A 71,892-nucleotide genomic window follows, 5' to 3' on the forward strand; every position below is an offset into this window, starting at 1 on the left:
AAGGAACATGAGGGAACATTAACAACAGCAGGAAAGCGAACAGGACCAGAAGCACGGCTTGCCACCACTACTTGGTTTAGGTTACATTCACTGTTTGCCTCGTTTACACGTTAGAGGCAACTGTGGCTAACGGAAAAGCCATCACGTGGTGTAAACAACCAAGAGCAAACTCCTGAAAACTTTAGTGTATAAACAGCCACAAACACTAAATGAACTGATTGCATCAAGCAGAAAAACGTTTATTTCTATCAAATTGAATACAAATCGATCTTCAAGCAAGATAACCAAAAAAAAAAAACAAAAAAACAATTAATACAATGAAGTTAGGCTAGCATATACAGAACACGTTCAGATACTCTGAATTAAGTATATTCCAAAATCAGGAACACCAACTATCACGCTAAAGAAAAACAGGCCTGTCGGCTCCTGGAAAAAGTAAGCCATTTTTCACAGGCCAGTGAACAGAAGACAGGTAGCACTGGGTTAGAAGACTGCCTGGAACTTTGGGAGATCACAGTGAAATGCCATCATAGCGCAACATATTCGTCCACCTCAAAAACAATCAGTTCAGTAGTACAAATTCTCATAAAACTAGAAAAGCCTTGAGCCCTAACATCGCTTGCAGTTTCCACAAAGACAAAATTTTCTTCCCTTCTCTCTAATCCCAGAGAGGTAAGGACCCTTTCAAAAGTTGGAAACAAGGATCTTTTACTGCAAGACACTTGTGCTTCCTGTTTTCTGCCACTAGAGATACTAGATATGAATGCTATCTGGGCTAACAGCATAGCCTGTCTCCTTCACACTCAACTACATACAGAATGGCCAAACCATGACGTGCCCAGGCACAGGTGATAGCATTTATTCTGCCAAGAACTGTTCGGTTTACCACACCAAAAATAAGGAATAGCATGTATGGATAACTTTTAGGTTTTAACAGATGGCAGGTTTTCTTCATAAGGGATGCATGGCTTCTGATACCTGAATTGAGGCCAGTCAGCCTGGGTCCAAACCCAGCCTTGTAATCAGAGGCCTCTTCTGGCAAGTTCCTTTGCCTAAGCCACTCCAATGATGTCTGCCACTCTTCCAGAGCCCACAAGCAGAACTGGGGGGCGGGGGGTGCTTAGGGCAAGACAGACAGCTAACAGCCAATAAAAGCCTGTGGTTTCTGAAGCAGGAAAACCTGGGAGTGGCTCATAGCTGTACTGTTCACTTGTATCAAGAGCCTGGGCAAGACTTCCTAAACTGGACTCCTTGTTCATAGGAAGGATTGGTTGTGTCTACTTCATGGGACGCTGGGAAGAGTCACCAAGATGCTTATGGAGGTCCTGAGAGTACACAATCCACTCAGAAGGCCTCCTTCGTGGCACCTTTTTGTCATAATACTCGAGGAACCAACATGCAGGGTTTCCCAAGCTCTAATCAAAAGGATGGTGGGAGGCAAACTGAACAAAGAACTGCGTGGAGCCCGTGAATAAAGGTCAGTGTGGAATCTCAGAAACCACCCAGACTCTTGGCTTCCATCTGAGGGACAGGTGTGCATGGGAAGGAAGGACAAGATGCTTCTTTCATTCTACCTGTCACGGTATTTTCGGTATCAACACTCTTCTGACAAAGTCATTAAAAAAACAAAACAAAACAACAACAACAACAAAAAAAAAAAATCAGGCAAGTCTGGTGCGGAAAACCAGATGTCCTTTTTCCGGCCAATGAATGTGAAAATCAGCAAAGACCTTGGAAAAGACATTTTCACCTCTTCCTGGTCTCACCAGCAGACAGACACTCCTGACCCCTAGTGTCCCCAGTGCCTAGCTACCATAGACTACTGAGCTTGAAATGCAAACAGAAAAGATGGAAAAACAGAGTGTGCAGGCAGTAACCTGGTCACACCTCAATCTTTAAAAGAGGTTAAGAAATAAGTTGGAAGTTATTTCCGCCCCCCCCCCCCCCGAGTTACCCCAAATTCCCTTAGGCTTCTACTTCCCTTGGTTTGTGGAAATAATCTCAGGGTGATCCTCCTCTAGACAGCAGTTTCCCATGCCTGACCTGCCTCCCCTGGACTTTTGTCTCTCCTGACTCCTACCAAGTGACATCCAAATGCAAGCTTCCAAAGTAGTTGGCATCAACATGACAGCGCCCACGTGGTCACAGGCCTGAGCCAGGCGTCTCCACTTGAGAGCATGCGGAGGGATGCTGTTCTGCATTGCCTTGAAGGCAGCTGAAGAACATGCACAGGGGAGGACACTGAGAGGAGCCACAGAGTCCGGGCAGTACAGTAAGGAAGACAGACTCATCACCACACAGAACAGACCGCAGTGAATGGAGCAGGGATCCACAGACACCTTCAAAATGTAATGTGTCAACACCACTAAAGTGCTACGCCCACCCCACACCCTGCCCCCACAGACTATGAGATGTCACACTAAATCACCAGTAAGAAAGGACACTCCCTGGGGGACGACAGGAGGGTGTAGGACACCTTAAGGCAGCAAGAAGAAATGTCACTTCTCTTCCCAGAGAAGAGTAAGAATTATACAAGGTGGCCAACAAGTCTGGACACCAGGGAAGTCTTTTAACGAATGTTTTATTGACATGATGATTGACAAAATATTAGCATCTTCATTTCTGGACTTTGTGGCCACCTATAGACTGCATCTTTGGAATAGGAAGAAAACAAAGATTCTGCGTTCCCACAGCAGTAAAGCTGTCTTACTCAGTGCAGGTGCAATGTACAGCTAGTGCAAGATGCGCCAAGCCCACAGGCTTGCTCCCTTTACTGACTTCTTGCCATCTGCTTGGATCACTCGCAAAAAAACATTGTCAGCATTAATATTTAGCAGCACGTTCAATATTCACCTTGCCTCGAATAAAGAAGCCGAAACCATCTCATTAGTCCAGTGATTTCCACACGATCACTACACTTCTATGCAGAAGAGACGATCATCCCACAATTCCTTAAGTGAACATTTCCCTTGTTGTTTTTTTTTTTCCCTTGAGAATTCCCCAAAACTTTAGGGAATCGTTTTTAAACAACAGAAGGTACAGAGTGGGTTCAAGACAGTCAGAGCAGCTGTTTCACAAGGTGAGCACTCTGCCTGGCTCAGTTCCCCTGGTTCTCAGTCTGTAGAGAGAGGAGGTTAGAGGGATAAAGGCAGAGACTATCGTATTACTGAACAGCTTATGAGGAGAGCGAGCAGATGAGATAGGACAAGGTCAGCAGAAACTAGGATGTCTGAGAACAGAGGGTGGAACAGTCGCCGTGGAGAAGCAGTGGCTGGGCGCAATTAGCATCAATTCAATTATCAAGGAGGGTATGGCAGAGGACAAGCCAGGACCACAGCTCTCCAAGTTCTCAGGCTGACAGTGCTGTGGTTCAACAGCCTGTGGAAGGTGGCACAGACCAGAGATTCCACCACCATCGTGTGCAAAAAGATTCCCGATAGCAGGGCATGGCTGCAATCCATCTAGAGTATGGGCTCAACACTGGTGGAAATCCAGTCTGGGCTTTCGCCCCTGCAGAGCTCTGCGTTCTTTTCAAAGGCAGGAGGAGGGTTTCTTCATGGATGCTTTCTACCCACTAGTTTTCCTCATTACTTCATTCACTTAAACTAGAGAAGATGCCGCAAGCTATCTCAGCTAGCTCCTAATTTGGCCAGGGCACCAGGACTACACGCATGATTGAGTGAACGACCAAGTCTTCTTGGCTCTTCCAAGGGCAGGCTCAGTTTGCTTCTTTGGACTGAATAGGTGCGATCTTGTTTGAGAAAAGTGTGTAAACGTAGGGCCATATTTTGTTCGTCTCCGTCCCGGAGAACTGGTGGAGCACTCCGCGGCTCCTGGAAGACAATCCAAGTAAAACATCGTTTAGGTTGTTTAACATCACAGGACAGGCAGAGAGCCAAGGTTAAAGCAAGCACCATCCCCTGGTCTGTTTATAGTTTGACAGTCACCCTAGTCTACCTGAATCACGTATTTACATGAAAGCATGTCAAAGTATCTAAGGCAATTAAATAAGATAATGAGGGCTGGAATGGGGGGGAGGGCGTTGGAGCACAAAGATGTAACACCTGCATAGTATTCATAAAGCCTCAACTCCAGCTGCCAAAATCCCCTCAACCCCCATCACCCCTGCCCCAAAAGTCCAGACATAAAACAGACAGAGATAACTGGGTTTAAGCCCTCATGTTCTAACAGGTTCCTGAATAGAGATGCTGAACCTTACCTCCCACAGACCACTCCACTACTTCCCCACCTTCTGGGAAGTGTGGACCTTCAGACGCATCTAGCTCGAAGAAGCATTACCTGGCTCAGGCCCGAGATCCTCCCACGAACACACTAAGGCACACTCACTTGTACAGTTCGATGACGGGTTTTGCCCCATCCTTGTACCGTCGTAGTTTGGCAGCAACGGCTTCGGGTTTATCATCTTCTTGTTGGACAAGTGGCTCACCAGTGATGTCATCAACCCCCTAAAGCATCAGAGGAGCCAGTTAACATGGCCAACCAGTGGCCATTCCCAAGGTCAGAACTTTCTTGTAGCGGACCGCATGATCAAAGTGAACTCCAACCACATCCACAAACCCAAGCCTGGGGCTTTGCTATGCTGGCCTCATGTCCCGAGAAGGGCACTAAATCTTCCTTGACTATTCACATCTTTATAAACACATGCTGGTGCTATAGCTAAATGGTACTTTCAAGCCTGTCTGAATTCTGAGAATCCTCCCTAAACAACATACCTACATAATGTCATGCTGGTCCCACTAAATAGCCCCCAAACTGCTTTTTTTTTTTTCCTTCTAAATTCTGGCTTCTTATGGTGGGGCGGAAACTGACTTCAAGACCGAAACTGGAGTCACAAGCGAAGGTACTTGATATCAAGCTTCATGAACCTGGACCCACAAGAAGACTCCTGCAAATTGACCTTAGTCATACACACTTGTGCCATGGGACCCTCACAAGTATATATCCATATGAACATGGATACAAACAAGTAACTGATAAAAGGAGCAAAAACAGGGGAAAAAATGGTTCTATACCATCTCTGTCAGCTTTCACACTGCTACGGAGCAGTCTCTGCAAAACCAACGACACACCCTGAGGTTTATCAATAGGCCTGATTCAAACACCCAGGACCATCAGGGACAAGCATTTTAAGAAACGAGTCATTTAAATATATAAAATTTTCAGTGGATGTGGTTGCACAGGCCTTTAATGCTAGCAGAGGCAGGTGGCTCTGTAAGTTCAAGGCCCACCTGATCTACACATCATTAGCTCCAGAAGAGCCTGGGATACACAAGCAAATTTCCTTTTTGGTACTTTGAATCTCCTAGGAAGCATAGCGACCTACGCACAGCACAGTAGTAGCATCAGAATTCTGCTCCCAAGCCCACACCGTCCTCTCTAGGGAAAGCTGCAGAGTAAATCTGTCAAAGACAGGCTAGGGAGGATCTACAAGACTCCGGCAACTCACATGGACCATGAGAAGCTGCCCGGGAATTTAAAACACACTGTGATCCTGGCTGCAGCTGGGGGCCACACTGATGACACATGACAATACACACCACTATCACAGGTGGAATGTCAGCATGCAGAAACGCAGAGGCCGTGACTGATCTGTTCTACTGATGGCCAAAATGCTTAAAGTACCAGCAAACAGCGCTGCTTCCAGAAGAAAGAGAAGGGCACCCGGGAAACAACCTCACTCTACCCTGGGGAGACACCAGTGGCTGGTGGTGCTGGCCATTCACTTCCACAGCTGTCTCTGGAAACAGCGTTCACTGTCATCAGGGGTTCTTTCAGGTAGAGTTGGGCTTTGGAAAGTAACACTTTAGTAAGTAAAGCTTTTCAGATATTGTAAGAATTGATGAGCATGTCTGAATAAGGCCAGAGGGGCCTTTGAGCTTTCAAGTCCTTTCTTCTCTCCCCTTTTATTTTCTTATCGCCATATCCTGGGTTACACTTCAATGGCACCCTGTCTACCCAGCCACTCAGAAGGTTAGGACCTGCCTAGTCAAAACAATGAACCTGGATCTATGGAATAAGTGAAAGACTGAGAGAGCAAACCAGTTAGCTAGGGTGGGGTCCTCTAATGCTCATCACAAATGAACTGGCACCATTAAGGGCAATATTGGCACAATGGCGACCAGCAGTGGTAATACCACCTTAAAGTAACTTGTCACTTTTTTCGTCTACATTCAAGGCTTTTTTCCATATAAAGATTTGATACCATGCTACCTATTCCAGTCCAGAGATAACAGGCAGAATTCATGCATTAGTTCAATCAGCCATTATCAGGGAGTCAGGAGGAAAAAAAAAAAATCAACAGAAAGATAATCACAAGTATCATGAACCAGACATGGGATGCACACCCGGAATCTCTCAGGCCTTTGGAAGACCAAGGCTAGAGAACTTTGAGTTAGAAGCAACCTGAGCTACCTATGGTGGCTTAGCAATGACCATCAATAGCTAGGTGTAGGAGCACACACCTTTAATCCCAGCACTCAGAGGCAGAAGCAAGCAGATCTCTCTGTGTTCCAGGACAGCCCCAACTGTTACACAGAGCACTGTCTCAAAAAGCCCATCCCCCAAAAGATAAACAAATGTCAATAGTTTAATAAAAGTCATGAAACAAAAAGGAGGAGGCCACTTTCCCCAGGTCGCCAGCAAGGCTGCCTTTAGTCCTAGCTTTCCCCTTTGACTACGACTGAATCTAAACTTTGTCTGTGTTTCTTGGCTATATAGATTTTATCTTCCCTGAACAGCATGCAGTCTATCTTACCAGCACTTGAGGAGGGTTGAAGTCCAAGTTATAGACTCTCCCGCTAGAAGGGTGAATCCATCTTCGGCTCAGACGATCTTTAAGTGTCTCAAAAGGGATATTCAGACTAATCACTAGGTCCACATCACAGATTCTGTCCAAGGCTTCTGCCTGTACTAACGTCCTTGGGAACCCTAAGGGCCAAAACAAAAGATCAATTGCCAGACACCGTCCATTGAGTATGGGGAATAATAAAATCTACACAATCCAAAAGGAGCTAACTAATAATCTGTAACTACCTCTGTAAATATGTTCTTTCATAGCCCAGATCACATGCATGGTCTAGGAGTCCTATGATTCAGAGTAGACTGCACTGAACTGAATGAAAGGCACTAGCCCAGCTGGGGCCAAGCTTTGCCTTGACTGACCCCATGTGCTGTTGAGCAAGTTGTACTTTCTTCATTTCTTCTTCTGCTATAGGGAGAGTACAGACTCCTCCTATCTGGTGCTTTCTAGCTCACAGTCTGTTACCACAAGTAACTGCAGGCCTGTCTTTGAAACCCTGAATCAACAGGCCTTTACCCAGATAATCACCTGGCCCTTTATGTGCCATGTAACCTAACAATTCCATACGGCGCTCTTGAAACATTCCAGGAAAATGGTTGCAAACTCTCAGGATTCCAGTATTTGGGAGGCTACACCAAGAGGGTCGTGAATTCCAGGCCAGTTTGGGAAATAAGTGAGACCCTGTCTCAAAAAGAAAAAAAAATTTTTTTTACCTAAAATATCTAAGCCTGACTAAACATGGTAGTACACACCTTTAAACCCAACACTGGGATCAGCAGACCTTTGAGGGTAGCATGGTCCTATAGCAAGTTTCAGGCCAGCCAAGGGAGACGATCTTTAGCTAAGCCTATTGCAAAAATAACTAGTCCTTTGAAAATGATTTATTTGCTGCAAAAATTATAGATCTGTCTACTTTTCTAAGTGTGGAAAAATATCAAAATATAAATCTGGGCTCATGGGCATTGTCTTTTTTTGTTTTTGATAATAAAGTATGAGTCTCAGTCACAGCGCCGGCAGTGGCTATGGGACAGGGAAGGCTAGCTTGCCTTTTTTAGTTCATGACCACTAAACAAGAGTGGTTAGAAGGGGCAGACCTTGAAGAGACTCATGGGGACAAGTGTGGTATCCTAGACCAAAGGCCCTGGAAATATTCTGAGCCTCCACAGACATCTGGGCTTCTGTCATGGGTACTGGAGAGCAGGCTGTCGCTTTGAGTAGTTGAGTAGACGTAAAGGCAAGGCTTTGAAAATGCCGTTTAACTACTTCCAAGATTTTCAAAATGGAATTCTTAGCCTCGGCTTTATATTCAGCTTTATAGTTCAGACCTAGACAGGAATGCAGACTAGGGCCTTGGGGCCTGGAGGTGATAGGTGGTAGGTGGTGCCTTCTTCAAGCTGGTCTGGGCACAGCAAGTCATTTGGATGTAATTCTAACATCGCAGGCTGCCAAGAACACCACGGGAGAAAGCACGGTGAACCTGGCTCTTTAACCACTTGGCGGCACATGCAATTTTGAAACGAACAATCTGAAAAAGAGTACAATGTGAAGACCTATCGACTAATGTCTGTGTGAATGAGCTATTCATAGATGCTAGGAGCCGTGCATTCTAGTTTCCAGCCAGCATATGGCATGCCTCCAGGTGAGGCAAAAGCCCACGTGTGGGGACAGTCTCAGTGAGCAAGGACCAGTGGCCTTCGGGACAGCACAGACTACTGCTGGGACCATGCAGCCTGCATGTTCTCTTCTCTCTTGTAATATTGATGATTCTCTTGCATGGAACAAATATGATCATTTCTGGGAACCCCGGTTTTTTCTCGAATATTTTCCCTAAAATTCTTTGGAAGCTGACGTTTCTCGGGTTTCTTGTCTGGGGGGTGCCAGCTGTCTCTTCAGACCCCGGGAGCTGTTCTGATTCAGTGCTGACAGGATCGGAAGCAGATCACCCCTATTTCTGTAAATATGTTTTGAACAATATGTTCTTGAAAATGTGTGCCTATGTTTACCACCCTTAGTTTTGTAAAGACAGGATGTACCCAGTTCAGTGTCGGGCCAAGCTAGCACAAGGATGAGTGTTGTTCTGGGTTTAAAGATGTTTTGATGGAAAAGCTGGGATATTTGGATTATTTGTTTTTGCCGGAGGTTAATGTTGAAGGATGGGGGAAAATCGTGTTTGTTAGTATGGAAAAATATGTTTGTTTCTGATATGTAAGTAAAGATGGCTGGAGCTATTCGGGGCCAGTCGCTTGTGTGAAACCCATCTGTAACATGAAGGGCCAGGCCTGCTTGTTGGGGTTATTGTCCTCCTTCCCAGAATTCTCCTGTTCTCATTATATCATTTCTACTTCCTGTCTGGTTTTCCTGCCTATATTTCCTGCCTGGCCAATCAGCGTTTATTTATAACATGATTGACAGAATACAGACAATTCTCTGGCACCCATCTGGTGGAAAGACACTCCACCAACACTCCTTCTTCCCCAGCTCAGGATCTGAACCCAGGCTGCACCCTGGACCACAGCAGATAGAGACAGAGGGAAGGAGATTAAAGAAATGTACGCATTTTGTTTCTCTGATCTATATAGCTAGCATTTGATATTTATTTGATCCCAGTTCCCTTCTAGAGAGTGACTCTGGGAACTGAGTGAGACTCAAACTCCTGGAACAATGACTGAATTGTTAGGATATTGGCTTGTGAAAAGACCCCCTATATAAATTCCAAGTTAAAATATGATCCATGAAAAATCTTCAAATAGAAATATCCATATTAGTCAGGCGGTGGTAACTCATGCCTTTAATCCCAGTGCTGGGAAGGCAGAAGCAGGCAGATCTGTGTGAGTTCTAGGACAACCAGGTATGTTATAGAGAGAAACCCTGTCTGGGGTGGGGGGAGGCAAAGAGGAGAGAGGAAGGGAGGGAAGAAGAAAAACCCATATTTAAGAGAAGACAGTTCTGGGGGTGTGGCGAGCAAAAGGGAGGCTGTGAGATCCTGGACTCAAAACTTGTGTTTGCACACGCATACACATACAAGGGAGAGAGTGATGGGAGAAACGGAAGGAAGGAGAAAGGAAGAGGAGGGCAAGACAAGACAGGCGGGCAGAAAATGTGGATCTGACTGAATAGGCTACTACTCACAATGGTGTGCCCAGAGAACCGCGGACCCAGTGTGGTACTTACCCCCACTAAACTCAGATGCTGACAGACCCTGAGACCTGGGCAGTGCCTCTTTCTGAAGTGCCCAGAACTCAGGAGATGCCACCTGGGCAGGATGGTGAACGTGGATGGGCTGCACGTGCACACTTGGTCAACAGGTGGCAGCATTTACAACTTTTCCATGCATAGAGAATTATAACTGGGCAGGGAGAGAGGGAAGCTGGGGGGGGGGGGGGGGGAGGGAGGCTTGATGTGATTCTCAGGTCAGTTTGGTGATAGAATAAGGCCCAGCCTCAGAGACAGTATCAGGGAAAGGGAGAGAAAATTACCTGAATGAATGTTTGGGGGACAGGATGCTAGCTGCCTTGTGTCTGATTAAATATCACAGCAAAACAAAAGAGCATGCTAGCACCTGGTGCTTGCCTCCCATGCATGGCTTCACAGCTTATAGGACTGTCTTCCTCATTCTCCCACACCTATCACCACTTGCCCCTTACTTAACCCAACCAAGAAAACATGCTCTGGCCCAGGCCAAACAGCTGCTCGAGATGGCCAGCTTGGAACTGCCACACTGCACCAACAGGCCTGTCCCCCAAATCCTCAAGGATCTGTGCGGGACAGTGACAAGTGGCTAGATTCCTTCTGGCTGCTGGGATTTGGCACCTGGTACCCCTAACCTTGCCACAAGCCCGAGGGGAGCAGCTGGAGCAGGGTGCCACGGCAGCAGCTAAGGGCAGAGGCGAATGGAATGGAATCAGGGAGGTGAAGAGTCAAGCACAACAGGACCTCTGCCTGGTGGAAGCAGCTGGCCAGGTCTGCAAGGCCACTGGATGTAGCGATCCTGTTCCTCTCTGAGAGAGAACCATCACAGCTGGGCTCAGTTCCATTCTTCTAAGAGAGTTTCCCAGTAGAAATGTATGTCAATCAACATCTGCCCGGGCTGGCTGGCACCTTGAGAACGGTCCCTCCCCCACCTATCAAGTCTATAGCTACTTCCGCCCATCCCAACGGGGGGTGGGGGTGGGGGAGGGGCGCTACTCCCAGTTATGAGCCACAGGGACCAGCTATGGCAGGAGGCAGGTGGCATTCTCCCAGTCTTACCTAGCAGGGAGTGTAAACTGTTCACACTAAGCCCAGAAATCCTTAGGAACCACAGCGAAGCTTATGTCACAGAGAGGGCCTTTTCTCCTCCCCTTGTGTGACTATCCCGTGTTTACCTATGCAACCTCTGGAGCCCTCCTCATTCCACCCTTAGGAAGGGTGAAAAGAGGAAGTAGTGGCTTAGAAAGCCAGCAAAGGGGCTGTGGGCTCTGCTGTGCCGAGCACTCTAGAACCCCACCTGGATTCCCCCCCCCCCCCCCCACACACACACACTCCCAGCTCACTGCAAGGGTCCTGGGAGACATGGAGAACTCTGAACTAACAGTTCCTAGCATGTCTGGTATTTACATGATGATCCATAACAGTAGCCAAGTTACAGTTATGAAGCAGTGACTAGGGCTGGGATCGCCACAGGAGGAACTGTATTAAAGGTCGCAGCCAGAGGAACGCAGAGGAGCACTGCTCTAGAACCAGAAATACTGGGATACAAGAGATGTGCACTAAGGGGCCCTGCCCTTAAGAGCTTATGAGGAAATGGCTGAGCAAAGGACTGAGACAGACCAATGCTGGAGTGTGTTGGGCGGGGGGGGGGGGGGGGGGCAAACCGTGTGTGTGTGTGTGTGTGTGTGTGTGGTGGTGGTATTAAATAAAAGAAAAAAAAAAGAGCCCATTATTGAGAGATGCCAGGGCAGGAATCTCGGAAAGATGCTTACTGACTTGCTCCCAGGCCCACATTCAGCCGTCTTTCCTAGACTTCCCAGAACCACCTGCTCACAGCAATCAACATCCGTGAAATTCCCACACAGACATTCTCCTAGGCCAGTCTGAGGGACGCCGTGACTCCGATGAGATCCCCTTCACAGCCATTGTGTCAGGCTAACAAACGAACCAGCACACAGAAGCAGGAGGGCCAGAGTTGTATGTCATGAAGCCAGCCTGGTTATGAGACCCTCAGAGAGTCTGCCTCTTCAAAGGGACTTTGTCATAGGAAGGCGAATTCTTGGAAGCTGAGATCTCCTGAGATCCTCTGGAAGGGTCTCTGCAGTATAATCAAGTCCTAGGTCATTACTTCTATCAATAAGCACGCTGGTTTGCCAGGATATATGTACGTGGATCCCATGCTTGGCGGGTGCCCGCAGAGGCCATAAAAGCTCTTGGATACCCTGGAGTTAAGGGATGACTGTGAGCTGTCTTGTGGGTGCTGGATACTGAGCTCAAGTCCTCTGCTCTTAACCACAGGGCCATCTATTCAGCCCCAAACCTTTGTTCTTAAAGTTACTCTTAATACTGAACCCCCTTCCCCCAAGGAAAGATGTCCCTGTGAGGAAGCAGGAGTGACCATCTGCAAACGCTCATATAAAGGTTCCTCTGTTTAAGAACCCTCTGTTCTCTGTGCACAGACAAGTTGGGGACAAACTGGTCCCACTGTATCTCAAGACAAAGGGACAAAAGATTTCACCACAGGTCCGTTCATTCCTGCACTTAGGAAACTAGCTGGCCGAACATCCCATGAGGTCTCAGTCACTGGCTGCAGGTGAGGTCTTTCTGAGACAGACAGAACGTTCAGAAGCCTTTGCCATGTAAAGCACAATTGTAATGCTGACAACCCCTCTGTGAACACAGACACAGGGTACACCTACACTGTGGAGGGAGGGCAGGGAGCTGGGAAACCAAATAAGCAAATAAACATGATGCCATGTGATTCTGACAAGAATGAACCAGACATAGGGACAGTCCGATAATCCCAGCTATTAGGAGTGAAAGCAAGATTAGGAATTTAAAGCCACCCTTGGCTACATGAGAAAATCCAGTCTGGGCTACATGAGACTGAGACTCAAAAAAATCTGAGTGTGGGGGGAAGAACCAGAGTACAAATAATATTAATAACACTAACACATGCCTACAATTTAACCAAGCATATGTCCAGAACCCCTCAAGAGTTCCATGCTTGTGGGCCAAGTGTGCTTGCACACGGTAGCACACATCTTTAATCTCAGCACTTGGGGAGGCAGAGGTGAGCGGATCCTCTTGGTCTACAAATCAAGTTCCAGGATAGCCAGGGCTGTTACAGAAAAACCCTGCCTCAAACAAACAAATTATTTCCATGCTTGTAACCAATATTTATAAAACCTATACCAAAAGCAGGCCTCTCTTATGGATGGGGAAAAAAGAATTCAAAAGTAGGTTGGTTGTCAGATGGTGGTGGTACGCGCCTTTAATCCCAGCAGGGGCAAAGGCAGGTGGATCTCTGTGAATTTGAGGCCAGCCTGGACCTCAAAGTGAGTTCCAGGGTAGCCAGGGACAAACAGAGAAACCCTATCTCGAAAAACCAAGAGAGAAAAAAAAAAAAATCAAACAGACAGAGCTGTATTAATTACTCGGAAGGCTGGCTAAGGCAGGGCAATGGAGGCCAACCTGAGCATCTTCACAAGTATTGGGGAAAGAGCATGTAGTTCAGTGGTATGGCACTTCCTGGGCATCACACAGACTGACTGTGATGGAGAGTAACTACCATCCCAGCACTTGAGACAGAGAAGGGGTCAAGGTCAGCCTCCACTGTATAGGAAATTGGGAACCAACCCAGGACACAGAAGTACCTTTATCAAAAAGAGGGTCAGGAAATAAAGAGAAAAATCCTATGTCTCTTCATGTCCCCACTGAATGGAACTCAACAATTATTGCTATTTTAGAAAACCATTAGCTGGTCTCACTAAAACTAGACTCACACCTAGTGAAGCGCTGTGCTTTCCCTCAACATATTATTTAAATGGAAATAAAATTATTTATTTTATTCATAAAATTATGAGGATATTTAACGACCTTGTTAAAAAGTAGAATCTTGAGGACCAAAGTGATGGTTCCGTAGTTAAGAACACTCCATGTTCTTCCAGAAGACCTAGTTCCTAGTACCCACGTTAGATGGCCTCCTCAGGCACAGGTCCATACATGGCATACACTTAAACATACAAATGAACTTAGAAGATAATCTTTTTAAAAAAGTAGAACCAAACAGGTCTTGGCAAAAAATGATCTGATCAAGTCAGGTGGCGGTGGTGGCACGCACCTTTAGCTCCAGCCCTCGGAGCAGAGAGACAGGCAGCTCTCGAGTTCAACACAGAGGTGCAGTACAGTCAGGGTTGCAGAGAAACCCTGTCTCAAAACCCCCTCCCCCAAAATTATCTGATCAGTTTTGATACATAAACTCAAAGGTGTGACCGTCTAGGTGACAATATCGTGGCTTCCTACCTGGTCACAAAAATAACCACGAAATCAACCAAACCCAAAAAACAAAATCTGATCCCTGTGACTTGTATGGCAAGGGTTCCCTAAAGGTTCGTTCGTTCATGACTTTGAACAGCTGGTCCCTGGCTGACAGTTATTTGGGGAGGTTATGGAGCTCTGAAGAGGCGAAGCCTTGCTGGAGGAAGGCTTCACCTTTCATGACACCAATTCCACGTAGCTCCTAAACATCGATGTCACCTCGTCTACCAGGTCAGCAGCATACACATCCTCCACCCCGGCTGTGTCAGAGAGCGCAAGTGTGCGTCTACGCACTGCGGGTGCGCGCATGCGTTCTTGTATGCACACACTCCAGTGGCTCACACACACATGCTGTAGCACGCTGGCACTCTATCCATTGTGGGTTCCAGGTGCTGACATACGAAAGAGTTCCACAACAGCCTGGAAAGAGGTATGACAAAGGTTTATTTATCTGGCGATAAACTGACAGAAAGAGTAGCTATCGGCAATCCTCTGCGTGTGCTGGAAACTGGAACCGAATCCAGCAGCCACGGGGGACTGCCCAAGCTTATAGAGATCATGCCGCCAAGTAGACTGGTATCTTAAAGGCTACCGGCTGCAAGGAGCTCCCACAGCATCCAGATCACACTGCCGTCATCAGGCCTTGAGTGCTTTCACCAAGAGTCATCTCACCAGTCATAATCCTTCCTAAACACGTTTTCTTTCTCCTTTACTGTCCCCAGCCAAGGGCAGAATCAGTCACACCTGTATGCATATACTTTAGAAATATGTCTTATAAACACATGGAAGTATTCATACACTCTCAAAGCAGGGCTGTCCTCTATTTACTCAACTGCACCTCTTCAGTAACCGCCTAACCACATTATCACACGTCCAGAATCATACGCTATCACAAGGGCGCTATCACAAGGGCGCTATCACAAGGGCGACAGGGAAAACTGCTCCAGGAACTCGATAAAAGATGTGAGGAGACAGGGCGCATTGTTCACTCTCAGGAGGCATCTGCTGCCCAGTGGGGGATGGCACTCTTCACAGGTCGGTCTCGCAAAAAGAAAAAAAAAAAAAAAAAACAGAGGAGAGGAGGTCCAAGCCGGTCTAATCTGCTAAAAACAACTCTCTGCCAAGGCAGGGCAGAACCATCAGCCCCAGGACCCCTGCTCCGCTTTCTCAGCATGCTTCTCCTTCCAAGGCCTGAGTGGGTGGACAGGCATGCCGGGACGTCTCAGGTCTGAGATCACTCTCCAAGAACACAAGCAGTCATGGCAAGGCAGTGCATTCAAACAGCCTGTCTTTCTGGGCAGAAAAGTGAATCCATTAAAAACAGAATTCCCTCCGGAATAAGCGAGTTTGTACTGCTCACAAGGAAATACAGTCTGTTTAATACAACTTCAGCTTCTTAAAATTTGAGTCTCATCCCATATGTAGGGTTGCAAAAAAGTCTGGCAACAGAACGAGTTTCTGAATTCAAAGTCAAGTGTGTAAGGAACCAAGCAATGTGTGATCTCACTGCTGCCCTTCCCACTCTTCACACTGCACAGGCCAGGACGCTCAAGGCCAGCACCTGAAACACTCAGCTGTCAGGGCTGCTGGAATGGGACTTAATCATCAGCTACGTAATGAATTTAAGGTCAGCCTAAGCTACATGAGAACCTCTATCAAGACAGGGGAAGGGGATACCAAGTGTGCCAATACACCCAGCAAACTGCAGTGTTTTTAACCACACACACATAGGTCTCCGTTCTAAGAAACATGATGATGCTATTTGTGGTGCGACACACCTCTAGTCCTACCACACAGGACGCAGAGGCAGGAGGCTCCCTGTGAGTTAGAGACCAGCCTGGTCTAGAGAGTTCCAGACCAACTAAGGCTACACAGCCCCTGCCCCCCAAATAAACAAACAAATGTATAATTATTACCAGCAAAGGTTTGGTCTGTATATCTATTTTAGAATTTCATGCCTGTGATGGTCAAAGGACAATTTAAAGGATTTAGTTCTGTTCTCCACCATTGGGTAAAAGAGATCAAACACAAATAGCTAGCTAGCCTTCATATCAGGGACCTATACCTGATAACAAACTCAAGAGCTTTGCACACCTATTTTACAAACTTGCATGCCAAAGGTAATATAAAATCTCAAGCAAAACGGTGTCAGTGAAAGATATTTAAGAAACCTTAACAGTTATCTTTATCTTGAATTAAAAGACTTAAAAATTATTTTCCAAATTGCGAGAGTGTTTTCCTGGAAAACTAATGCTATGATTTGGATGAGCCGAGCACAGTTCCCAAAGGTCCGTGTCCTGAGACTCAGTAACTAGGACATGATCATGAGATGTTTTTAGAGGTACAGCTTGATGGGAAGACACGAGGTGTGTGTATCATGGAAACGATTACCATGGTTCTTGAGGATTCCAGCTAATTCTCATGAGACTTGTGCAGGATCAAGGAGTGTAGCACCCTACCAACTCTGGCTTCTGGAACTACATCATGAAACCTCGAGCCTTGTGTGTGTGCTGTTACTGAGATGCAATCGATCAGGATTATAATGCAGGTGAGGGGGCCCTTGCTGTGCTGCTCACCACACCTCAGACACTGACATCCCCAGCTAGTGATGCATAGAGAGAGAGAGAGAGAGGACCTAACACTTCCATTTTGCTGTCTTGCTTTGTGTCTCACTGCTCAGTTGCCCACTGCCATGTCTTCCCTGTCACTGAGGACTCTGGAGCCCTAGCAGAAATTAACTCTTCCATGAACTGCTTTTGGTCGTGGAACCTTATCACAGCAACAGAAACGTAACTAATACACCCCCACACGCAACTTCAAACTAAAGAAAACCTTTTGTTTACCCATTACTCATCTTAATCATTGCTTTATTAACGAAAGTTGACCAATGTACCAAATAAAAGCCTTTTGAAGACCAACCCTGGTAGCTCATATCTGTAATCCCAGCATTTGGGAGGCTACAGAGAGGATTACCATGAGTTTGAAGTCATCTGAGTGACACAGTGAGACTTTGCTTCAAAGAGAAAAACAAAATGGGTGTTTCTTTTCCAAGCGCAGTGAAGGTAGAGCGCTGAACATTTGCACAAGGGTGGCGTTGGCCAGGAAGAACACACACCATCCCCCACCCGACTTGGTGTTCCCTTGGCCAGCATCCACCGCACTGATTTCCACCCACAGTTAGCAGGATGCCTCTCTGCAGCCATATGGACCAAGACGATGAGTCATCTGTCATCCAGAATTCCTTCTAAGACAGGCCTCTACACATCCAATCACCTTTAGCACACTCAGCCAGCACATCTCGGCTAAGCACGACCATGTTCCCTGCAACATAAGGGGTCTAAAGTAGAACGTGGGGACCAGCAGCCCTTACGCCCGCGCTGTGCCAAATGGACAGATTCCAGAGCTTTGAAGAAAAATCAAAACTGAATACGACCAGATGGGTTTTCAGAAAGAAAGATGAAAACCGAATCAGCTGGGAGACTGACGCACTTCACTAAAAACAGGCCAGCGCTGTAAAGGGACCAGCTCTTCTCCGAGAAAACAGCTAAGACAAAAAAAAGCAAGCAGGAAGAGTCCGTAACTGCCTGACTTGCAACTCTGCAAGGCGAAATTTTTAATGCTTTTTTTAAATTTTTCACAGGGTTTCTGGCCTCCTTGAGATCCACCTGCCTCTCTGCCTCCCAGGACTGAGATCTTGAACTTCATACTTCATGTAGTAACCTACGAAAAATCCCAGGCCCTGTAAACTAGCCACAATCACTAATAAAGCCTCATGGCATTTACTTCAATGCCACTCCTAAGCATTTTGCTTCCAGTCATTCATTTCACCCTCCAACTCTTTCCTAATCCATCTTCCACAACAAATCAAATGCACAGAAAAGTACAGTGACCAGCCCAAGGTGACACACTGCCAGGGAGGGCAAGAGTTCAGATTCAAGAGGAGCAGTCTGGCCCCAATGCCCTTTAGCTGCCTCCTGAGAGGAGTTTAAAGTACGAGGCCTTATGATTAAAGGAATTGAAATGAATTACCAACGGGTACCAGCAAACCTAGAGCTCATCCCAAATACACAAAAACTGCTTGGGAAAATGGGTATAGTGGTGAACCCTAAAGTGCCACTGCTGGGGGTAAAGCAACACTCGGGTGTTGAACCCCACGAGACTTGCCAGGTGAATGACGCCAACTGATGCGATAGTGGTACCCCAGTTACGGGGATGAGAACCAGCTGCTTTCCGGTTCGATCTACAGGAAGGAACTCGCACCATTGACTTCAAAAGCCTAGCGGGGCAGTGACTACTGTTTCGCTAAGTGGGCAGGGTGTGTTTCGTCTGTCAAACTGACTTTCAAATATTGATGTTTAGGACCACAGGCTAGTGCTGCCATCAGGTTTAATCAAAGAAGCTCCTGTTTGCCATGGGTGACGGCTAAAGTAGAAGCTGTGAACTGTTCAAAGTGCTAAGAATAAGTGACTATTTAGTATTCATCCCTAAACAGGGCATCTGTGTTACCAACCTACCCACACCCATAACCACATCCAGAGAGGCTCAGAAAACACAGAACTGCAGTGTGTCCTGACTGCTTTTATGTCAACTTGACACAAGCCAGAAACGCCTGACAGGAACCTCAATCGAGAAACCGTATCCATACAGGCTGTAGGCAAGCCTGTAGATCATTTTCTTAGTGATTGACACGAGGGCACCCAGGCCATTGGCACGGTGCCATCCGTGGTCTCCGCATCAGCTCCTGACTCCAGGTTCCTACCCTGACTTGCTTCTGTGATGAACTGGGACGTGGAAGTGTAAGCAAATTGCTTTTGATCATGGTGTTCAATCACAACAACGTAAACACTAATTAAAACGGGGTAAGAAGTGTAAGGGCGAGAAGAAAGGGCTGTGGATTGTGCTGTCTTCTAGGCATAACGTGGCCTTTGCACCTTTGAACTCTTGGCGGTTGTTATTACTTACACAAGACCTGCCTAAAACTGGGCCTTTGGAACCTGTCCTGGAGAGGCTGACAAGGCTCCGTGACTCCCTGAGAACTCCCAGGCAGTGTAGTGGGACTGCTCTAGGGAAAAAGACATTTTTCTTCCGTGGTGCAGCGGCTGGGAAGCTGCCCAGTCTCCTGTAAATAAGCCCTCACCCACGCTCCTTAAACTCACTGGGGCACACACAAAAAATAAAACAGAAAAATAGAATGGGGACTCGCTGGGAAAGGGGAGATGGAGTGGGACAACGGATGAAGAACAGATATGATAAAAACATATATTATGTATAAAATTTCATAATGAAACTTATATAAATAATATATACCAATAAAGGTATTTTAATTCTCTCTCCTAATACTAAGATGCTTTTCTTGGTTATTTGGTCACAGTGACACACAATTCGAGTAACATTCACAAAATCAAAAGGACTTTGCCTGTTTCTTGAAAGCCCAGAAAACACTAGGCTAAGTCATATCCCACTTACTCTGGAGTTACCCCCCACTCAAATCAGTATTTTCTAAACCACATTTTTTCTACCTAGGGAACATCTATCTTCTTCCTTATATCTCATGTGTGTGAATGTTTGCTTGCATATTCACATATATGCCATGTACACGCCTGGTGTCCCGAGAGGCCAGAAGTTACTAGATCCCGTAGGATTGAAGTTACAGGCTTCAGAGAGCTAGCTACCATGTGTATGCTGGGAACCAAGCCTAGGTCCTTTGCAAGAGCAAATGCCCTTAACCACTGAGCCCTCTCCAGATCCCCATTCACCTCCAAAAAAATTAACCATTCTTTCATCCTCAGAGAACCATAAAATACGTGTTTTCTCTGACAGTATTTGTAGCTAAATTTTTTTTTTATGTTTCTTTATACAGCTTACTCCTTTCCCGAGACAGCTATTAGCACCTTAAAAAAAAAAATGTCTTAAACTATTTACCAAAAGGGAGGTCAAATAAACATCCTTAAAGACACATCCCTGGGTAAAAATTCAGAATGGATTGTAGTTGGTTATTTTAATCTTTGCTCTTTGGGTGCCCACTACTCAGCTCCCAAATAAATTCACAGACACTTATTATTACTTATGAATGCCCAGCCTTAGCTTGGCTTGTTTCTTGCTAGTTTTTCTTAATTTAAATTATCCCATCTATCTTTTGCCTCTGGGCTTTTACCATTCCTCACTCTATATACCTTTCTTCTTACTCCTTAGCTAGCTGGGTGGCTGGCCCCTGGTGTTCTCTCACCTTCTCCCATCTCCTATTTATTCTCTCCGCCTGCCAGCTCCTGCCTAGTTACTGGCCATTCAGCTCTTTAATAGACCAATCAAGTGTTTTAGACAGACAAAATAACACAGTTTCAGAGTTACAAATGCAACAAGAAAGCGACATATCTTTGTATCAAGAAACAAATACTCCGCAACATAAGTGAATAACACATCTTTTATATTTCACAACAATGGAATGACTGGACCATAAGAATACTATACTGCCTCACAAAGGCCCCACTCTGTGATCCTGTGGCCTAGAACCTGTAAACCCAGAGTGGCTTACAACCTGCTGTAATCACCTGCGTCAGCCTTCCAAGTGCAGAGATAACAGGTATCCCCTGGCTAAAGCTGCCAATTTTGGGGGAGAGGGGATGGGTTTCAAGACAGGGTTTCTCTGTAGCTTTGGAGCCTATCCTGGAACTGGCTCTGTAGACCAGGCTGGCCTCGAAATCACAGAGATCCACCTGCCTCTGCCTCCCAAGTGCTGGGATTAAAGGTGTGCACCACCACTGCCTGGTTAAGGCTACCATTTTTATAATCACCTTCCTATAACCAATAAAGACTTTTAGACACCCTATCTCTGTTAATCAGTCAAGTGAAAAACAAGAAAACTCAAGAGTTGGAATTTGTACAACCCCAGTGAATGAAAATGCCTCTTAATTTAAGATGGTACCCCGTGTAACCTCGTCATGGGCACCATGGAACTAAGGCAACAGCAGCATGCTTCTCTCGAGTCAAAGCTTTCAAGCTAATGGTCACCAGGCAGAAAGCTAAGGTGACACCACACTGGGTTCCCACGTTGTCAAACTGTTTGTTATCAAACTGTAAGAACTCCCGAGAGAAGCAAGAGTGCTGGAGTCCAGCCTGCCCAGTGCCCGCTCACCGTCCAAGAGCCAGTGTTCGGTGCTCCGGGTCTCCAGCTCGGACACCATGAGGCGTGTGATCACATGATCTGGAACCAAAAGACCTTTTTCTAGGTACTGCTTCGCCGTGTCGCCAACTTCTGTTTAAAAGAGGGGGAGAGAAAGAAACACTCAAGAAGGTTGCCAAGATGGGTGTATTGGCACAAGCCTGTAATCCCAGCACTGAGGTGGTACAGGCAGGAGGGTCAGAAGTTCGTCATCCCAGCACTTGGGAGGCAGAGGCAGGTGGATCTGTGAGTTCCAGAGGCCTGCCTAGTCTACGTATGTAGTGAGTTTCAGGGCAGCCAGAACTGCACAGGAAGACACTGTCTTGGAAAGAAAGCCCAAATCCCACCCACCCTACCGGACCACCCAGCTACCTCACCCCCCCCCCCAAAAAAAAACAAGTATTTATCAGGCAGTGCGGGAAGACTGAAGAAGGTTCAACCATCCCCTGGGGGACCAGAGGGAAAGAAACCATTTCAATTAGCATGTGACTTTATTCACAACACTGGGGAAATAGACGCAGGTATATTTCTGAGAATGAGGCCGGTCTGTTCTACAAAGCAAATTCCAGGCCATTTAGACCTGTCTCAAAACAACAACAACAAAAAACCACATAGGAAGGCGTGACAGTCCACACCTGTTATCCCAACACTCAGCAGACCAAGGTGGAAGGATCAAGGGTTTAAAGCGAGGCTACGTTAGAAAGATCCATCTCCAGAACTTCAATGCACACGCACACATATTCACACACATTCACGCACACACACGTTTCTTTTCCTGAACCACAATAATCAGATGATATCTAGGGACAACACAGTTGTAATGGCGATTGGGTGTTATTAGTGAACTGCCAACTTTGTAAAAGAATGTGAATCTTAAAACATACGTCAGAGAAAAACAATTTCTTGTATATAGGAACCTTTACATAAGACAGCAGACAAAGGACGGGGTTAAACCTACCTATTTCTAAGAACTGAACATTTTCTACAAAAATGAAGTCCTCTGCTGAGCAGGGATCTGAACCACTAAGAACCACATATGCACAGGCATTAGGTTCTTACATAACCACAAAACCAGGTAGGTGACATGGCTCTGGTAAAAGGTGCCTACTGCCAAACCTGATTACCTTGGGACCCATGGGGTAGAGAGAACCGACGCCAGCAAATTACCTCCTCCCTCCACTCAAGCCATGGCACTACCTGCACACTAGGATGGATGGAGAGATGACTGAGCAGGTGGGCAGGCGGGGAGGCAGGCAGGCAAGTAGGTAGGTATCTAAGAATATTAACAGTGGGGGGAAATGCCAGAAGTATGGATAAACAGAATGACTGGAGTATCTCAGAATATTATAGGAAAGTGCCTGAGAAGTGTTTTAGCCCCATTCCCCCCTTGAATTTGCATAGATCCATTGCATCCCCAGCTTGAGCCTGTATTGCTATCCTCAAATGAAGCACTGAACCACGGGCTGTGGAAATCTTGACATCACTCAATCCCTAGATTCAGGGCCGCTAAAACTGCAGGTCCACATAGGCTATCCAACCCCAACTGATACATCTACCACACAACCTCTACACCTAAGGCTCAAGGAACATTCTGGAAGAGGGGGAAGAAAGATTAGAGCCACAGGACCAGAAGTCTGCTGTAAGATTGTGCCTTTCAACATGACAACTATAGCCACATAATCAACAATATACCTGAACAGTAATGTCTCCAGCTAATCAACACAGATGGGGAAATCTCTTGGAGCCCCACACATAGAGTTACAGACTGATGACTAGAGAAGAGAGAGAGAGAGAGAATTAAATATTTTCCAACTATTTCTCCAACACCAAGTGGTCAGCCCTAAAAGCAAATGCACACAAACATGAAAACAGACTCTATGTATATATGCACTCTTCTTTTCTTCTTCCCCCCTTTTAAAGGAGACAGGGGGTGAACCCAGAGCTTCACACACGCAGGCAAGTGCAAAATCACTGAGCAAGGAGAGCAGGTGCGTGGGGAGCTACGCTGCAGGTGTTTGAGGTACCCGCCATAGATGGAAATACTTCAGGCACTCATGATGGAGAGCAGACCAGCAAGATGTGGGACCGCATGCAGGTGACTCTGAAGGGCACGGCATTTAAAGCAGCTTTAGAAAGGTCACTCCCAGACCAAAAGCCAGCTACTTCGGTCAAGGGACTTGGTGTCAACTCAAAGTGTTGGTAGGGCCCTCCATGGAAAACAAAGAACCTCAAGATGGCATGGGTGGTGCCTTCAACAGAGGTGTATGCCACAGAACAGGGCAACATGACATTGAAATGGGAAGCTGTGAGAGCCCCAAGGCTAAGACAAAAGCCTGACACAAGAAACAGAAGCAAGGGAAGGAGCTCTTGTCCGTCCCTTGAGTACCTTGGTTTGATCCAAAGGAAGCTTGAAATAACCCCCGTGGAAGACTTCCAGCACTCAGAGTCCGATATGTAACTGAGAGCAGCAAACTTTCCCAACTGTTTCAGACAATTGTGTGGCCTCCCTCTGCAGGAGACAGGCAGCATGTCCACTACCCTGCCACAACACACGACAAAGACTCACAACCATGGGATCCGGCCCATGAAGGAAGTGCATGACAAGAGAGCATCTTGTCACAAGACACAGGGCTGTCCCTGCACCGCCCTAGCCAGGGAAAGCTAATGGCAACATGTTAAGATGTGTTACAGAGCTGATCCAATTTCCCAGGGGCTCCAAAGATTGCGCTCTCCCGTCCCACCCCCCTCCCTCCACCATTTCTCCCTCTCCTCTATACACACACTGGGTGAGGGGAGGGGGGATGCCAGCTAGAAGATGGCATACCTCTAAGTCACACAGACTGGCCTCTAACTAGAAACCCATGTGCGTCATTCAACCTCCCATGTGCTGGGATTCGAGATGTGTGTCACCTCCCTGGCACATCTTTTTAGACTTAAAATCTACAGAGCTTAAGCCAAGTGGCTCATCCTTCCAAACTCATACTTCCAAGAAAGTTTCATCAGCTCCTAAGATCCCCAGTCATGGTGTTTTAACCACAGCGACAGAGAGGCGACCAAGGCAATGCTCACCTGTGATTTATTGGCAAGATTCCACCATAGGGAAGCCTTGTGTTTTTCTGGCAGTTACACAAAAGTTAAAAACCACACAAAATTACTGTAAAGATGAGTTACATCTGGCAAAATTTTATGGAAAAATCAAGAATATAAGATAGAGGGCAGTGGCTGGCAAGAGCAGGAGTGGAAAGGGACATTTAAATGTTCTCTTTCTTAGGCTAGAAATACATTAACTGCCGTCTTCTCTGTGTCTGTCTGTCTTTGTTCTGACCAAGTGAGAACAAGTTGGATTCAGAAGACAAGCTAGTCAAATGTCTACCATGCAGCAACTTCCTACGATGCCTGGCTGGGTCCCTCAAGACAAACTTTCTGTGCCCATTCAATGCCTCTGAGAAAAAGACCTGGCAAGGAGCCAATTCCTTCCCAAGGCTGCACAGCCTGTGAGTACCAAATGCAACGTGGAAGGGACAAAATTAGAAGAAATCAGAGTCCCCAAACTGTAGCTTTGTGATCCTAAAGACTAAGTTCTTTCTCTTTCCATGTGCAAGAATACTTAGGTACTTACTTGAAAAATATGGAGTCCTCCCTATAAACTGTTTGCCCTTCATATTACTTTGCTAAATCTCTTCCAATAAGAAAATACACTTAGCCGGGTATGGTGACACATACCTTTATATCCAGCACTAGGAGGCAGAGGCTGGAGGATCTCTGAGTCAAAAGCCAGCCTGTTCTCATAGCAAGTTCCAGGTCAGCCAAGGCTACATAAAGACCCTGTCTCAAAAACCTGGAACACTTCAAAGGGAGGTCACAAGGAGAAAAACACTCATCATATAATATTTTAGAAGAACTTGGGTAAAGGTGTGTGATCCATGGAACCCAAGTAATGGAGAGAACTGACTCATAACTGTTCTCTGACCGCCACGATACCCAAGTGCATTCAGAGCCAACCAAAATGATGCTAGGCTGAAGTCAAGTTCAGCAGTGCTTGCCCATGTTAAAAAATAGAATAGCATAGCAGCATGTATCTGTAATCTCAGAGCTGAGGAAGGAGGTGACTAGAGGCTCCCTAGAATTTGCTGTCCAGCCAGTTAAGTATAACGAACCAACCCTAGGTCCCAGTGAGAAATCACACCTGTGAAAACACACCCACATTTGCCCCAACCATCCCTGTACAACACAGAGAAACAATGCCTATCAAGGACTGAGTATCCATCTGCACAGTGCTTGCCTGCCTGGCATGTAGAGCCCTGACTTCTATCTCCCAGGACTGTATGAGGCAGACACGGTGGTGCACACCTGGAGTCCCAGCTTGGAAGCTGGAGGGAGGAGGATCAAGAGCAAAGGTCATGCACACTTCAATTACAGAGTTTCAGGCTAGCCAGGGCTACATGAGACCCGGACTTTAAGGATGTCAAAGGCTAGGGAAACGGTTTAGTGGAAAGAGTGCTTGCCATGCAGGTGTGAGGAACAGAGTTCAGATCCAAGTGTCCACACAAACGAACAGACGTGACTCCAGAGCTCAGAAAGAGATAAGGCATCCTCGGAGAATTTGGCCAAACTAACCCTCATCAGGATGCTCTGTGCTCAATTAAGAGGCCTGACTCAATAAAGAGGGCTAGAAATCAAGGAAGACTCCTTCAAGCCCCTACACATGAGGAGGCACACATATTTCTCTCTCTCTCTCTCACACACACACACACACACACAGAGAGAGAGTCAAGTTGGGCATGGGATGACTCACATCTTCTACTCCATCACTCAGAAGGCTGAGGAAGGTGGATCTGAGTTCAAGGCCAGCTTGGTCTACAGACAAAAGTTCCAGGACAGCCAAGGCCACATAGAGAAAATGTTTCGGGGGTGGGGGTGGGGGTGGGGGAAATGAGTTTAAGGACAGTCTAGACTACAAAATAAGACCCTGTGTCAAAACCAAGACCAAGACAAACAAGACCAAATCCTTTAGAAGTAGAAATTACTGCAGAAATCCCTAAATATAAGTCATTTTCACACTTAACCCAAATGAGTCTTCATCAACTCCTGGCTGAGCCTAGTCCCTAGGGCAACTAGAAGGATGTCCAATTGGGTAAGTGGATGGGCAGTCCAAGCTGCACCACACTCCCCCCCCCACCTCAGACCCACATAGGTCTGTATGCCCATCTACAGTGCCTGTGGTCTGCACACTTGCCTGCCACTACTGCACACCTGCCATGGCCACAGTGACTGGAATGTTATGACTGGCCAACAAACCCCAAGGGTCCTCCTCTCCAGCGGGGGATTACAAGTGCATGGCCACCACAACCAGCACTTCACTGCAGATGGCTGGGAATCCAAACTTAAGTCCTGTTGCTTACATAACAAACACTTGACACCCACCCAAATCCATTGTCAACTTACTCTCTAAAGTTCAGAGATAGATGCCTCATCTGCACACAAAGAATGAACCATTTTCTACATGACAAAGCTTTAAGTGCTATCTTCCAACCAGATTCTCCTCTGGCAAGTTCTGAGATTACTGATTTAAGCATTAAAAGCATTCTGTTGGTCTCACAAAGACTATTTTGGGTCTGTACCAACTGATGTGGCAATATCATCACCACAGGTTACACTGCCCCTTTTGAAGTCTGACCACAAGGAGCTGTTCTTGGAGCTGACATCCTTCAACACGCACAAAATGTCTGTATCCACTCTTAAAGATTGCAAACTCTTAGGACTCCTATGGATCATCCTAAAGAAACACCTACCACTCTCAAACTATCGTGTAGTTGCCCAGGGTTCTATCCAACAGCACAGAGAAAATCCAGCTGCCTCTCTCCGGCCTGGGCCTCCTTCTTGGTGTCTGCAAAACACAGATAAGGTTTATCTACAAAACTCCAAGCCTGGAGACTCTCGAGCTTTCCTAAGGAACATGACAGAGGTAGATTTATAACTTACAATTTTTAAAACTTGGAACTCAAAATTTTAATCCTCTTCATTTTTATTTTAGGACATCGTAAGTTGTCCTAAAGATCCCTGTGGGGCCAAGTCATGCCTCCATACCTCCTCACAGGCTTAGATGACATCATTTAGCCCTTTGAGGGATGGGGTGGGAAGGGGAAAACCACTGGTTGGAACCCGTTTCCTGTGTGGTAAAATATTCAGTTATCTGAGTCTGTGCGATCATTTATCCCTGGTCAAAACCAGGGCAATGATAAAAGAAATTTTGTTTTTTAGCCTACATTTAAGCCAAAATGTATGAAATCACTATATCACTTAAGATGAAAAGGGAAAGAATTTGCAATGTGATTCATATCCCACCAATGTCTTTTCAAAGACTGGGATGGTTTACAATGACCAAAGGAGCATGCTGTGAACTATTATTTTAAGATGTGTTGCATCTGTTTGGGCTGTGGAACATTTGTTAATGATGTAAAGATGCATGTGTTTAACTCTGTGAAGCTGTGATTCTTTGCCTGTCTAAAACACCTGAATGGTCCAAAAACCGGCTAACAGCAAGGCAGGAGAAAGGATAGGTGGGGCTTGCAAGCAGAGAATAAATAGAAGGAGCAAGAGATCATCAAGGAAAGGAGGATGCTAGGGGCCAGCCATCCAGCCATATAACCAGCCACAGAGTAAACATGAATTTAAGATATACAGGAGTGGGGCTGGAGAGACGGCTCAGAGGTTAAGAGCATTGACTGCTCTTCCAGAGTTCCTGAGTTCAATTCCCAGCAACCGCATGGTGGCTCACAACCATCTGTAATGAGATCTGGTGCCCTCTTCTAGTCAGCAAGCATAAAGTGTTCTGTCTGTCTGTATAAGTGTGTGTATATTTTGTAAGGGTGCTTTTAGTTCCAGCACTTGGGAGGCCAAGGCAGGCAGATCTCTGTGAGTTCAAGGCCAACCTGGCCTACAAGAGCTAGTTCCAAAAAACCAAAATAATAATAATACTGTATGTCGTTATTGTGTCATTTATTTGGGAGTTGGTTGGCAGGGGGTGAAAGAACCAAAGAATGAAAAAACAGCTACAGAAGCAAACATGATCCAAGAGTCCTTGAGTCAAAGGTCCAAGAGTCCTCCAGCAGCTGAGAGCAGCAGGCATCTGGGTCAAGGTTTCTGATTCCAACTCTGCCCCAACGACCCGAGTAGACCATCACTCATTAGGCCTCAGATTCTCACAGCTGCCTGATACGCTGATCATGGAAATTTAGACCCTTGGACGTTGTGTAAAAGTTGCAGGGTAACAATCCACTCTCACCCAAATTCTCTTCAAACTACACCCGCTCTTTTTTATCCCCTGAGGTTCCCACGATGCGAGAAGGATGATAATGACTAAAGAGTCTGTTTCTATGGGCAGATAGGCACCAGGCACTGGAGCCTTCTGGATTCAGGGAGTGGAATTAGAACTCAGGCAGCGGCATGCCTCACACAATAACTGGTGTCAAGTTAAGGTTCTTTCAACTGTACTTGGCCTGGAGAGTTTAGGGCCGGTGCTTTGCTTCCCCCTTCTCTCCAATCAGAATGGATATTTTCATGCACTTGAAATCAGTATTTTGTGTAGTCTGGGCCCACAAATGTGTTGGCAAAGGGTCTGTTCCTCTAACAGCCAAGGCATGGGGACACAGAGACAAGAGCTGTGATTCCGGCCAGGGCAATGGCAGACCGTGGCTGAGGAAGGGAACACCCAGTAAAAGAGGATCTGCTGTGGAGCCCCTCCCATAGCACATCAATCACCTGACCCCTCCCATGGACTCGAAGAACTCAACAGTACAAGCCCTCATTTAAAAAAAAAAAAAAACAATAAATCAAAGATGATGGATTCCATAAGCCAGGCCAATGCAAATATCTATAGCCTGAGTATTTTCTTGGCCCAGGACCAGAACATGTGTACTTCATGAAACACCCACACCAAGTGCATCTGGGGCGGTCGGCACCATGCATGCTGCTCACACAGCCGAGAGAACCAGAGGCAGCAGAAGACAGCAAGGAAACAGACAGGGACGAGGACTCTGGAAGCCAGTCACAACTTAAAGCCGTGTAGGCTCAGAGGATTGAAGCATCTTTTCAGGCTCAGGCCCTGGTACCCACCGTACCAGGCACAATAGTCCTGAGAACTGGGATTCTACTCCCTTCCTTCCTGGAGGTCTTGATTTTCTCGGCAAAAAAACAAAAACCAATCTCCCAGTAACCTGATCCCAGCCCAAAGACTGCCCCCCGTTCAGAGGACAGAGAAGAATTTCATTTTTAATCTGACCCATTCCATGGCAGTAGGCTGACGAACAGTTGGTGGGGCCACCTCCTGAGCGGGCAGGATCTTGGCTGTGGATCAGCCAAAGGAGCCGCTGTTCTCCACGCCATCTGCGCAGGTGGTACAAGCTGCCACACAGCTGCCGGCGCATGGCTTTGCCCCTTTCCGTTCCTCAGTGTTCTCATAATAACCTGATGGAGAACTAAAATCACAAGCCAAAGATGTGTCCAGCACATAGCAGGCTGGGAGGGCAGGCAAAAGCTGAGGTTGAGGACTTCCCAGAGGGTTTCCTCGGCCACTGAGGGACACTGACAGGCCAACCTGCCGTCAGTCCTCAACAAAAGCACCTGGTAGCAACAGCGACAGTAGCAGTCACTGGGCACTAAGTACCTGGCTGGAGAGGGAGGGCTCCGCAGTTAGGAGCTGCTGAGAGCTGCTGCTGCCCTTGCAGAAGACCGGGGTTCAGTTCCCAGCACGCATGTCAGGCACCTCAAATAATTCCACCTCCAGGAAATCCGATGCCCTCTTCCGGCTTCTGTAGGTACTCATGCACATGTGGCACACAGCCAAACAGATGTACACATAGATAAAATAAACTTTTTTTTTTCAAAAAAAAATAAACTTAAAAAGAAAACACTAAGGACTGACCAACGGTTGTTCCTCTATAAGGAAGACTACTATTTGATTTTTTTCAAACTAAAAGATGTTAGCTGGGCATGGTGGCACACACGGGTAAGGCGGGTGGGTTACAAGTTTGAGGTCACCCCGAGCTACACAGCAAGATCTTATCCCTGAAAAAAAAGTTTTACATAAAAAAAAACCTATAAACTTTATATTATGCTTGATTTCCTTCCTTTTTTTCTTTCTTTCTTGTTTTGTTTTGCTTTGCTGAGACAGGGTCCCAATTGTTCTGTGTAGTCCAGGAGGGTCTTGCACCATGTAATTCATGACATGTAGCGTCAAACTCAGCCCATCAAATGCTGACATCTTAGTTTCTAAGTGAAGCTTCTTCTATTAAGGGTAAGAACGTGATGCCTGGGCCATTCTGGGTTACAGACATGGTCTTATCTTTAAGAGTGTTTTCCTGTGGGCTGGTGGTACGTGCCTTTAATCCCACCACTCAGGAGGCAGCTGCAGGTGCATCTCTGAGTTCGAGGACAGCTTGGTTTACAGAGTGGAGTTCCAGGACAGCCAGCTGTTGTATGAGCTGCAGGCCTCTTCCCACAGCCCGGCTCCTGGCCGCCTGGCTAGCTTATACCCCGAAATAACAACACACAAACTGTATTCATTTAAACACTGCCTGGCCCATTTCTATTAATGTGTGTAGCACTGAGGTGTTTTCCGATGGTAACCTCTGTGAAAAGGTCATTTGGTCCCCAAAGTCTCGACCCACAGGACTAAAGCTACCTCATAGGGAATGGGCCTGAGCCATGGGGGAGGGGTCTGAATCCTGTCTTTTCTTTGGGCTCATTCTAAAGAATTCTTTGGTGGCTAATGCCTTTAATCCCACACTCGAGAGACAGAGGCAGGCAGATGGATCTCTGTGAGTTTGAGGCCAGCCTGGTCTACAAGAGCTAGTTCCAAGACAGGCTCTAACGCTACAGAAAAACCCTATCTCAAAAAAACAAAAAGAAAGAGAAAAGAATTCTTCACAAGTTACATCCCTGACCTTCACTAAGTTGACGAGGTCAGTCTCATCCTTGAACTAGCTCAGCAGCCATGATAGGCCTTTAACTTGTCATCCTCTTGCCTCAGACACCCAAATAGCTGATATTAGTCGTGTATCTCGTGTATCACCATGTTTTTTGGTTTGTTTTTTTTTTTTTTTGATTTTTCGAGACAGGGTTTCTCTGTAGCTTTTGGTTCCTGTCCTGGAACTAGCTCTTGTAGGCCAGGCTAGCCTCGAACTCACAGAGATCTGCCTGTCTCTGCCTCCAAGTGCTGGGATTAAAGGCATGAGCCACCACCGCCTGGCTTCAGCATGTTTTTGTTAAGATTTATTTCCATTATTTTTTACTCATGTGAGGGATAATTTTAATTATGAGGAGGGGATGTGCATGTGAGTGTCAGGTACTGATGGATGTCAGGTGTTAAATCCCCTAGAGCTGATAATAGGATATAGGCAGGTGTGATCCAATCGGGGTGGTTACAGGGAACTGAACTCAGGTCCTGCGGATAAATCATCTGTGCTCTTAAGGACGAACAGAGTCAGCCTGACTTGCATCTTTTCAGTGTTAACAGACAGTGCTGAGGACCAGAGAATTAGTCAATTCTCTGTTAGGACCAGACTGGGTACCAATTGCATCTATTCCCTTCGTAGCCCCAGAATGACACAACATGTTACCAGGATTTGTGCTGTGATTTAACAATCTCTAGAAAAATCTCAGACTGCACTGGCCTAGGAGCACTAGGTGCTCTTGCTGAGGGCATGGGTGTAGTGATGAGGAGAGCAGGCCTGCTTTTCATCCCACCCGATCCCGCTCAGCTAGCTTAGCCCTGGAAATAATAACATGGAAACTGTATTCATTTAAACACTGCCTGGTCCATTATTTCTAGCCTCTTATTGGCTAACTCTCACATCTTGGTTAGCCCATTTCCATTAAATCTGTATAGCACGATGAGGCTGTGGCTTACTGGGAAAGATCCTAACCTAGATCCTTCTTGGGGCGGAGAGTCATGGTGTCTGCCTGACTCTGCTTTCTTCCTCCCAGAATTCTGTTTGGTCTACTCCACCCACCTAAGGGCTGGCCTATCAAAAAGCCAAGGCAGTTTCTTTACTAACCAATGAAAGTAACACATAGATAGATGACCCTCCAACACCACACGGGTTTGATCCCAACACCCACTGTGGCTCACAAACACCTCAACACCAGTTCCAAAGGAACCCAGTGCCCTCTTCTGGCTTTCTCAGGCACCGGGCGTGCAAGTGGCACACAGACACACACGCATATGCATGAAATAAAATTAAACCAAAAAAGAAACAGTGAACATCCAGCCTGCTCTCTGGGGGGAACCCTCCGTTCTCATGGTTATTTCTATTCCAACAGGTTCTAGGCATCCCAAGGTGATTCCCTCAGTGGCCTAGAGGGTCCCAGCCCCTCGACTTCAACCCGTGAGTTTAAACAAGTCTCTGGTCTCCAAACCCGCACTGCTCTTTCAAACGGCACATACCTGAAGCTGAATGTGCTAGCAGGGAGCCTAATTTTAGAGACGCTTCAGAATGTTCACACTATTCCACTGCCAGAGAGAGGAGAAAAACAACGCAGGCGCACACACTGCCCGGGCTGTTCTCCAAAGGGTGCATAAAGAGTATGATGGATTTGTAACAATGACTTCCCTCCCTTTTTCCTTATTATAAACCAGGCCACCTAAGAGCCTCCAGAGCTGACTACAGCCCAGGCAGTATACACTCCTCGCCAGCAAGGCGGCGACTGAATAAAGCAGCCAATAAGTTCTTTTAAAGCCACTCCACTTCAAAGGTATAAATAGACTCCGCTGCTTCGCAGCTTAAAATATCAAACAAGGCCCACAGCCGTCCTCTGATCTCCACACGTGCCGTGACATGCACATACATGTGCAAACGTGCACAGTTTTTTCATTCTACGAGGCTATAGCTAGGGCTCGATGGTTAAGAGCACTGGTTGCTTTCCAGAGGATTTGGGTTCAATTCCCAGCATCCAGCTGGAAGCTAACAAACTTCTATAACTCCAGCTCCAGGGGATCCAATGACTTCTTCTTGTCCCTAGAGCATCATGGCACACATGACACAAATATACACACAGGCAAAACACTCAGGCACATAAAATAAATGCTACCACTCTTTATGCCCATTTCGATGATTTTTTTTCAGTCTATTTTTTCCTTGTCTTTTGTATGGTCTCCTACGGGCAACTACACTTATGTTGTGTAGATTATCAGTAAAATAAACCTGTGAAATAAACCTGAAAATTATAGAGTTGGGCACAGTAGTGCAACACCCACAATCCTAGCAACTTGGGGGAGGCTGAAGCAGAAGAGGAATGGGCCCTAGGCCAGCCTGGTCTACACAGCAAGAACTTATCTCAAAGAAGAGGACAATATATGGTGGTCACCATGAGACCACTACAGCAGGGTCCTAAGAGGGAGCAGCCATGATGGAGTCCTAAACAGACCTCTGGTCCACGCGGCCTAACACTCAGGCCTTTCCTAGAAGTTGTGGAGCTGGTTCAACACACCCTCTTACGGCCTCCCTTCAGTGGTCACTTGTTGCTAGACAGATTATCAAGAGATAAAAGTGCCAGCCAAGGTGACTGAGGCTGGAGTTAAAGCTAGTTAGTCTAGGATGCGTAGTTGAGCTCCAGGTCTCCAAAACAATAAGTTAACAGCAGCAGTACCAGAACCACAAAAATAATAAATATAAATAAATAATCAATCCTACGGTCCAGGAACATGCTTGCCAGCCAGTGAGTTCCCAACCTTTGTCCCTAGAACATCCTGCAGCCAACAGCAGTTGCAGCTGGAGCTCAACCACCATCTGCAACTGCCTTTCACCATCACCGCAGAGCGGGGAATGCAGTTGCAGGCAGCAGGCTGGGCTTGGCTCGGCTCCTCTGTACATGTATTCAGTGCTGCAACATGACATTCAAAACACTTCTAGTGCAAGCCAAGGATTCACAGCCTCCTGCCTTAGCCCCCACTGGCCAGACAGATGGGGATGATGGTATATACTACAATTTTCCTCTGAGGTCTGGGTGACAAATTCACTCTCTAGCCCAGGCCGACCTTGAGTTCAGGTTTATCTCCAAGCCAGCAATCCTGAGCTTCCATCATAACTGGGCCCACTACAGATGCCAGATGCACACTCAGCAGGCCCACTGATGGAAATATTTCTCAGTACGAAAAGAAATGCCAAAAGCTAAAATAAAAAGCTCCAGAAATTGCAACCCAAAACAGGGCTTAACCTTGCACTTGTTCAACTCAGTTCTCAAGTTTGTTAGGTCTGCTTTTTATTTAAAAAATTTAACTTCTAGAGCCTTTGAGGAGGTTCAGTGGGTGAAGGTCCTTTCCCCCAGATCCCCCATGGTGGAAGGAGAGAGAGAGAGAGACCTTCCAAATATTCTTCCCTGACCTCCATACACGAGCTCATGCATGCTCCATAACCCAGGCTGTTCATAATCTTCCCATTTTCCTCGACTCAACCCCTCAAGTGCTGGGACCTCCCAACCTCAAACTGCCATTCTGAGCTGGATGCAGTGTATGCACCTACAGAAACAGCTACCTGCCCCACGGGCTGATGTGGAAGGATCTCTGGAGCTGGAGCCCTGAAGCTCAAAGGAGTTGTGTACTGTACTAGCCTGTACCTACGCTAGGTTCCAAGGGTGTCGCTGGATCTGAAGAGTCTCCTACTTCCATGTGCCCTAGCCCGGGTGTAATAAAAAGACTCTCCCGGGTGGTGGTGGTGGTACACACATGCCTTTAATTCCAGCACTGAGGGAGGCAGAAGCAGGCAGATCTCTGTGAGTTTGAGACCAGCCTGTTCTACAGAGTGAGTCAGAGCTACACAGAGAAACTCTGTCTCAAAAAAATAATAATAAAACAAAACTCTTGGCATTTTGCTCATTTGTTAACTACCTATGTCACTGGAGGTTTTTTTTTTTTATTTATTTATATTTTAGATAAGGTCTTACTCTGTAGTCCAAGCTGTCCTGGAATTTATTATATAAGCTAGGTTGGACTCTAACTCACAGCAATCCTCCTGCTTCAGCTTCCCAAGTGTTAGGACTGCAGGCATGAGCTATCAATCTGGCTTTAAAACAACAACAACAAAAAAAAAAAACCTGTTTCAAAGATGCTCAGCAGTTAAGAACAAGTACTGCTCTTACAGGACCCAAGTTCAGTTCCTAGCTCTCAACTCAGGCAGATCACAACTGCCTCTTAACTCCAGCTTCAAAGGACCTCTTCTGGCCTTCTTGTGTGCCTGCACTCATATGCACATACCCTAACACAGACATATATGTACACCTAATTTTTTTTTTTTTGATTTTCGAGACAGGGTTTCTCTGTAGTTTTTGGTGCCTGTCCTGGCACTAGCTCTTGTAGACCAGGCTGGCCTCGAACTCACAGAGATCCTCCTGCCTCTGCCTCCCGAGTGCTGGGATTAAAGGCGTGCGCCACCACCACCCGGCTGTACACCTAATTTTTAAACAAATCGTTTTTTAAAAAAAAACGTATTGGGGCCAGAGAGCGAGCTCAGTAAAGAGCCTTTTCTAATCTAACAAAGATCCGATCTCAGGATTCACATCAGACAGTTCACAACTGCCTGTCCCGCCAGATACATGGGAGCCAAAACCTGCTCTTCGGACCTCTGCAGGCACCCACACATGCACAGACATGGGCACACACAAACGAACATACATGCATGTGAGTGCAAGCACAAATTAAAAATGAAATATTAAAAAGGAAAGTATGGGACTGGAGCGATGGCGCTGCACTCGAGGATCAGGATTCAGTTCCCAACACCCACACGGAAGCTGATTTCTCAGTATCCCCCAGATCTCTATCAGCAGTATCCGACTTGCCTCACTCTAGTTGAGCCCTGCCAGCACGCCCAGAACTCCAAGGTAGCTCTGCCATCCTGTAACTGTAGGTGAACACTCACAGGTTGGCAGCCTCGCCTAGGGTCACAGAGCTGGGGTGGGCGCCACTGAGAGCCCAAGGTGAGATGGGGTGGGTATCACTGAGCGCTCTACATCATAAAACAAAAAGGTTAGCTGAAACAAATACTGCTTCGGAATTTAGAGAGTTTACCGATACAGGGGCTGGGGAGATTCCAGTAGTAAAGTGCTTGTCAGGTGAGCTTGAGAACAGGTCAATCAATACACAGTATCCACATTAAAAGAAAAAGTCACAACGGTGGCTTATGCTTGCAATCCCAGCAGTAGGGAGACAGGAGGTTCCCTGGGGCTCTGTAACTGGAGTTTCAAGAAAGGGAGATACTCAAAAGTGAGGAGGAGAGCTAGAAATGACTCAGCGGTCCACTGGTCACTCTTGCAGAAACGTGGGGTACCATTCCCAGCAACCACCCATATGGTGGTTCACTGCCTATGATTCATTACAGAACATCCAGCATCCTTGTTTGACCTCTAAAGGACCCAGGTGCACATGTGGTGCTCATACATACATACATGCAGGCAGGCAGGCACTCACTTATACTCACAAAATTAAACAGAGAAACTCTGTATGGAAAAAAACAAACAAAAGATGGATGAAGCCTGAAGTGGAGAATGACCCCCACGACTGACTTTTAGACCCCATACACAATACACAATGTTCATTGGCACCCAAACACAAGGGTTCAAATTCACAAGCACATATACACATACCAAAAAGAGTTGGAAGGATTTCCAGCTCCGAAGAACAAAACGAGTACCCTGAGGAGTTGGAGATGGAGTCTGACCACACACACACACACACACACACACACACACACACACACACACACAGGCGCGCACTCAGATACTATGAACTCTGGCAGGAAGAAAAGGCCAGTTAGACAGTGCCTTACTATGGATCTCTTTGGGGCAGACCCAGGACCTACTCTGCAGACTAGAACTGGACTTGCGTTCATTGATCCTTCTACTCCTGCTTCCTGCGTACAAGAATGCAGTTGTGAGCTACAACAACTGGTTATATATACCAGGAGCTTTTACAAGGCTAAGCCGGCCAGGATCGTCTTCAGAATGCCTGAAATAACATGAAAATTGAGAGAAAGCGGAAGACAACGGGAAGCCCTCAACAGCTAAAACAGTTCCATTTAGCCACTGGCGGCAGCTGCTGGTGGCCATCAAAATGGAGTCATGGCATTATTTTTTTTTAAATGGTGGCTCGCATTTCACATTTGCAATCCCAGCACTCGGTGGCAGGAGTTGTTCGAGGCCCTAGGCAGCATAGGGAGTCCCCATTCTAAAGAGTCAAACCATGTCTTAGAAAAGGCAGGCCTTAGCCGGGCGGTGGTGGCGCATGCCTTTAATCCCAGCACTCGGGAGGCAGAGGCAGGTGGATCTCTGTGAGTTCAAGACCAGCCTGGTCTACAAGAGCTAGTTCCAGGATAGGCTCCAAAACCACAGAGAAACCCTGTCTCGAAAAACCAAAAAAAGAAAAGGCAGGCCTTTAGTTGATGCAAGTCTGGTCTACATATTGAAATCCTGTATTAAAACCCAGAAGAAAAATAATCAGGAGCTAGGTAGATAAAATAACTCGGTCAGAAGTGCTCGCCACAAGCATGAGGACTTCAACTCAATCCCACTACACATAAAAACTGTTGCATGACATATGCTTGCAATCATAGTGCTAGAGACAGAGACAATGGGATTCCTGAGGCTCCCTAGCCAGCCAGCCAGCCTAACCAACTGGTGTGTCCCAGATCCCAGTGATGCCCTATCTTAAAGAAAAGCAAAAACAGCTGAATGGCTTCCGAGGAACAACACCCAAATTTGAACCCTAGAAAGGGCACGCGCATGCGTAGACACATACAGGCACACACACATACACAGGGATACTGGTAAACTGTCCTGTGCTGTGCTATTGTCACTGGGACAATAGCTCTGAAGAGAGGCTATCCTCCCCTCCACTCCAGGCCCACTTTAAATCCAAGGCTCCTTTTCTGGGGATGGTCTGGTCCCCCTAACTCTATAATAGGAAGGACAAGCCGGGCGGTGGTGGCGCACGCCTTTAATCCCAGCACTCGGGAGGCAGAGGCAGGCGGATCTCTGGGAGTTCGAGGCCAGCCTGGTCTACAAGAGCTAGTTCCAGGACAGGAACCAAAAGCTACGGAGAAGCCCTGTCTCAAAAAATCAAAAAAAAAAAAAACCTGTTATAATAGGAAGGACAAGAAAACCACAACAGCCCACGGGTAAAAACACCATGTGTGTTGAGAAGAGCCAGAAGGCAAACCATTTCCACCAGATATTACTAGGGTCTAGTCCATGATAAGTGGGCACAGTGGCCAAGGAGGTCAGCAGTTCAGTCATGGGAAGCTCAGCCATGGAGAGAAGGCTCGGTAGGGAAATCCAACTGACTGCCTTGGTTTCCCCAGTCGATCTCTGCTGGACGTTGGTGAGTCTCTGATTTGACGATACTTGCTCAATGGGCTACACCAGGCATCTCCACCGGATAACGAGTTTGAGCTCCAGATCTATGTCTTGTTAGCTACCTGCTACTTCTTTGTTCCTTGTTAGTTATTCCATTGCTCCCTACATTCTTCAGGAATTCACTCATTCTAAATCAAAAGCACAGCTTTTCTCCTGACTGCACAGAACACATAACCACTCCCACACACTACATATGTATACATGTGTACGTACACAACACACAGGAGGAAGGATGGATGGATAAATGGAAAGGATGGAGGGAGGGGGAAAGATGGGTGGGGGGATGAGAGACCGAGCGAGGAAATATAATCGCAGGAAAGTAGGGCTCTTCTCAGAGGTGCCTTGAAACTATTCAATATCTGAAGATGTAATTTATGTGACCCTGAAGACAGAAGCTGGACAAAAGGATGCAGCTTCCTGATGATCATTTCAAGGACTTGGCTTTCATCTCTGTAAGAGAGGGGATAAAAGAAAAATCTCCCAACAATTAGACTTATGCAGCACTGGAAGATCCACTCTCAATGCCTGGGGGCTGAGCTGTCAGCTGCCACAGAAGGGAGCAAGCTAAAATGGCCACTTGGGCAGAATGACCCAAAATCCCTTTCAATTCTAAGACATCTTAAGAAACTGAATACCCAAAACTTACCAGATTCATTGCTATGCGTAACGTTTAGTCCCTAAGAACTCTGGAAAACCAAAACAAAATCTCTGTGGAAAGAGATTTTGTCCTTCCCCCAAGCTGCAGCATTTTCCTAAAACTAAGGGGCTGGAATGGACCCAAGTGAAAAACCAACCTTTCTTTTGGAAAAAGAGAAAGCATGCCCTAAGATGTTATCCATAGTTACCATTAAAGGAAGAACCTGGAACTAGATCACAGGTTCTGTCTACACTGGCTGCTCTCTTTAAGAGAATGAACTGAATAAAAAAGACCGATGAGGGGCTGGAGAGATGGCTCAGTGGTTAAGAGCATTGCCTGCTTTTCCAAAGGTCCTGAGTTCAATTCCCGGCAACCACATGGCGGCTCACAACCATCTGTAATGAGGTCTGGTGCCCTCTTCTGACCTGCAGACATACAGACAGAATATTGTATACATAATAAATAAATATTTAAAAAGAAAAAAAAAGACCGATGAGCCCGTTTAACACGGGAGGGATCTGAATTGACAGTTTTCCAGTGGGGACAGACAGGCGTCAGCACAGGGACAGACATCCCACAAACTGGAACCACCTTACACCACTAGAGGAGCCAAAGCTCAAAGTCAGAAAAAGCTCAGGCTCGCACTGTGGAGAGGATCCCTGAGGTAACAAGGTGAGATGCAGCAGCCCCAGCATTCAGGAGGCAGAGGCAGAAGATCCGAAGCCGGAGCCTACAAGCAGGACTCAAAGATCAGAGACTAGAAGGTGGGAGATGGGTATGGGCCACCTGCCAATGGGCACAGGGTCTCTCTGAGACTAGGAAACCTTTATGATTAGGTGAGAATAATGGCTTTACCACTCTGTAAAATACACCGACTCCTATGTCTGTGGGAGTGCTTTTCTTCGGGGTTCTTGTTGATTTGTTTTGTTTTCTGTTCTATCAAATGTGGGTCTCACACAGTCATGTTGACCTTGAACCCACAATCTCCTCTTGCTTCAGCCTCCCAACGGTTGAGATTACAGGTGTAGGATTTGGCGCTCGGCTGATCTGTGTGGACTGTTTGGTAGAGAGCAAACAGAGGGTCTAAAACATGCGAGACAAGCCCATTAACTGAGCGATGCTCCCACCCTTTGATTTATTCTGAGAGTCTGAGAACTCCCCCTGTAGCCCAGGCTGGCCTTGAACTCACAATCCTTCTGCCTCAACCTCTGAAGAGGCTGGGATTGCACCAATGCCATCACACTTAGCTTGATTTGTCCAGATATTTTTAGTTCGTGGTACCGGATAACTGGAACATGTGGCCTTGAAAGTGTCTCGACTTGTGTGTGGGTGTCAGAAGCTGGTTCTCTGCTTTCATCTCGTTTTGAATTAGGGTCTCTCTTGCTTCTTGTGCAGGTGCTACAGTCCCAAGCTTCCAAGTGAGTTTCCCACCTGTCTATAGGAGGGCTGGAATTACAGGTGCATGCGGCTTTTCACTTGGGTTGCTGGGTTCTGGGAACTGAACTCAAGTCATCAAACTTGCAGGGCAAGCACTTTTACCCGATGAGCCCATCTGAATGTTTTTAAAGGGCCAAGTTTACTGCAGGCAAATTTTACCTCAGTAAAGCTAGTTTATTACATATTAACAGCAACAGAAATGCATTTCTCCAGTAATAAATCTGATCACTCAAAAGACCCTGAGCCTACGGTTCTCCGTCCATACCATGAACAGAACGGACCAGGTTCCTCTCTTTTCCACTTTAAGGTCACTCCCCCTGTACCCCAAAAAGGAACACCAGATTGCACTCCCCCTGAAGCTCAGTTCAAAGATCTCCTCAGAGAACTGCCTTCCAGTGACCAGTCATCACGGTGGAATACTACCTTCTTGATACACTTAAACGGGATGTAAAATGTAAGAAAAGTCACACTTCACCCTGCTGAGCTTATGTCCAAAGTCTCTGAACTCGACTGCCATTAATTAACTTTACTATTTAATTGGTGAGAGACTATGGCTGAAGTCATTAATAATCAAAAGGAACCCGTCACTGGGAGGAGAAAATGAACGCCCAACAGAAGGTACAGATGGTATCAAGAAGTCCCAGAAAAGAGCCACCCGCGGCGGGAACAGTGTGGACAAGCTTCAAAGGCAAGGCTGAAAACAGATCCAGAGAATGAAAGGCGCACCAGGGAAGGTTACCTCTGAGCAATGGCCCCCCGCCCACCCAGTCTCTGGCTTCACCGCTCCACCCACGCACGCACACCTCATCTTGAGAGCCACAACCTGAACCCTGAGCCCTTAAGTGCCTCAAGGTCAGAACAAGCTTTGCGTGCATGCCTCCCCATGCCTAACCCTGGAACGGAGCGGCTGGCAAGTGCCTAATGAAGAAACACTGGGCTCCGGCAATACTCCAGGCCTCACACTGTCACAATGAAGCCTCATCGCTACCTCCTGGCCGCCGCAGATGGTTTCTATTTCAGACCTTTTCGGTCCTTTTTGGGATTGGGGGCGGCGTTTCCTTCCTCGTGGATGTGTTGTTCAAAACTGTTTTGAGGGTAAACCTCTAGCCTAGCTAACTCGTTTCCTGTAACAACCACCCAGCCTGGGCTGGAATTCTCAATCCTCCTGCCTCAGTTTCCTGAGTGCTAGTATTTGGAGTATGCGCCGCCCTGCCCTCCCAACTTCAATTGGCTTTTGCACCTCAACACACCTGTGAAGAGCTGAGCTGCTAGGATTTTCTGCCACCTGCCATGCTTCTATCAAATGTGTCCCCTACACCTAAAGATTTAAGATAATTGCAATATTTAAAGGTGAAGCTTTTAAAGGTATTATTAGCTCACGAGGCCACCTGATCTCCCTTGAGAATGGGGTTACTTCCCCTAAGACAAAAGGCACAAAGCTAGGGGTATAGCTCAGGTATAGTTTACAGTATAGTTCATCGGCAGAGCTACAGCATCAGGGTGAGAGAAGCAACTTACGAGCTGGGCATAGTGACAAAGCCTGTAATCCCAGCACTCAGTGGGAAGCTGAGGCAGAAGGATAAAGCATTGGCTAAAGCTTACCTGGGGCTACCTGATCAGACAACCCGTCAAAAAACAAAGTGGAGGGGTGGTCGGCATGACGGCTCAGAAGGTGAAGACACTTGCTGCCAAGCCTGATGACTTTGACTGCTCCCTAACAGTCCCCACAGTAGAAGTGACCCCCACAAATTGTCCTGTGAATGGGTGCACAACCACCCCGCATAAACATACATAACAAATGTTCAAACACGGCAGCGACGAAGTGTTTCCACGCAGCACTTAACTTCCCCACCCCCACCCCCCCACCCGCGTTCATCCCGTTAGCACTTGATCAGAGCTTCATGGAGCCAGCACAGAATCAAAGATCCTGAGAATGACTTGAGCCTAGAAACCACCAGTCTTCAGGAGTGTGCGAAATGACGAGGCAAGGTGGCATGGCCGGGCGCCCCCGCGATTCCAGCATGTCAGGAGGCTGAGGCAGGAAGATCAAATTCACAGGCAGTCTGGGCTACACACTGAGTTACAGGCCAGGTCAATCAATCGGGACCTCACAGACCCTGTTTTTGTCTCTCTGCTCCCAAGAAATGTCGAAAGGCATTCCTGTTGCTCTAAAGGACAGTGTGAAACAGTGTCAGCAGGCAAACAGATTAAGATAGGCTATCTCAAAAGGCATTTCTAACCAGATAAGAGGTAGAAAGATCTAATCTCCCCAAGTTCCACAACAGCCTGGGCTACAGACAGTTTCAATCTTGCCCAGGCGATGTGGCAAGATGGGGAACTTGAGGCAAACACGTGCTACTATAACCCCCGGCGCCAGGAAGGCAACGTGACGGGATGAGCCCGAGTCCAGCTCAAAAGTCCCAGGTTTGAATGTCAGTTTATCTAGCCGTCTGACCTAGGGCAAATTGCTCAATCTCTGGGGCCATTTACTTATTTTAGAATTATCCAGCAGGAACTGCTACTGTGTAGACAGGCACGTGGATTATAACTAATAGGAACAGAGGAGGTGATCCAGAGCCTGGCAGATGCTGCAAACCGAAGGCCAAGGCCCCAGAATTACAAAGTGCCAGGCAGGGTCCCTGGTCAGTGATGCAAAACAAAAATTTAAAAAGCGATGTCTATTAAAGTGCTACGTGTAGAAAATAGTTCATCTTCAGCTGCTTTCGGACCTGATGATCAGGACTCACGATGCACTATTTCCACACAGGGGCAAATGCTTGGTGCCCGGCCATTTCCTAAGTACGAAAGTTCTCGGGCTTTGGAGGTGAGGCGGTTAAAATGTAACATCAACCGTCCAAAATGAACTTCACGGTGCTAGACAAATGAGACCTTTTGTACTGTGTCTGAAAGGCCAAATAAACTAAATGTCAATGCGTGCCAGGAGGGGGGAGGGGGAGTGTGTAAATACTCTTTAGCACCTACCTATGTTTGGAGGGGGAAAGAAAACCAAACTTAGTTTGCTAAAGCAAGCCCGTGTTTGAATGCCTGACGGCTGGAGAAAGCCCAAAAACTTCACAAGGAAAACATCACTTCAACTTACAAATCAGATAGCAATACAGCAGAATACAGCACCATTTTGGCAGAAAGATAGCCAGACTTTCATAAACTGTCTATTTCTAATAGTTTCAACCCCAGTTTACCAGCTTCATGATAATTAGCCATCACTTGAATTCTAGAAAGTTCATAAAGTTTCATAAACTACATTACACTAGTTTTTAAAGTGTGTGTGTATGTGTGCGCGAGAGCGCTCCTGTGAGGAGCATGCCCCAGTGAGAGGCAGGTGTCAGATCCCCTAGAGGTGAAATTAAAGCCAGTTGTGAACTACCCATGTACACTGTAGAATTCAACTCTCCAGCTCCCGATATGTTATTTTTATGAGTATCTTAAAGCACAGGCAATGGGAGCTGGAGCAAGACGCGTGGAACAAATGCAACAGCCTCGCTTAAGACTTGGTGCAGTTCAGCAGCCATGCTTAGGTTTGGCCTGGTGGTACTGGGTTCTAAGAAAGCAGGCTGAGCAAGCCGTAAGGAGCATGCCAGTAAGCAGCACTCCTGATTCAGCTCCTGCCTTCAGGTTCCTGCTCTATGTGCACTCCCTTCCTGACTTCCGTCAAGGCAGGATGATGAAAAGTGATGTGGAGGTGTAAGTCAAATAAACTCTTTCTGCCCCAAGGTGCTTTTGGTAACGGCATTTCACTCCAGCAATAGTAACCCTAACTTAGGACCCACTTCCTCTAATGTGCTCCCCAACAAGGGCTAGCAACACGGCTCAGTGAGTACGGAGCTTGCCACACAAGCCTGACAATCTGAGTTTGAGCCCCAGAACCCACATAAACTTGGAGGGAAAAAAAAAAACAAACAAGTCATTAAAGTTGTCTTTTGACCCACCCACCCATTCACACACACACAGAGAGAGAGAGAGAAAGAAAGAGAGAGAGAGAGGGGGGCTGGAGAGATGGCTCAGAGGTTAAGAGCATTGCCTGCTCTTCCAAAGGTCCTGAGTTCAATTCCCAGCAACCACATGGTGGCTCACAACCATCTGTGATGAGGTCTGGTGCCCTCTTCTGGCCTTCAGGCATACACACAGAATATTGTATACATAATAAATAAATAAATAAATATTAAAAAAAGAGAGAGAGAGAGAAAGGAGGAAGAGGGAGAGAGAACTAATGATAAGTAATTTTTAAGAGGAGTCCCAATACTCAAAAGACTGATGCAGCAATACAGGCAAGTCTGATACCATCCTAGACTACACTGTGAGAATAGGCCAGCCTGGGCTATAGAAGAGAGACCCTGTTAAGGCGTCCCCCACCCCCAAGCCATCCTTTCCCTGTGTCCTGCAGAGCCAGGCATGCACTCCTGCAACTAACTCTTCAGCTGCCTGCCTGCTTCTCTTGCAGCTGTGCAACCCTTTCAGAGAATACACCTTATTTTACTACTTTGTACCTCACAAGTCACACTGCCCAGATCCTAACACTCACTGTAAGACACGATAGTATTCAACGCTACCTGCTTGCCCACCAGGAGACTCTAACCCCAATCCCCAATATCAGAAGACTAGTTATATCCACGGGTCTCAAAAGTGCAGCCAGAGCCATCTCTGAGCATCCAGGAGACGTTTCCAGGGGCCATGAGGTCCTCCATCAACCACTTACTGTGTGAAGTAAGCCTTCAGACACTGCAACACAAATTGAAAGAGTCAAAGACTGGAGCTGGGTCTGGAAGCCAAGAATGATAGCACACACCTATAATCCCAGCATTCAAGAGGCCGAGAGAGATGAAGCAACAATTCAAGGCCAGAATGGGCTACGTGAGCAGACCTTGTCTCAAAAAAACCGAAGTTGTGAAAGATTTGAGAAAATTATGGGCTACGTGAGCAGACCCTGTCTCAAAAAAAAAAAAAAAAAAAAAAAAAACCAAAGTTGTGAAAGATTTGAGAAAATTAAAAAACTCAAAGGAAGAAAAAAAGGGAAAAAGGAAACAACTGAGATTGCACAAGACAAAGATTTACTGACTCTATTAAACGTGCACTGTTAAACTAGATCTTAGGAAACACACTGGTGGAGAAGCAAATGGCATTCAGAGAATATCGGAAAATTAGCTGATGACGTCAATGTTAATTCTACTGAGTTATTTGCTTAGAATAACCCACGGGAACAATTTAAACAATATACCTCAGCTGGTCCATAGCTTGCCTAGCATGCAGACGCTCTGGCTTCAATCCCAAGCAACATATAAAACTGGGCAAGGAACTGGAGAGATGGCTCAGCAGTTAAGAGCACTGGCTGCTCTTCCAGAGGACCTGGGTTAACTTCCCAGCACCCATGTGGCAGTTCACACCTATCTGGAACTCCAGTTCCAGAGCTTCTGACATCCTCACACAGACATGCATGTAGGCAAAACACCAAAACATTAAAAAAGAAAAGCTTTAAAAAAAAAAAAAAAACCTTTAAAAAGAAAAGCTTAAAAAAAAAACTTAAAAAACCTAGGCATGGTGGCCTAAAATACCAGAACTGCGGAGGCTGCAGCAAGACCAGAAGGTCAAGACTATGGGGTTTGGGAAAGGGCTCAGTGGGTCACCAAGTGCCTGCTGAGCTGAGGCACAAAAGCCTTGAGTTCAGAAGTCCAGAACTCAAGCTAGACTCAATACACTGCCTTTTCTGTTTACACAGAGCACAGGATCAAACCAAGGGCTTCCTGCAAGCTAGGCAGGTTACCTACCAACTGAGCTAGATCTATAGCCCGAGAGACTGTCCAGCCCTTCATTGACTTGGTCCTGGGTCTCACCAAATGGGGAAAGCAGAATGTTGCATACCCTAGGAATCCTGAGATGCACCAGAAAAATTAACCATTTCAAGTTATTTTAGACGTAATACCGATCTGACTCAGGTCTCCAAACCCATCCATCCTCCTGTCTCAGAGAATTTCACCCTTACATAAGCTGCACATTTATACTTAATGAGTACCCAAAAGCCTGAGCCCTTTGAACGAGGTCATCTTTTCACAGAGGATCAGCTCAGAGCCTCATCTGAAAAGCTAGTCCATCTGTAAAACCCTGGCAGGAGCTACAGTTAATATTAATTAATAAGAACAGAAACAGGTTCCTTCTTGAACATCTTTTCTTTAGTCAAGTCCTCCAAGATGCTTCCAAATGGAACTTCTCCAATTCTTTTACCCTTGAGATACTAGACTCCAATATTAAAAGGAGCCTGTTTTTGTTTTGTTTTTAAACACCACTATCTGAGCCTTAAAACGGGATCTTTATATCCTTCAGATAAAACCTAGCAAAGAAAGCTATCACAAAATATCAGAGTTCTGGAGGGTTTTTTGTTGTTCCTTTCTAAGACAGATTTTCCCCACGGGGCCCTAGCCCAGGTTGATCTGGACCTATGTACTTCAACCAACCTTCTATATATATTACAGATGTGCACACCAGGCACGCACGGCGTTAGGACTCAAACCCACCAGTACTTTGTCAGTGAAGGACAAGCACCCATCAACTGAACCACATTCCCGCTGCCAATAGAATGTTTTGATGGGATTCATTCTATAGTGGACCAGCTTGGCATGTGCTTACGCGCGCACACACACACACACACACACACACACACACACACACGCGTGGGTGGTATGGGTGGAGAAGAGGGGAGCTAACACTCCCCGTGAGAGAATGCAGGGTCCTTGCAACATAAGGCAAGCCTTTTCTGTTTCTTCACAGCGTGTGCTAAGAAAATACAAGCTAAAGACCTGGAGGTGGGTCCTCAAAGAAGGTATTTGATAAGCCTCAGCCTGCACAGCTCCAGGCAGTCCAGGGAAGGGCAAGGGAAAAGCAACTATCAGATAATCTCAAGGCCTTTGTAGGCCTCACTCCTAACCACAATCCAAAACTCACCCAACTGCAGCAGCCTGTGTAAACTTCTGGTAGCTGGGTAGTTCAAGAGTTCAGCTTTGGCCTAGGCTACTTGGGGAAGTTAAAGGCCAAGCCTTTGACATACACAGCCTCATCTCGATAGACAAATCGATGGATGGAGGGGTGGTGGATGGATGGACGGGTGGACGGACGGATAGATAGATAACTTTTTAGGGAAAAGAAAGCTAAAGGTACATCATTTTCTTAAGCAATGTGATTTCCCTCAGGCACACTATACCCCAGTAGATATGTGGCCAGTGGATGAAGTGGACAGCTACAGGCCTTCAGGACTCAACTAACAGCTTATACAATCAACATGGTACGTGCAGAGGAAGAAGATGGATCCTGCAGGCCAGCGAGAAGACTTCCTTCTCCAGAGCACCGAGGTCAGATAGGCCCTTTCCTGCGGGGCAGCGTTCTGCCAGCCAGACTGTGACTGCAGGAGGCAAGCCATGTAGGCAAGAGCCTGTCCAAATAAATCCAGGCTGAAGCAGATGGCCGGAGCTACTTTCCAACTGAAATCGCTACTGACTTCCTGGGCGTCATCATCCTCAGACTCCAACTATAAACTGTATATCCAGAAGGGTTCTTGGCTTCCCTGGGAGGTTAAAAGCAAGCAGCAGGTGGGTGGCAGGAAATAAAAATCCTGCACAATCCTGTTCTTACAAGACAGAGTGGCCCCTAAGACTCTCAAAGAGACTTATAGAGAAGTGTGTGACGTCACACACCTAGGAACAAGCCACATTCAAAACAAACTGCAGTCTTTTATCACTTCTTTGCCTGGTCAAGTTTTTTAATTAGTTAATGGGAGAGATTAAAAAGGGGGTGGGGCGGATGATTCTCCAAAACATTTAAGTCACTTTTACTAGGTGAGAAAAGGGTGGAGGAATGAAGGCATTTAAAAGAATAGAAACCTGCAGGTAGTGCCTTTAATCCCAGCACTTGACACTTGAAAGGTTGGATCAAGGTGGGTTCAAGGCCAGCCAGGTCTACACAGAGAAACCCTATGAGGGGGGGGGGCGGGGGGGGGAGACACTATAGAAATAAAACTTCAGAACAGAAGAAAATTAACTGGTATTTTAAAAACTGAGAACAGGGCAGAATATGGTGGAACACACCTTAATCCCTGTCTTAAACAGGCAGAGGTCGGTGGATCTGAGTTCCAAGCCAGTCTGGTCTACATAGTGAGACACTGTCTTAAAATTAAAATAAAAACTAAAAAATGATAAGGGATGGAGAGGTGGTTCAGCGGTTAAGAGCACTGGATGCTCGAGAGGACCTGCATCCGGTTTCCGGTACCCATACCATGTCTCAACCATCTTTTTTTTTTAAGATATATTTATTTATTATGTATACAACTTTCTGCCTCCATGTATACCCACACGCCAGAGGAGGGCGCCAGATCTCATTACAGATGGTTTGGAGCCACCATGTGGTTGCTGGGAATTGAACTCAGGACCTCCGGAAGAGCAGACAGTGCTCTTAACCACTGAGCCATCTCTCCAGCCCCTGTCTCAACCATCTTAACTCTAGTTTCGGGGACCTGATGCCCTCTTTTGACCAACGTAAGAACGAGACATGAAAATGGTTCACATACTGATGTAATATTCATACATATAATAACACTTTTTTAAAAGTGAGAAGAAAAGACAGCCAAGTAAAAAGTTAGTAGAGAAAGAAAGATATCTCCTCTCTTAAAAGTTCTTCTTTAAGCCGGGCGGTGATGGCGCATGCCTTTAATCCCAGCACTTGGGAGGCAGAGGCAGGCGGATCTCTGTGAGTTCGAGACCAGCCTGGTCTACAGAGCTAGTTCCAGGACAGGCTCCAAAGCCACAGAGAAACCCTGTCTCGAAAATCAAAAAAAAAAAAAAAAAGTTCTTCTTTAGTTTGTTTGTTTGTATGTTTTTCGACACAGAGTTTCTCTATAGCTCTGGATCCTGTCCTGGAACTAGCTCCTGTAGACGAAACTGTCCTTGAACTCAGAGAGCCAGCTGCCTCTGCCTCCTTGGGATTAATCCTCCTTGGGATTAAAGGTGTGGGCCGCCAGCACCACCACCCGGCTCCTCTTAAAACTCTTTTTAAAAAGTGAAAAGGAGGCGAGGTGCGGAGGGAGGCACAGGCCTTTAAACTCAGCCCTCAGGAGGTAGAGGCAGATGGATCTATGTTTGAGGCTGGACTGATCTCCATAGCTAGTTCCAGCATTCCGGCTATGCTAATACAGTGATCACATAGATCAGACTTAAGGCTGAGGAGCCATCGGAAGTCTTTGCCCCCATGTGCAGCAGCCAGGACAGCAGAGCCTGGGAGACAGAGCACCAGGAGGCTGCCTTCCTTCTCCACACAAGGAGGAGCACCATCAAGGGAAGCATATCCTCAATTAGGCTGCCCTGACCAGCAAGCTGCCAGATTTCGCCACCAGCCTCAGTATGAAGACCATCAACCATAGGCAGTAAATGGTGACTTTGAGATCAAGTGCATGGCCTGAGTGAGGCCAGTCGGCCTAAAGCCACCAAGAAAGGTGGCTACCGCTACCGCCCATCTAAAAAAGAAAAAGGCCACTAGTCCTTCATTCCAGAGGTCCAGAGGATGCTATGAAGAGGGATGGACATTCCGCTAGCCTTGTCTCAGCTAGCCTCCATAGCCTAATCTAGAAGTCCAATCCTACACACAAACCGTCGTCAGGTTGCCCCCTCCCAAACTGTATTCCAAATTCTGAAAGAGTGCATTAGAAAAGAGGGAGGCAAATCCTGGAGTACATTAAACAAGGAGCCCGGGAGGCTCGTAGCTCAGGAGCACAGTCTAGCTAGCATTCACATCCGCGTGAAGTTCGATCCTTGGCGGAGAAAAAGAATCTAACTGGGGGATGGGGGTCCGCCCATAACCCCAGCTGAGACAGATAAACGCCTAGTAACTTAATAAGGCCCTATCGTAAATCTAAGGGATGGCTGAGAAGGCTCCAAGTATAAAGGCACTTGACACCTAGGCTGAGGACCTAAGTGCCACAGGCACAATGGTAAAACCACACTCACATACAAGTAAGATTTTAAATTTTAACTTAAAACCGGTTTTGAGTGTCGTTCAGGGGTGTGGTAACTGCCTAGCCTATTCGAAGGCCTGAGTTCAATCAATCCTCAGTGATGGGGCCAAAGGGGGCCGCCCGCGAGGTAACAAAATACAAAGTGGTACACTATATCTCAGACACAGGTTAAGAGGGAGGGTGCCCCGAGAATCCAAATAGAGACTGGATTTTATAATCTGCTTCAGAGGAAGAATAAACAGTCTTCCAGATGCTTAAAGTGGTTCATATCAATCTGCTTTCCAGCCTTGTCCTCCACCCACCTGCTCATACTTACAGACGCTTCTGAAATGCAGATTCAGGAACAATTAGTCCAGAAGGAGCAATAACCACTTGGACACAGGTGAGAACAGAGCTAGGGAAGGACCTCAGCTTCAGAAGGGAGTTGCTAATTACGCTCATCTGCATCCTAGAAGGGTAGGCGCCCCGCAGTTCCTCGCTAGTGCTCGGTTTTCTCATGCTTATTCCTTTGGATCCGGGAGCCGAAGAAGAGGGGAGAGGGAGAATTTGCAAGACTGGGGAGAGAAGGGGCAATCTAGATCGCCAACTTTACCGCACCCGCCGAGGGACAGTCTCCAAAAGGCCATTGGCAGAAAGGCTGAACTCAAAAATGCAATTTATCAGAACGAGTTTCCGGGTCTCCAGGCGGCCAAGTAGAGCTTGAGGAGGAGGGGAGTTGGCGGGGACAGTTTGCCGCGGACGCCTGCTGCGACCACAGGCCTTTCACCGCCTTGCAGCGCTTGGCTCCAGGCCAGAGCGCGCGCGGGGGGGCGTAGGGGTGCGCGCCGCGGAGTCCCAGAGCGCCGGCGGCCGCGACTCCCACAGGTGGGCGGCGCGCGCGGTCCCCAGCTCCTGGCGGCTCGGCAGGACCGCAACAGGGGACCCAGGGTCCCTCCCTGCACAAGGGAAGCGGCGTGAGAGGCCGGTGAGGGATCCCGCCGAGCGGCTCGCGTTCCCTCGGCCGGGAGCGCGAGGTCCTCCCCAAGCACAAGCGACGGGTGCAGTCAGAGGAGCTGCCGGCCAACCTCGGCCTCCTCCGGGCGCGGTTAAGCCGCGCGGGCGGGCGGCTGGCTGCATGCGCCGCGGCACGTACGAGCCCGCACGGGCACACGCGGGCGGGCGGGGGCAGGGCGCCGGCACCGAGGGGGACCCGTGCCCGCGACCGCCCGACTCCCGGCCCTACCACCCCGCCGAGCTCGTCTCCACCCTCGCCCCCGCTGCCCCAGCCCCTCACCCGTGCTGGCCTTGAGGTTCTCCCGCAAGAAGTGGCCGCTGGAGAGATGCTGGAGGCCAAAGTTCTGGGCGATCCTCTGGCACACGGTGCCCTTACCCGAGCCTGGCGGCCCGAGGATAACCGCGCGCAGGAGTTTGGAAGCCATGGCTTTGGAGGGGAGGGGATGGCGTGGACGACAGCCCGCGCACTTGGCCCGACAGCCCCTGCCTCGGTACCCTCCGCACGCGGAGATTTGCCTGCCACCCCTATAGAGGGAAGGAGAGGCTTTTTAAGACGGCCCCGCCCCTCAGCCCCGCCCTCCGCCACCTCCTCGCCCCGGGCCACGCCGGTGCAGTGCTGCTGGGGCCCCCGCCCAGCGAGCTCGGCCCTCTGGGGTCAGAGGTCGGTAAGACCCACCAGGGTCCTTCCCTGATCCCCAACCCAGGCGCGCGATCCCGAGGAGCCCCTGTCGGTCCCCGCACGTGGGCTGAGCGCGAGCCGCTCGCCAACCGCATCTTGGTGACGGTCGCATCCCCAGAGTGGCCACCGCCTGAAACTAGGCAGGGGGGACCTCCGCCCCAAGCAGCCGGAGAGAGACACACCTCGGCGGAAAGGAGCGCGGCCAGACTTAGGCAGGATCCCGCTGGGCGGCGCCGTCCCTGCCCGGCGGGCTGGCCGCGCGGGACTCGCTTCTTACGTAAGCCGGGAGCCCGCTCCCCGCTACAGCCACCGCGCCCCCTCCTCTCTCCTCCCGTCGCGTCCGGAGCCAGGCTGAGGCTGTGGGGGCGAACGGAGATGGAGACGCCCAGAGAGAAAGGAACTGCCTGGGGACCCAATCTATTGTCAAGGGGAAGGAAAAACACAACTTGTTGAGCGCCTGCTCTGGGTCCAGTGGTAGGCTGTGTGATATTATTATGCAATCTTTGCAGGTACGGATGGAGAAAGGCTTGGAATACGAACCATTCATTCATATACTTTAGTAATGTTATACGTTTTAACCCATGTAGGGGAGTCGAACCCCCTGAGACTATCCCTTAAACCAGGGTATCTTACACCAATATTCACAGCAGGTACTGGAAAGAGAATAAAAAGTTGTGGGCGGGCCTGAACTACATTTTGATACCGGGTCTTAAAAAAAGAGAGAGGGAGAGAAAACACCAAAACCTGGTGGCAGCCAGATGATGGTGGCGCACGCCTTTAATGGGAGGCAGAGGCAGGCGGATCTCTGTGAGTTTGAGACCAGCCTGGTCTACAGAGCTAGTTCCAGGACAGGCTCCAAAACCACAGAGAAACCCTGTCTCGAAAAACCAAAAAAAAAAAAAAAAAAAAAAAAAAAAAAAACCTGGTGGCAATGGCGGCTGCACTCCCTGCACTCAGGAGGCAGAGGCAGGCTGGGATCTCTGAGTTCAAAGCCAGCCTGGTCTACAGAGCAATTTCCAGGACAGCTAGGGCTACACAAAGAAACCCTGTCTAGAAAAAACAAAAAGAGAAAAAGAGGGGGGTGAAAACACCCTCTTGTGCGCCTAACGTTGTTTTGTGTGTTTGGTATACAACAATGACAATTCCTGCCCCCATAATTGCAGCCGCAGTTCTGAACCCTTGGCGGACTCGAAAACCCAGCACTCCGGAATGAGAAACAAAAGGATGCTTTTCGCTTGTGCTTTGACTTATAGCCAGATGATTCCAGGAGTTCTGTGCCCAGGATGCACTATTCCCAACTCTGACCGACTCAAACAGAGGCTTTCTTTTTCTCACCCCTCACACGTGAAACTCATACAGCAGCTCGCCTCTGCCTTTGTTTGGTTTTAATCAGGGTTTCACTTTGTAGCCCAGGCTGGTCTTGAACTCACCATGCTATTACTGTTGTTCTTTTGGGACGGAAAGGTGTCTCCTTTCTGACCCCGCGGAAAAAAATAACAATTACCACAGCTTTCTTAACACCAGGATTACAGGAGATCACCAGGCCCTTCTGCCTCTTCAATCAATCTGTTTCCAAGTTACATTGTAGGACCCAGCCGTGACAAGCTCAAGAGAGGCTGAGTCTCAGTAGTACCCTAAGTCAAAACCTGGTACCAAAAAGGAACACAAACTGAGACCACCCAGGCACCACCCAGAAACAGACCATTCAAAGGAAATTCCTAACATTCCAACTATTGTAGATAGGATCACCTGACAGCACACACCCATCACTTTTCACCAGGACACCCCTAGACAAATGTTAGCCAACTAGGGGTCCTGAACCTTAGGAATACCTCACCCCCATCTTTGGGCTACTACAAAAACCCAACCCTAACTGAGCTCGGGGCTCTCTGACCACTCCAATACAATGGACACACAATTCAAGTTTGCAAACTTGTGTAAGAATAAAGGCTCAGCTGGGCGGTGTTGGTGCACGCCTTTAATCCCAGCACTCGGGCAGCAGAGGGGGTAATTTCAAAGTCAGCCTGCTCTAAAATTTAGGGGCAACACCGGGCGATGGTGGCGCACGCCTTTAATCCCAGCACTCGGGAGGCAGAGGCAGGCGGATCTCTGTGAGTTCGAGACCAGCCTGGTCTACAGAGCTAGTTCCAGGACAGGCTCCAAAGCCACAGAGAAACCCTGTCTCGAAAAACCAAAAAAATAAATAAATAAATAAAATAAAATTTAGGGGCGGTGGTGATGGGCGCCTTTAATCCCAGCACTTGGGAGGCAGAGGCAGGCAGATCTCTGTGAGTTTGAGGTCAGCCTGGTCTACAAGAGCTAGTTCCAGGATAAGCTCCAAAGCTTCAGAGAAACCCTGTCTCAAAAAACCAAAACAACAACAACAAAAAGAATAAAGGCTCTTTGCTTTTACATACAGGACTCTGTGATCTGGGCATAACATTATAAAAGCCCTCAGTTTCCACCCCAAGTACTGGGATGATCACCGGCAAACCTGTCTTCTGCACCCTTCTACCTCCTCTGCAGTTACTAGAAACCCTGCTAAACTAAAGGCCCATTTCCATTACTTGCCCACTTTGGTGGGTCACACCTCCCTTCCTAAGTCTCCAGCCTTCCTTGCAAGAATCCTTTGCCGAGTTCTCATCAGTGCGCTCAGTGACTCAGAGATGGTGAAGAGCAGCACCATGGGGACACCATGGGAAAGAGCCCTTGATTCCTGGCTGTTGTGTGTCTTCCTGGAGGCAGGAGACAGTGTGAGGCGGCGTCTTGCCAAGCCAGATCCCCTCATTGCCATTCCACACACAACCCTGGCAAGACAACACACTCAGGCCACCAACCCCTCTGCCAACATTTGTTCCACAGACTCATTTCCTGAAATATCCCAGTGTGCTATAGGCCTTATTCTGAGAGCTCCTTAAGTGATCTTTTTGCTGAACAACAAAGGAAAGCCCAAAGCTGGGCTGTGAGGGGGCTTAAATCTCTCATGTTCCTGCCATCTGCGCTTGTAATAATAGCTGCTCGTTCTTTACGGGGATTGTCAGACCAGAGCGCGCATCAGAGCCACCTGGAGAGCTTGTGAAAACACGTTGTTGAGGGCCAGGGAAGTGGCCAGCTTATAAAGTGCTCGCCACAAAAGCATGGAGACCTGAGTTCAGTCCCCAGCACCCTGGTATAAAAGGTTGGATACAGTGCTGGAAGGTGAAGACTGGGAGTCCCTGGGGCTTATTGGCAAGTTAGTCTAGCCAGATTGGTGAGTTCCAGGTTCAATGAGTGACCCTATCTCAAGATATAAGGGGGAGGGAGGCATCTACCCTTGGTCCTCCATTCAACTCTGATAGTTGCCACGGTGATAATGGAGCTGGTGGCAAGGAATTTAGCTGCCTGTCTCCAAGGAACCCTGAAAAGACAACTGGCAAACAGAAGTGCTTTTTTGGAGAAAACAATTTGAAGCTTTTCACCTTGACATGATTTTCACAAACCTGATTTTATCTCCTGGTGGCTCACAACTTTAATCCTAGCACTGGAAGAGGCAAGTGAATCTCTTGAGTTCAAGGCCACCCTGGTCTGGAGTGTCTTCTAGGACAGCCAAAGCTACATAGTGAGTCTCTCTCTCTCTCTCTCTCTCTCTCTCTCTCTCTCTCTCTCACACACACACACACACACACACACACACACGGGGGGGGGGGCGGGGGGAGAGAAAGAGATACTAGTATAGGGTATGGAGAGATGTCTCAGTAGCAGTTAAGAGTACTGGCAACAGGGCTACAGAGATGGCTCAGCAGTTAAGAGCATTGCCTGCTCTTCAAAAGATCCTGAGTTCAATTCCCAGCAACCACAGGTGGCTCACAACCATCTGGAATGAGGTCTGGTGCCCTCTTCTGGCCTGCAGGCATATACACAGACAGAACATTGTATACGTTTTAAATAAATAAATTTAAAAAAAAAAAAAAGTACTGGCAGCGTTTTCAGAGGACCCAGGTTCCATTCCCTACCCACATGGCAGCTCACAACCATCTGTAACTCCAGTTCCAAGGGAGATGGCCTCCTCAGGCACCAGGAATGCATGTGCTACACAGACATACATGCAAGCAAAACACCCATCCACGTAAAGTTTAAATAAAACTGTAAAACCCAATAGGAAATTTATTTATTGATTTATTTATTTTTTTGCAACAGGGTCTCTATATGGCCCTGGATAGCCTGGGCTAAGTATGTAGATCATGCTGGCATGAAACTCACAAAGATCCACCTGCTTCTGCTTCCAAGTGCTATGATAAATATTGGATTTGTGCTTATGTTGTTAAAGTTGAAGAGTGGGTAGGTATAATGGTGCATCTTTATGCTGGCACCAGAGAGGCAAAGACATGCAAATCTCTGAGTTCATGGACAGCCAGGGGTATATAGAGAGACTCTTGTCTCCAAAACAAAGGAGGGAGGGTGGCAGGTAAAAATCTTTAAATATTTTTTAAAATTTCATATGTATATGTATGTACATGTATGTATATGGAACATGTGTGCAGGTACCCTCAGATGCCAAAAGAGTGTATTGGATTCCCCAAAAATTAGAACTAAAGGCAATCGTTAGCCATCTGATATGTGTGCTAGAAACCAAATCAAGGTCCTCTGTGTAATGGTTTGTCCTGTCCCTTTAGGAGACAAGCCCGCCCCCCACTGAAGCAAGCAGGTCTTCCTTGGCTTGCAGCCTGAGTCCCTTCCTTTCCATCTCTCTCCCAAAGGGGCAGCTTCTGCCTCTCTCCCTTCTCCCCATATCTCCCCTTCCCCTGCCTCGTTCTCTCTTTCTCTCTGCCTCTCTCTGCTCTTCTCCCTTCTCTCCTTTCCTTTTCCCCTCCATAACCCACTAAATAAATACCCACTTTCTCTGCATGGTGCATCTTTGTCTCTCACCTGCCTAATGGCTCCCTGCCTGGGACTGACTGCCTTCATGGCCCACGGTGCCATGGTCTCGGGACCTGCTGCCTGCTGCCACCACATGGGAACCTGCAGCATTTTATTTTTACCATAACATTTGGTGTTCGTGACTTGGCCAGGTTCTCTCCATGTTCCTTCTGGCCCACAGGCAGGTTGGCTGAGGACATGTGGAACTCTGGGCTTGGGAACCAGGTTTCTTTCTTCTTCTTCTTCTTCTTCTTCTTCTTCTTCTTCTTCTTCTTCTTTTTTTTGTTTTTCGAGACAGGGTTTCTCTGTGGCTTTGGAGCCTGTCCTGGAACTAGCTCTGTAGACCAGGCTGGTCTCGAACTCACAGAAATCTGCCTGCCTCTGCCTCCTGAGTACTGGGATTAAAGGCGTGTGCCACCATCGCCCAGCTGGAACCAGGTTTCTTTACAACAGCTTTGTGTTCTATCTGCCTGAATGCTGACCTCTACGGACACCAGCAGCTTTGGTGGTGAGTTTTCCCCTTCCAGTCCCCAAACACAGCCTTCACAGCTTTAGTTGAGCCCTTCACTGAACTTCATCTCTGGTTGCTTTCCATAGCTAAAAAACGTGATTGGGGGCTGGAGAGATGGCTCAGAGGTTAAGAGCATTGCCTGCTCTTCCAAAGGTCCTGAGTTCAATTCCCAGCAACCACATGGTGGCTCACAACCATCTGTAATGGGACCCTCTTCTGGCCTGCAGGCATACACACAGACAGAATATTGTATACATAATAAATAAATAAATAAATAAATAAATAAATATTATTTAAAAAAAAAAAAAACGTGATTGGAAGACCCAGGATTGGTCCTCCCGTGCTAGCACTGCACATGCTGTGGTGCATTCGATTTGGGGCCCAAGGTCCCTTGGATTATTCTTTCTCCTTTCTTTTTCTTTTTCTTTTCTTTTCTTTTCTTTTCTTTTCTTTTCTTTTGGACTACCCATAAGTGGTCCCTATTATGACAGACCGCTCAGCGTGGCCTCTAGCCTCTTTGGCTTCCGAGTCGCCCAGACCAAAGCCAGTCACACTTTAACACCCTGGCTTTAGAGAGGAGACGCCCTGTGGTATTCTTTCACAGTTTTCACATTTCCAGCTATGGTGTAAACCCTCAAGCTATCAGCCACTCACCTGTTGTGAGTGCTCTGCTGGTGTTCTACCCGCTCCGCTTTTCTTCAAACTATCCCTGACACGGCTACTGCTGATTCCACAGAAACCAACCAGATTGGTCAGATCCATGAGGTGGCTGTTTTCAATTCCAGTGCTTTTGTTCCCTGTGGTGGCTTATGGTGTGATGGCTTGGCAACACGACAGATCACGCCTCTAGGTCTCTTTTGTTATTATGTTTAAAACTTTTGTGGCTCAAAAAAAAAAAATGTGACTTTTCCATACAACATGTGACTGCTGCCATTTTAACTGAGGTCAGGTGACCACCTCCATCTGAACTGAGAGCCAGGTCAGGTGACCAAGTCCTGCCATCTTTACTGAGGTATTCCCTGCCTTGTTCCCAGGTGCTGACTCTGTTAAGATGACAGCCAATACAGTCAAGTTTGGACCCAGCTCTCCAGGCAGATTCTGTAACTTATCTATACCCAGTAAACAGCCCTCAACAGCTCAGAGATCTGGGGAATATGGCATTTAAATATTTAAAAACCTTTTCATAACGAAAAGAGACAGGTTGGTTCCTAGCAGCAGCACTCTATTTCCTCCAAAGAAGACAGAAGACAAATGGGCACAAAACAACATCCATCTGTAATCGTTTCAACTGCCAAGCACCGATCACTGAGAAAAACTGCCTTTATATAAACTGAAGATCTCCAGACAGTAGATAGAATCGCTGGAATTGACAGCCTAGCTGCTCAGGTCAAAGTAGGTGTGTCTTCATAAAGATTTCTTGGTCCACAGGATTTTCTGGAGCCTGGCAGGCCCTATGCTAAACAACAAAAGGCAAATACGACCCTCAGTGACCATGGAGAATCCTAAGGAGTAGTTCTAGGTGCTAACCAAGTAAGTTCTCTGTTGTTTTTAATCAATAACTCAAGTGAAAATTTATTCTTCTCAAAGAGCTCTGATGCAGTTTGACAGCTGAGACATTTTGTTGGTTTAAAAGGACAACCTCACCAAACAAATTTTAGCAAAATACAAATACAAGTTATTAAGGTGTAAGGACAAGTGCATGCTATCAAATTTTTCTCTCATGCTGCCTTTAATAGTCTTAAAAATACCTTTTATTGGGGGCTGGAGAGATGGCTCAGAGCACTGGCTGACCTTCCAGAGGTCCTGAGTTCAATTCCCAGCAACCATATGGTGGCTCACAACCATCTGTAATTTGATCTGACTCCCTCTTCTGGCCTGCAGACTGAACACTGTGTAATAATAAATAAATATTTAAAAAAAAATACTTTTCATTGTGCAAAAAATATCTGCCACTTGCTTGTCATGGCTGGGTCCTACAGTAGCCGCTTGATTTTGAGGTTGTGTTGTGAGTCCTGGGGATGCAACCTCATTTTCCTTTCTTTAACATCATAGCTGAACTTTGCTGACCTTGAAACTAAAGAACAAGTTAGTAGGTCAAAGACACCCAAAGGAGAACATCCAGATTCCAGGTTCCCAGCTTTACATTAAAATTACCTTTCTGGAGAAAAACCTTCATTTGCCTGTCTTGTCAGGAACCATATGTAGAAACTTAGTTGTCTTTCTCGCTCCAGAAGATGCCTTTCCACACGGGCTGTCTTCACTGTGCTGTCAACTTTCTCCCCTCGAATCTCAACAGGCACATCAGTCTTTTCCCTCTAACAGGCTGAGCAGTGTCTGAAGCCACAGGCTCTGTGTCCCCTTGATTGATAAGATCTCAGTCTCAGTTAATCCCACTGATGGTGAATAAGACTACTATCACACAAGCCGGGCAGTGGTGGCGCACGCCTTTGATCCCAGCACTCGGGAGGCGGAGGCAGGCGGATCTCTGTGAGTTCGAGACCAGCCTGGTCTACAAGAGCTAGTTCCAGGACAGGCTCCAAAACCACAGAGAAACCCTGTCTCGAAAAAAACAAAACAAACAAAAAAACAACAATAAAAACAAACAAACAAAAAAACCCACTACTATCACAGTTTAAAGCCAAATTTGTATCAAGCTTTCTCTGCCTAGATCCATACCCAAGTTCCTGGGAAATATACCAGAATCAAGTATGGCAAGGGGTTAAGAAGGAAAACCCTTAATTCATTGCATTTCCCATCAGGTCCAACCAGGGGTAAGCATACATCCTGACATATTTCCTACCTGTGAACCTCCTGCCCACTTGTAATCATGCACATCCAGTAGAGATGAGCCAAACAAACTTGTCAGCTAAAGATGATTTGTTGTAAGTTTGAGCAGGTAAAAGATATCTGTCAACTTTATAACTCCATTTGGGCTGAATAATCAAACTGGTAGGAGGACTCTATAGCCAAGAAGATTAATCAAGTCTTATCCAGTCTCAGAGCTGTTCCCATATAGAGGGATCAGTGTACATATGTGACCTGTCCTGTAGTCTCCCTTCCTCACATCTGCAGCCAAGATCCTCAGGAGGTCTCCCCTGGTCAAATCTGATCTTTATTAATTTTGAAGGAATCCAAAGCTTTTTGTTTCTTCTTCTTCTTCTTCTTCTTCTTCTTCTTCTTCTTCTTCTTCTTCTTTTTTGGTTTTTCGAGACAGGGTTTCTCTGTGGCTTTGGAGCCTGTCCTGGAACTAGCTCTGTAGACCAGGCTGGTCTCGAACTCGCAGAGATCCACATGCCTCTGCCTCCCGAGTGCTGGGATTAGCTTTTTGTTTCTTGTGGAAACAAAAGTACAACCTTTCCCCCAACACAATACATTTCCCAACTTTAATTCTGAAGTCAAGACATCCCTAAAGTACAGAGGATGGAAATTGGAATAGTCCTATCTTATATGTGATACAGCAAGACAATGACCTGAGCAGTCTGGCAAAGGGCTTGGAGCAGCTTCTCAGCCTATGAGTCTTGACCCATGGGGGTTGAAAACCTTTTTACAGGGGTAGCATAGGACCACTTGCATGTTGGATGTTTGCATTGAGATCCACAACAGTGGCAAAATTGCAGTTGTGAAATAGCAATAGGAATACTTAGGAGGTTACCACAACATGGGATCTTATTGAAGGCTCAAAGCATTGGTAAGGTTGAGAAACACTGGCTTAGAGAATGTTTCTCCTTACCTAAGGTCTACTAATGCTTGAAAGTGTATGTTTAACCCCCTTATCTTTGCTAACTTGGCTAAATTTAAGCTGATTTCATAAACAGAGTCATATAAGAAATTGTTATATTCTGTAATGGTGTACTATAAAAGGACCAGGAAATTTCCCAGTTTGAAGCCTCCCTGTCCTATGCAAGGGGCTCCAGACCTGCCAGAGCTATGTAACAAGACCCTGACTTTATAATAACTTACTATTATCAGATACAAGGAATCCAAATTCAGAAATAGTTTAAGTAGATCTGTCAGGAAGCTTTACATTCAAAGTAAAAGACAGTAAATTTCTGTTTTGTTTAGTTTTCTTGGTTTTTGTTTGAGGCAAGGTCTCATATATATAGTTCAGGCTGGCCTCAAACAAACTTTATATGGAAAGATGACCTTGAAATGTTGATCCTCCTGCCTCAGCCTCCCACAAGCTTGGATTACATGCATATACCACCATACCCAGCCAGTCAATGAATGTAGAGAAAGAGCATTTGACTCAATAAAAATCACAAACATAAATTGTCTCATTTCTATTGGTTGAAGCCATTCATTTACTTCTATGGTCTCAAACACCTAGGCTGTTCTGATGAATATTTCACAAAGGTCCATATGTAAAGGCTTGGTCAACAAGGTGAGAGGTGCTGGGAGGTGTGGCCTTTTAAGAGGTGGGACCTTGTTGAAGTTTCTTAGGTCACTGGGAACTCTACATTCAAAAGTGACTTCTCTCTCTTCTCTCTCTCCAAACTCACACTCCCTCCAGCAGTTACCAATTTTACACTTGGATTTCCAGAGCTATAGGTCAGTATAAACCTCTTCTTCCTTCAGAAGTGGCCAGTGTCAGCCATCTCATTAAGTGACACAAAGTTGACTATTACACCGACCAGCTGTCCAAATGTTAGAGAAAACTAGAGTATTTCATGCTTAGATTAGCCAACGAGTAGGCACCGATGATTACACAGGCTCTACACTCTGGCCTCACTGTGACAGCTTGCCACTCTGTTTGTGTCTCACCAGCTCTGACCAGCTCTCTTTCTTGCTCCGATCTGGCCCTTTCAGACCCTGGGTATTCCATTATCAGACTAAAGAGAGGCCTACTGACCAAGCATGGAGGTGCATACCAAGGAGGATCCTAGCATTTGTGAGACTGAGACAGGAAGGTTGGTGCACACCTAAAGGTGTCCTAGCAAGGGTAAGACCGAGGCAGGAAAATGACACCAAGTTCAAGGCCAGCATGGTCTATAGAGCAAGTTACAAGTCAGCCAAGGCAGAGTGGCTGTTTGAAAAACCAATCAGAATAAACAAATCACTAGAGCCTGGAGAGATTGCTCAACAGTTAATAGTATTTGTAGTGATATTTTGTTTATGTTTTAACAAATGAAGTTTGACAGAAGATCAGCGTGCAGAGCTAAACTACTAGAAGCCAGGGAGTAGTGGCATGCACCGTTAATCCCAGGATTCCGAAGACAGGCAGACCACCCTGGGCTACACAAGACTGAATCTTCTAAAAGAGAAAGAGCTCCACCAAAGCTACAGAGAAACCCTGTCTCGAAAAAAATAAGAGAGAGAGAGAGAGAGAGAGAGAGAGAGAGAGAGAGAGAAAGAGCTCACACAAAGGTGATCCCAGCGCTTGGGATCCCACATCTTTAATCCCAGCACTAGGGAGGTGGAGACAGGAGTGATATGGCTGGGTGGAGAGAGGACTACAAAGCAGAAGGTAGCAAGAGCTGAGTGTAGTATGAGGTTTGGTGGAAACAGTTGCAGTCTGAGGATCGCCCCTGCAGTCAGAGGACAAAGTCTGAGGAGACAGACTGAGGACAGGATAGCCCCTTTGGTTTGAGTGTTGGTAGAGGTAAAAGAACTCTCTAGTGGCTGGCCTCTCTGCTTCTCTGACATTCAGCATTAACTCCTATATCTGACCCTGGGTTTTTATTATCTTATTATTGGTTTTAGACCAACTAGAATTCATGCTACAAGTGTTGGCTGCTCATCCAGAAAATATAGACTTGATTCCCAGAACCCACATTGTAGCTCACAACTGTTAAGATGTCTCCCTTCTATAGGCGGGGTGTGAATCGGCGGTGACTACCACAGGGGCTTGTAGGAGAGCATCCTCTGCCTACAGGCGGGGTGCTAAAGCCTGACTGGCTCCGGTCAGTGCAGAGTTAGGGTCAGAAGTTGTATCCCTGGCAGCTCTAACAAGCAGGGCTGAGCCACCAGTCCTCGAAAGCTAATAAAAGGAGTGGAAAGCAAACTAATACTAAAAAACAGGTTGAGATTTATTCAATGTGGCTACATCAGGAAGAGAGACAATGGGGAGTCCTAACATGTGGTTTAGGCTTAAGGTAGAAGGCAAGAGGTATGTATAACGAAACAGTCATGGTTGTGCTGGGGCATTCACCAAAGAAGACTACTCAAACATAGGTTTAAGGCAACAGAAAGTCTTTATTAGCCAGTCAATGACTATACTGGAAGTTCAGAATTCCAGTGTAGACCAGAGCCTTTCTCAGAGTGAGCTTTTAAGCACAAAAACCATGTCCTGAGTTGACACACTTCAGCTAACAAGAACAGTTAGCCAGAAGCAGAACTATAGAAGCCAGAAAGCAAGCTTAGTATATTTATAGACGTTCCAGACTGTGGGCTTTGATGGATTAGGTCTTTGTTTTCCTTCTGGCAGGTGGTTCTGTTTACATGCTGAGTTTTACAGCCTGAATGGCACTTCCAACGTGGAGTCAGTCGTGCGAAGGCCCTGTGACAGTGGTGAAGGTGTGGTCCTGCCTATCTCTGACCCACCATTACAGATCCATTTTTCTGTAAGGTGGTTTGATAGGTTCAAATCTCTTTGAAGGAGAAAAGTTGCACTTCTGGTTGGCCCACGCTAAAGGTTTTTTCTTTCACAGGATGAGATTCCAAGGGGAATTTTAATGCCTCGGTGTCTATTATTTTAATAATCTGACAGTCAAATGGAGGCACACAGCTAGCTCCAGGCTAGGCAGGGATGTAGGGGAATATTATTTTAAGGTGTGTTGCCTTTGTTTATGCTTCATTTGTTTAACTCTGTGAAGTTGTGTTTCTTTGCCCACCTAAAACACCTGGTGGTCTAAAGAAGAGTTGAACGGCCAATAGCAAGGCAGGAGCAAGAATACGCTGGGGCTGGCAGGCAGAGAGTATAAGTAGGAGGAGAAATGAGGAAGAGGAGGAGCAAAAGAACAAGGAGAGGAGGACTTCAGGGGCCAGCCAGTCACAGAGTAAGACTGCAAGGAGGAAAAATAAAAGCTGAGAGGGGAAAGGTAGACAGAATAATTTAATATAAGAAAAGCGGGCAAGAAACAAGTCAAGCTAAGGCCGGGCATTTATCACTAAGAATGAGCCTCTGTGTGTGATTTATTTAGGAGCTGGGTGGTGGCCCCCCACCAAAAGCCAAAAGAGTAAAACATCACACAACACAGGGTTCTTATAGTGTCAGAGGTGCTGTTTACCCCCAATCAGAAACTGGTCCTTGCAGAGTTTACCCTTGAGATAATCTGGGGTCTGAAATCTTGCAAAATGCATTCTTTGATTTTATTTCTAAGTCCTCTAATAAAAAAAAATTTTAAAAACAGATGTGGTGGGACACACTTTCAATTCCAGTATTCAGAGGGCAAATGCAGGAAGACCTCTATGAGTTCCAGGCCAGCTAGGGATGTACATGAACTGAGACACACAGTGAAACTCTCTCTTAAAAGCACACACAAAAAAATGTAATAAATTAAAAACTTTGCCTGGACTACTGAATGAGTTCAAAATAAGTCTGAGTAAAATCCTATCTCCAAAAAGCAGAAGTGGGGGGCTGGAGAGATGGCTCAGTGGTTAAGAGCATTGCCTGCTCTTCCAAAGGTCCTGAGTTCAATTCCCAGCAACCACATGGTGGCTCACAACCATCTGGAATGAGGTCTGGTGCCCTCTTCTGGCCTGCAGACATACACATGGACAGAATATTGTATACATAATAAATAAATAAATCTTGAAAAAAAACAAAAAGCAGAAGTGGGAGCAGGGGCTGCCTAGAATGGGAAATACCAAAGCTTCAATCCCCAGTTCAGGAAACAGAATGTAAAACTCCACCTGTATCCAAGCTTGATATCAAAAGCCTGAATTCCTAGCTCTTGGCAGGTAAAGGAGAGTGGTCAGGAATTTAAGGTCAGCCTGTACTTTGCAAAGCTTTTGTAACAAATGTCAAACAAACAAACAAACCGCCACCCAACAACAAAAAGAACTCCACCCTTTGAGAAGAAATCCTATGAAGAAATCTGTTCAGCTTGGCAGACAGTAGCCTGCTGTCCCACGGAACAAAGAGCAAAGTCTCACCCCGACCTCTTCTATTTGACTGTTTGACTTAGGAAGTTTGCTTAACCTTTCCAACCTTAGTTTCTTTACCTATAAAAAGCAGACAAATGTTCTCATCTCTCCCCACTTGGGACAGTGGGCCCCATGAAGAATCATGTTAAAGTCAAAATTAGCAGTGTAGGGGCTGGCCAGGTGGCTCAGTGGTTAAGAGCACTGACTGCTCTTCCAGAGGACCTGGGTTCAATTCCCAGCACCCAAATGGCAGCTCGCAGCTGTCTGTAACTACAGTTCCAGAGAATCTGACATCACTATACAAAATAAAAATAAAATACAAAATACACAAAATACAAAATACACAAAATAAAGTTAAATTAAAAAAAAAAAATTAGCAGTGTACTTATCAATTCAGAGCCATTGTGCGTTCCAGGCCAGCCTTAGCTACAAAGCAAAACCCTGTCCTGGAAAAAAAAAATAATAATGCATAGGATCACTATGAATTCAAAGCCAACCTCCGCTACTTACATGTGTTCCAGGCCAGCCTGGGCTACAAAGTGAGCAGAAGAAGCCGGCCGGGCGGTGGTGGCGCACGCCTTTAATCCCAGCACTCGGAAGTCAGAGGCAGGTGGATCTCTGTGAGTTCGAGACCAGCCTGGTCTACAGAGCTAGTTCCAGGACAGGCTCCAAAACAACAGAGAAACCCTGTCTCGAAAAACCAAAAAAAAAAAAAAAAAAAAAAAAACAAACTGAGCAGAAGCGTCACATTAACATCTACTGTTTACTGTGTGCTGCCCACATGATAAGGTCAGAGTCAATCCAATCAAAGTCACAGGGACAGATAAACAATCACTGGATTGTCAATGATTATACAGTGAGTCAAGAGAGGATCCAAGCCAAGCAGTCTGGCTCCAAGTTCCTACTCTCATATCCTAGGGACCTAATTTCCTTGACATCCCACGTCCCTGGCCATTGATGAGGCTGACACATGACTGTGCCAAAAATAACTTGGATGAATGAATCAAAACCTTCTTAGGGAGGGATGTAGTTCAGTACTTGTCTAGCATGCTCAAGACTAGAACGGGGCCACCCGAACCTGACCAACCCACTCTGATGCCCAAGACTCACATGGTAGAAGAGGAGACTCTCAAAACTTGTCCTCTGATCTCCACATCACTACAGGGGCATAGACACTCTCCCCCCTCCCCTCAAATGAAATGATAAATAAATGAGAAAAAGGATGTTGCGCTAGGTGTGATGGTATATATACTCTGAAGACAGAGGCAGGTGGATCTCTGTGAGTTCGAGGCCAGCCTGGTTAACATAGCAAGTCCCAGGACAATGAGAAACTATATCTCAAAGAGACTATTTCAAAAATAGTTTAATAAAAAGTGCAAAGGACAGCGATACACAATTGTAAGTGATGTTCTGGTAAAATGTCCTGGGGTTATTTATTCTTTTTTGTTTGAGTCCAGGCATTACCACAACTCCTGGAGTCTATATACCCAAGGAGTCTGGACTGTTTGGTATAAAGTTCCATTCCAAGGCCCCTCTCCTGGGAGTTGCCACAGTCCAGACTCCACCTGGGGGGGGGGGAGCCTGCCAAATGGTGACCCCTCCCAGAGAGGATCAAGACCACTCCCATAAGCTATTTAAACTGCCCCCCAGAAAACAAACACATGCTTTTCCCAGTTCTCCTTTCCACTGGAGGCCTGAAGGGCTACCCAGGAGCGCTGGCATCCATTAAACCTGGGCCTTTTTTCTAATTTGGCTTGATTTGGTCTGATTTGAATTATTGCATCATCGGAGAGGCTTATTGGGCTGTAAAAACTTTACACTTGTATCTGTTTGGATGTAGCTAATCTCTTCAGATTGATTTTTTTTTCCTTCTAATGCCTTCAGTAGAGCTAATAGATATAAATTCCTTAAATTCGTTTTTATCATGAGCTTCAATTAAGGCTGATAGTTTTGCTGGGTATAGTAGTCTGGGCTGGCAATACATCATCCTTCAGAGCTTGTAGAATGCCCAGACTCTTCTGGATTTCAGAATCTCCATTGAAAAGTCAGGTGTTATCCTAATGACCCTGTCTTTATATGTGTGACTTCATTTCCCCCAAGCTTTTAATATCTTTTGTTCTGTACACGTATGTGTCCAAGGGAGTTTCTTCTCTGGTCTTGTCTATTTGGTGTTCTGTATTCTTCTTGCACCTTGATAGCAATTTTTAGGTGTGGGACCTTTATTCTATGATTTTGTTAAAGCTATTTTCTATAGCTTGACCTGGATTTCTTCTCCTTCCTCTATACCTATTATTCATAGGTTTCGTCTCTTCATAGTGTTGCAGATTTCCTGAATGGTTTTTGCCCCGATTTTTTGTTTGTATTTAACATATCCTTTGACCAACTGATTAATATCTTCTATTTTGCCTTCAAGCCTGATATTTTCCTTCTACTTCATTCAGTCTGTTGGCGAGGCTTTGTCTCTAAGCTTTTTTTTTTTTAATATTTATTTATTTATTTATTTATTTATTATATATACAATATTCTGTCTTGTGTATGTCTGCAGGCCAGAAGAGGGCACCAGACCTCATTACAGATGATTGTGAGCCATCATGTGGTTGCTGGGAATTGAACTCAGGACCTTTGGAAGAGCAGGCAATGCTCTTAACCACTGAGCCATCTCTCCAGCCCCCGTCTCTAAGCTTTTTGTGTTACTTCCTGCTTTATTCCTTTCGAGTTTTGCTGAAGTCTGACTTTTCTTTAGCCGTTCTATCCCTCTGTAAAATTCTATCTTCATCAATTTCTTTTTTATAATATTTATTTATTATGTATACAATATTCTGTCTGCATGTATGCCTGCAGGCCAGAAGAGGGCACCAGACCTCATTCCAGATGGTTGTGAGCCATCATGTGGTTGCTGGGAATTGAACTCAGGACCTCTGGAAGAGCAGGCAATGCTCTTAACCACCGAGCCATCTCTCCAGCCCCCAGTTGTTTGTGTTTTCATGGTCTTCATTCAGGCATTTTTTTTCATAGCCTCTTTAAGGTCATTGAACATATTCATATTTGCTGTTTTGAAGTCCTTGTCTTGAGTGTCAGTTAAACTGATCTCTCGGGGAATATTATAATAGGTATGGATTCTGGAGGAGCATGTTGTCTTTGTTCTTTTTGATAGTTTTTTTTTTTTTTGAGATGGGATCTTGGCATGGATAGCTGGTTTTGACTTTGTTGAGTGTCAAAATAATAAAACAGAAAAACATAAAATAGTATCGGGAGGGAGTTCCAGTGAATACTGAAATTGCTCACATTTAATTTCCAATTGCTTAAAATACTCCTGAATGCAAACGGTAGGAGGAAGACAAAAAATTGCATTAACACCATACAAGGAAATGAACAGACGAGTTGATGGTCGTGGGCTACACCCATAGTTTAACATTCCTTTGCTAGAACAAAACAAGTCACACTCACACCCTAGACCAGAACATTCTGTAGGCAATGTAGGTGGAATCCAGTGTTATCTCCTTAAAGGAACTGGAACCTTAGTTGGATCCTTAGACTTTTGTTTGAGGTAGAAGCACATCTACTTCTCTGTTCCTGAAATACAAGGTCTGGCTATTAGCCACACCTGATGACAATAACCTTGAGAGACCAGAACTCTCTAATCTGAATCTAGGTGGACCTTTGTTTGATGTAGGAATAAGAATCATCTTAAAGAAACAGAGGTAAGTTCTAACTCTCTGTTCTTTGGTCAATGTGGAAATAGGCTCACATTTTGGGGCCTCCACAGTTGAGAAGATGTTCAGGTCTTTGTTTGCTGTTACTGTTATGATTCAGCCACAGTATGGCTGATACTTCCAGGTTCTAGGGCCACGCATGTGCAGATAAGTCCTAAGGTAGAAGTGCCTAATGGCCCCAGCAATCTTAAAGGGCCCCGCGTGCCCCACGTGCGGCATGCTTCATCATCTACGGTGTGACGCAGCTGTGTGTGTCCTTGCATGCGTGAGCACCATCACTGCGTAGGACGTAGCCACGTCATCCCCCTGTGCGCATGCGCTGGGCAGCCTTTAAAAGCTGGACGTGCCATATTTAGCCCACCCTCAGTCACCCCAATCTGTCAGGTTGTAGATCAGCTGAATGATGCTTGGCCTTCAGTCTTGGGGACACTCTGGGTTTCAGGGTTCAAACTCCAACTGGTTTCAGTAGGTAGGGTGGCTGAAGTTCTGCTTAGGACTCTGGGTTCAGACTCTTAAGTAGTCTGAACCAGATTGAGACTTTGGGAGGGGTTGGTAATAAGTGAGCACCTGGGAAAAGGGGACCGACTATGGAGATCTCAAGTAGACTTTGGGGGTCCAGCTCCATTTGGTTCTAGTCCCAGACCCAGTGGTTGGTGGGCTGGCTGGAAATATGAAGGGGGAGGTGAGAAAACTGCCTCTGTGGTTTTGGGTGAAACTCAAGGCTCAGGACCCCCTCTCCCTTAAAAAAAAAAAAGATAGGGTCTCACTGCGTAGCCCTGGCAGGCCTAGAATTTCTCATGTGGAATAGACTGGCCTCGAACTCACAGAGATCTTCACGCCTCTGGCGCCCAAGTGCTGAGATTACAGGCCTGCCCCACCACATTGGCTTTCATACTCTGTCACTATTCCTGTTTGCTTCATTTCCATGAAGTTCCTCTGCGCACACAAAGTGAACTGGTCCAGTGCCAAGTAAACCTCATTCCCTCGGCTTTTCTTCTTCCATCTCTCTTCTCTGCTGTCTGCTTATGCACCCAGCTCAAAACTCTCACACCTTCCTTCCTTAGCCCTGGCCCTTCTAGAAAGAATTGTATTCATTATCTCTTACCAATATAGCCATTGAGTCATTTAACCCACTACATTTACTGAAGGCCTCCTTGGTCCAGTCCTAGGAATATAGCCAGATAGTGCATTTTGACAGGGGTGACAGACAATATTAAAAAAACTAAAATATTAAAAAATCAAGTATACATTTATGTTCTGATGAGAAATGCACTTGAATAATGAGCTAGTAAGCGATTATTAGAGTGTTAACAAGACTCTCTCCAAACCAAAATCAACGCGAACAACTGAAAGGATGTGTGGTGTGGCATACCTGCAATCCCAGCCCTTGGGAGGCAGAGGAAGGTAGATCACTGCGGGTATAAAAATCAGTCTGGTGCACATATCAAATTCCAGGCAAGATAGGGCTATCTAGTAAGACCTTCTCTCGAAAACAAAGCAAGCAAACATAAAGGATACGTGGTGTTGCCAATCAGCAATCCTAGCACCCAAGAGGTAGAGGTGAGAACATCAGGAGTTTACCAGCATCCTCCAATAGTAGTGAGTTCGAGTTCAGCCTGGGTTACTGAGAACGTATTTCAAAACAAATAAATAGAAAGCAAACTGTAGTACACACAGTACATACTTGGAAGATTGAGAAGTCCTCAACTGATGTGTTCGTCTAAAACCCATTCCAACACCCAAGATCCCCCTTCAGCCTCCCACAAGGTTTCCCTGGTGACTTTGCATCATCACACACCTAAAAGGGAAGGGGGAAGGAGGCTCCAGTCCTCTGCCTGGGCTGAAAAAAAATCTCTGATACCAACAGGTCTGCAGTGGCATCAGGAACGCCCAGGAGACCAAGCTCCGGAACCCCATTCTGGGCCTCTGTGGTCCAGAAAGGGGAAAAGTTGGAAAAGTGACTCCTGTTACTTGGCTCTGAGCCAAAAGAGCTGCTAGCTGGAGTGGAATTTTTTTCATGGCAAAGGAAGAGGAAAAATCAGAT

At 46.6% G+C, this 71,892-nt stretch overlaps 1 protein-coding gene across 3 annotated transcripts; it reads right to left on the reverse strand.

The window, feature by feature from the left end:
* Positions 1-215: 215 nt before the first annotated feature.
* Ak4 (adenylate kinase 4) lies at positions 216-52,932 on the reverse strand. 3 transcript variants are annotated; one of them, XM_041652846.1, is made up of 6 exons: positions 52,826-52,932; positions 52,245-52,489; positions 21,462-21,581; positions 6,776-6,948; positions 4,348-4,466; positions 216-3,833 (listed from the first exon to the last, which is right to left on the reverse strand). In XM_041652846.1, exons 2-6 carry the CDS (start codon positions 52,387-52,389, stop codon positions 3,719-3,721), a joined length of 672 nt encoding a protein of 223 aa, XP_041508780.1. In that variant the 5' UTR covers positions 52,390-52,489; positions 52,826-52,932; the 3' UTR covers positions 216-3,718. The 3 variants fall into 3 exon arrangements, with proteins under 3 accessions (XP_041508780.1, XP_041508778.1, XP_041508779.1); XM_041652844.1 differs by lacking the exon at positions 52,826-52,932 and adding an exon at positions 52,641-52,758; XM_041652845.1 differs by lacking the exons at positions 21,462-21,581; positions 52,826-52,932 and adding an exon at positions 52,641-52,763.
* Positions 52,933-71,892: the final 18,960 nt, after the last annotated feature.

Source organism: Microtus oregoni, unplaced genomic scaffold (genome assembly GCF_018167655.1).
Source record: "Microtus oregoni isolate MIOR12 unplaced genomic scaffold, Mior012 000005F_ref0000423, whole genome shotgun sequence".
In the NCBI taxonomy this organism is placed as follows: domain Eukaryota; kingdom Metazoa; phylum Chordata; class Mammalia; order Rodentia; family Cricetidae; genus Microtus; species Microtus oregoni.

Bases quoted from the DNA above. Each gene is read 5' to 3' on its own strand.
- Ak4 (XM_041652844.1), bottom strand. From the start codon at position 52,738: ATGCGGTTGGCGAGCGGCTCGCGCTCAGCCCACGTGCGGGGACCGACA. The intron at 21,582-52,244 runs GTGAGGGGCTGG...TCTTTTAAACAG, and splicing joins GAACCTCAAGGCCAGCACGG to AAGTTGGCGACACGGCGAAG. The intron at 4,467-6,775 runs GTAAGATAGACT...CTGATGCTTTAG, and splicing joins TCAACCCTCCTCAAGTGCTG to GGGGTTGATGACATCACTGG.